This window comes from Dendropsophus ebraccatus, chromosome 12 (assembly GCF_027789765.1).
Source record: "Dendropsophus ebraccatus isolate aDenEbr1 chromosome 12, aDenEbr1.pat, whole genome shotgun sequence".
Taxonomy (NCBI): Eukaryota; Metazoa; Chordata; class Amphibia; order Anura; family Hylidae; genus Dendropsophus; species Dendropsophus ebraccatus.
Genome location: NC_091465.1, coordinates 54,451,894 through 54,523,982, shown reverse-complemented (window position 1 = coordinate 54,523,982; position 72,089 = coordinate 54,451,894).

Below are 72,089 nucleotides of genomic sequence, written 5' to 3'. Positions count from 1 at the left end.
GGCATAAATAGGATACAATATAGTAAGTTTGAAAACAATTTTGCTATAAAAAAACAATAGAATCTAAAGAACAAAAATTAATGTTCTACAGGATCGAAAGAAATGTAGATAAAGAATCTCTATCTTTAATATAATTAAGGAACTCTGAGTACTCCTAGGGTGCCCCTTGCCTCCGCCATCTGATACCAAACAGTATTACAAAAGTGTTTCATAACAGCTTCCCTCTCCTCCTGCGACATAACCTTTATGAGAAAAAATTTCCATTTTTTAATGAAATTTTTTGTGGAAACATCTTTGTTGCGGATTGCATCCAGCATTTCCCAATGAAGAGTTTCTTTAAGCGAGGTTGTTAGCTCAGAAATAGTGGGAAGTGTGTCAGAGATCCAGTGGTTTAGTAAGCCTTTTAAGGCTAATAACAGAGTAAGATGAATACATTTTGAGGCTATAGGTTTTTCAGAGGGATCTCCATCCCCGGCCACCACAACATGAAAAACATAACTGACTAGAGTTAGAGGTATGGATTCATTCCATGTATTCTGAATAAAGGTTTGTACTAATTGCCAGTATGTCTGAATTTGAGAACAAGACCAAACACAGTGTAATAAATCTGCGCTAGGTTCTTTACATTTTGGACAATATGTCAAGAAATAATCTGGCATGGTGGAGTAAGAAAAGTTAAAAGCGTAAATTGCCTTATGGAGTAGCCGGAAGTGGATTTCCCTCAATTTCACACTGGGAGTGGCTGCAGTAACATATCAGATGCTATTTTGCAATTTTTGTTCCAAATTATCTGTTTGTATTTCTGCAGCCCATTTCCGAAGAAAAGGGGGAGGAGATTTGTGTAAGGAATCAACACATATCCTACGGTATATTTGTGAAAGAGATAAGGTGGGAGAAGAATTGGAGCATAGAAAATCAAAATCATTAGTTTTTTCTGCCTTTGCACAAGATTTAACTCTATTAATAGCAAAAGAAAACAGTTGTTCAAATAAAACCTGGTGATGGGGAGGGATATCATACATGTCTCAAAATTTTTCCCAAGATAACAACTTCCTTCCTTATCTGAGTCCAGTAAGTTACTTAAGTCAGTGATTTGTTTTTGTTTCCATACCATATAGTCAGGATTGATGTTACCATGTAGAAAGAGGGGATTGTCCCATAATGGGAAAAACTTAGAAAGACTAAATGGGAGTTTATACAATTTTCTTAAAGCTTTCCATGTGGCCACGGTATCAGCGATAATAACATTGTGTTTTAAATGTGAGGGTAGTTCTGAAATAGAGAAGTGAAGAAGCGAAGCCAAAGGCCAAGGAGAAGAAAGAGCAGACTCCAAGGAATAATTAGAAAAGAAAGAAGTACCGTTAATCCAGTCTCTGATGTGTCTGAAAATGGTAATTGAGCACCACCTTTATGTTTGGGGAGGCTTAGAGTATCATATGCTATTCTTGGTCGTTTTGACCTCCAAATAAATTTGGTAAAGGCTGATCTGAGTCGAGAAATATCCTTATGTTTTAGTAGTAAGGGGATCATTTGTAAGGGATACAATAATTTAGCAAATGACATCATCTTAATAAGATGAATACGGCCTAAGATTGAAAGGGGTAAATTTTTCCACCTATCAAGTTCTTGTTCTATTTTTTGGAAGGTTGGGATATAATTTAATGAGTAGAGAGAAGAAGGGGTATGTCCAATTTTAATTCCTAAATATAAAAGGTGCTGTTTTGCTATACCTATACCTTCAGGGTAAATATGGGGAGCCAAGTGTGGTATTAAGGGTAACAATTGGCTTTTAGCAATATTAATTTTAAAACCAGAAAATGAGCCAAAGTTTTTCAAGATTTTTAAAACACCAGGGATGTGTGATGTGGGATTTTCTAGGAATAATAAGGTGTCATCAGCGAAGCAAGCTATACGTACTTCTTCATTGCCTACTTGAATGCTTTTAAATTCAGGTGTGAGGAGAAGAAATCTAATTAAGGGCTCTAATGCTAAATCAAAAAGAAGGGGGGACATTGGGCAACCTTGTCTGGTTCCTTTAAGGATTGGGAAAGTGTCAGACAAAAATCCAGGTGTATGAATGCGATCTATTGGGTTATTGTATATGGTAGAGATAAGATCTTTAAAAGGTCCTGTAATGCCATAACGAGAGAGCGTCATATCCATCCATTCCCAGTTAAGATTATCAAATGCCTTTTCAGCGTCTAAGGCAAGCAGTCCTGGTGAATGGTTTGGATTTTCCCTTTGTCGTACTACTTCCTGTACGGTTAGAACTGTCCTAATATGAGTTATCGCTGAGCGGCCCTTTATAAAGCCAACTTGGTGGCTACTAATCAACTTAGGGAGCAATAAAGCAAGCCGGTCAGCCATAATTTTTGTAAGAATTTTTAAAGAGAAATAGGCCGATATGAGGATGGAAGTTGTGGGTCTTTCCCTTGTTTATGGAGTAAACTAATATAGGCCATTTCCCCTGAAGGTAATATGCATTTATTATCTATTATATGTTGATATACTTTTTGGAGAGTTGGAACCTAATCAGTATTTAGAACTTTATAAAATTCTCCACTAAATCCATCTGGCCCTGGTGTTTTATTATTATGAAGGGTAGATATTGTTTTAGAGATATCCTCAGGAGAGATGGGGGCATTTAATGATGCCAGAGAAGATTCATCCAATTTGGAAAGATTCAGAGACTGGAGAAACTGTTGACCCGCTAAAGGATCTATAAGATCAGAAGAGTAAAGGGATCGGTAAAATTTTTGAAGAATATTAGAAATAGTTTTTGGATCAGAATGTAATAAACCATTATGATCTTTCATATTTTTGATATGGGAAATAGGGCGTTTACTCTTTGCTAAGTTAGCTAATAATTTTCCTGTTTTATTACCATATTTATAAAGACGAGAAAAATAGTGATCTTTATATAAATTATTAAGTTTTTCTTGAGCTAATTCAAATTCCTTTTTTGCTATACACCAAAGGGATTTATTTTGTTCAGAAGGTAAAGATAAGAAGGTAGTGTATGCATTACGAAGTTTAGTAGTAAGAGTATTGTAAGAGGTGGTCGCTTCTTTTTTACGTGCAGAGAGATAAGAGATTATATTGCCTCTTAGTACAGCTTTGGCAGTTTCACAGAACAGTATAGGAGTTGTGGTATGTTGCGAATTAGTGTCGCAAAACTGTGACCACCATTTTTTAAGAAGATTTTTGAAGACTTCATCTGAAGCTAAAACTGCTGGGAATCTCCAAATAATGTCTGTTCCTTTAGGGTAAGAATCACGTAGGGTTAAAGTAATCGGAGAATGGTCAGATATAACCATATCATTTATGACAGAGTCATCTAGTAGGCTCAAGGCTCCCTGTGAGACTAACATATAGTCAAGTCTGGACCAAGCCATCTGAGAATGTGAGAAAAAAGAAAATTCTCTTTCTTCAGGATGAAGATGACGCCAGGAATCCACTAGATGAGTACTAGATAACAAATTTGTTAAAAATAATTCAGGAGGAGGAGAATTTCTTGTCAGAGGAGTAGGGCTAAAAAAGTGGAAAGGGCGCCATAGGGTGATAACGTAAACAACAGATTGTAGGTCGAACAAGCTGATAATAAAACTGCTCACCTGATGGTGTTGTGCTAAGAACACAACACCTGTATGCAATATCAGTGAAGAGAGAGGTAGTAGCCGTAGCAGCCAGGCTCCAAGGGTGGATGCCGAGATCCCAAGCCAGGAGATCAGGGAATGGAGAATAGTAGATGAAGTGTCGGATCCTCGGGGTAGGCGGGGACCACAGGAGCCAGAATGACGGCGCTTCACGGCTTCAGGTTTAATGAAGTAAAACGATGAATTTTAATGGTCTCATAAACAACGCGTTTCGAGGCATAAATTGCCCCTTTGTCAAGTAGGAGAGACATAGTATATCATAGGCAGAGGGTCCTTTATATATATGCCAAAGTATCTGTTTGGCAGGAAATTGTAAAAAAGGTGCCGCCCCCTGGGGTCAGAGGTGACTGAAACAGATCAAATCAAATGCTAACAATATACACTTGAATACAACATGATTACATTTGTTAAAAGTAGAAAAGACTCTTATGTGCATACAATCACGATTTCTATTATTTAAAATAAAATAAGATAAAAGTGACATCACAGAGGTCCGTATCACATGTTCATTTTTTTGGTGGTGATTTTGAATAAACTTTATTGTGTGCCACTTTTTTCTTTGTTGGTAGAGACATAACTTTATTTATAAGACAAATGATAAAAATCACTTGATCAGTTTTTTTTTGTTTTTTTTTTGGTGGTTCTGAATAAACTTTATTGTGTGCACTTTTTTCTTTGTTTGTAGGGGCATAACTTTATTTATAAAACAAATGATAAAAATCACATGATCGTTTTTTCTTTGGGGGGGGGTTTGAATAAACTTTATTGTGTGCACTTTTTTCTTTGTTTATGTGCACTTTTTTCTTTGTTTATAGTGGCATAACTTTATAAAAAAAAAAAAATTAAAAAATTAAAAATTAAAACATGTCTAATTAATATAAATATACATGAGGTACATGTGTGCCTATGATAATGGGTAACCATAGATTAAGCTAAATAGGCTAAATGAGCTGGATAGGACTGAGTTAAAACTTTATTATGGATAGGTGGAAGGTGGTGTAAGGTGAAAGGATATTATGGCTGAGAGAATATATTAAAGGTTGATTTCGAAAGCTTCATTCAGGCCATTAGGAGACAATGTATCCAGTTTAAAGATCCAAAACATCTCGCATCTCTTTAATTTCTGGAATCGATTCGAAGCATCTGCGGGTATATGATCAATTGGGCAGATTTTGAAACCAGAGAAGTCATTGCTGTGGTGTATGGAAGCGTGTCTTGATACGCTATGTTTCATAAACCCTGTGTTTACATTATGACTATGTTTATTGATTCTTGTTCTCAGGGGCATTATAGTTCTCCCTATATACTGAAGTCCACAGGGGCAGGTGAGTAAGTATACTACAAAATCTGTTGCACAAGTTAAGTGATGTTTTATAGGAAATTTTTCTTTAGTGATTTTACTGGAGAATTGGTTTGTACATATGATGTTCTCACAGCACTTACATCTAGGGTTATCGCATTTGTTGGTTTCATTTGTGATGTTAGTATTTTTAGTAGGTATTTTGGTTGGACGTAGTTTACTGGGGGCCAGACAATTTTTGAGGGTTTTTGCCCTACGGTAAATGAACCTTGGAGTACATGGGATCTCTTTTCTGAGGATAGGATCACACAGTAGAATCTTCCAATGTTTCTTGAAGAGGTCTTCTATTCTTTATGGTTCGTATTGAAGGTAGTGATAAAAGCTAAATTAAACTGTTTGACTTTATCTTGTTCTACAGTTGTTTTCTGTCGTGATAGTTGTAAACACTCTTCTTGCGTAAGATTATTGGTTCTTCTTAGAGCTGAGTCGACTACTTTTGTAGGGTAACTTTTTGCTGCAAATCTATTCCTCAAATACCACATTGCGTTTCATAGTCACTATCTTTAGTGCAATTTTTTCGAATTCTCTTAAATTGACTGAAGGGGATGTTGTCCTTCCATTTCTTCAGGTGAGAACTATGATAATCCAAATAACTATTACTGTCTACTTTTTTGAAATGTGTTTTTGTGATGACTTTCTCTTTCTCTGTACTGAGTTCTAGATCCAAATATTCTACTTGGTCGCGGGAGTACGTGGCCGTGAAGGTGAGTCCCCAGGAGTTCTCGTTTAGGTAAGATACGAAATTTCTTGCTTCATCGATTGTACCATTCCATATAAGGATGAGGTCATCAATATACCGTTTGAACAGATGTATTTTCGGAAGCCAGATGGGATTGGAATAAATAAAGACTTCTTCAAAGAGGCCCATGTATAAGTTAGCATAGCTTGGGGCGAAACGTGTGCCCATGGCCGTGCCTCGGGTTTGCCTGTAGATTAACCCTTCAAAGTGAAAACTGTTGTGCGTCAAAATGTATAAAATGCTGTCTAGAATAAACTGTCTTTGTTTTTTGGGAATAGTGGGATCTCTATCTAAGATCTCTGCAATGCACTCAATACCCTTAGTGTGGGGAATATTTGAGTAAAGGGCAGATACATCTAAAGTCACCCAAATATAATTTGAGTGCCATGGAATATTATATAATGTGTTAATAAGGGATGTAGAATCCTTTAAATAAGATTTGAGAGAGATCACATATTTTTGAAGTAAGAGATCTACATAATGGGACAGGTTGCTGCTGACTGACATCACACCTGAAATGATGGGTCTTCCTGGAGGACTTTTCTCGTTCTTATGTACCTTTGGTAGGTGGTAGAAGGTCGCTAATGATGGATTATCCGGAATAATGTATTTTTTCTCTTTTTCAGTGAGAATATCGGCTTCAAAGGCTGTATTGACCAAAGACTTTAACTCCATGAGGTAAGTATGGGTAGGGTCTGTGTCTAGTATTTCATAGTACCCTGTATCCGAAAAAATATTGGATGCTTCATTCAGGTAGTCACAGCGGTTTTGGATGACAATTCCCCCCCCTTTATCCGCACATCTTATAACAATATCTCTATTGTCCATTAGGGTTTTTTTGGCTCTTTTTTCTTTAGCATTGAGATTATGGATGTTATCAGGAGCCATATTTATCTTACGAAGGTCTGACATGACCATTGATGTAAACGTTTCTATATAGTTACCCTTATGGTGTAGAGGATTAAAAGTGGAATCAGGACGTAGACTGGTGTGTATGGGTGGGGGGGATTGTGATGGAGAGATAGGACTAGGTGCTGGGGTGGATGCTTTGGGAGGAGGGTCTACCATTTGGAAGTGTCTTTTTAGGGTCAATTTTCGGATGAAGGAATTGAGATCTAAAAATAGTTGGAAGTCATCAAATTTGCCTGTAGGGCAAAAGGATAACCCTTTACTGAGTAAAGAGATTTCATCTTTTGCTAGAAGATGATCTGAAAGATTGAAGATTTTCACCTTTACATTCTGTTCTTCTTTTGGATTTGAGAGTCTAGTGGGTAGTCCTTTTTGTTTTCGCACTCCTCCTCTGGTTCCTCTCTTTGTTTTTTCCTTTTTCCTTTTATTGGTAGGAAAAAATTTGTAATTTTGGTGGCAGGTGGACTTTTCTTTATAGGGTGACAGATCCCCGGAGTGATGGTTGAGGGTAGCGGTAAAAAAGATACTGAGGGATTGCTAAATGTAGGATTGTTAGCGGAATTGATGTCGGGATAGGTATCCGATAATATATGTACTCCTGTATCTAATCCAGGGACTGAAGGTAAATGGTCAGCAGGTGAGGTCTGGTGGATAGTGAGGAGGGAATCCTCAAGGGAAAGGGGAATGGTAGGATGGTTATGTGCATATGGAGAAACCAGGTGATCTGGTGGTAGGATGATCTGGTGAGTGGTGACTCTGGGAATGCTATTGAACTGAGTGGGAGGGAGATTCAAAGGTCCAAACTGGGTTGGATCTAGTTCAGGAAAATTGTTGATCAATAAATGAGCAGTGGCACTGTTGGTGGACTGGAGGGGTGTGGTGGGCGGAGTCCTATAGGGAGTTGCAGAGTCTGTACTGAGTGTTTTGAGATGATGGATGGAACGGGCAATTACTGTGTTACTGTGTTGTAGTAATTCCTGTGTGCTGTTGAAGTGATCCTCAACAGCTGACTGCGAAGAGGATGTGGGACATTTTTGAATAGGTTTTCTATTGGTGTTAATGAAGATGTTGCTTCTATTGGTCTTAGTTGAGGCTGATTTATGATTAGAATTGGATTTATGACTTTTGTTAGTAGTAAAAGTATTAGGTTTTTTTTGTTGTTTGGTTGAGAGATCAGCAGGTTTATTGGTGAGGGGTATAGTGTTCGGCGGTTTAAGCCAAAACTTAATGTTACCGTCTTTAAAATCAGTTCTATCTCTGGTGAGTTTTCCAGTTTTTTTCTCTAGAATTTCTTTTTCATATGCAAGGACTTTGCTAGTAACAGCACGGTCATGTTTAGTAAAATGGGGGTGGTCACGGTATGTATTGAGGTCAGCATATAGTGAGGTGATTTTTAAACCTAATTCATGACAAAGAGCCGTCCTCTTAGCGAGGAGTTTATCCATCATGCCCCTAGCGCATAAAAGCATATAGTTATCCCATTCTTGGGAAAACACAATGTCCTCTTTAAAAGTACATTCTTTCAGATCATCTTCTAGCAAAAGATGAAATCTCTTTACTCAGTAAAGGGTTATCCTTTTGCCCTACAGGCAAATTTGATGACTTCCAACTATTTTTAGATCTCAATTCCTTCATCCGAAAATTGACCCTAAAAAGACACTTCCAAATGGTAGACCCTCCTCCCAAAGCATCCACCCCAGCACCTAGTCCTATCTCTCCATCACAATCCCCCCCACCCATACACACCAGTCTACGTCCTGATTCCACTTTTTATCCTCTACACCATAAGGGTAACTATATAGAAACGTTTACATCAATGGTCATGTCAGACCTTCGTAAGATAAATATGGCTCCTGATAACATCCATAATCTCAATGCTAAAGAAAAAAGAGCCAAAAAAACCCTAATGGACAATAGAGATATTGTTATAAGATGTGCGGATAAAGGGGGGGGAATTGTCATCCAAAACCGCTGTGACTACCTGAATGAAGCATCCAATATTTTATCGGATACAGGGTACTATGAAATACTAGACACAGACCCTACCCATACTTACCTCATGGAGTTAAAGTCTTTGGTCAATACAGCCTTTGAAGCCGATATTCTCACTGAAAAAGAGAAAAAATACATTATTCCGGATAATCCATCATTAGCGACCTTCTACCACCTACCAAAGGTACATAAGAACGAGAAAAGTCCTCCAGGAAGACCCATCATTTCAGGTGTGATGTCAGTCAGCAGCAACCTGTCCCATTATGTAGATCTCTTACTTCAAAAATATGTGATCTCTCTCAAATCTTATTTAAAGGATTCTACATCCCTTATTAACACATTATATAATATTCCATGGCACTCAAATTATATTTGGGTGACTTTAGATGTATCTGCCCTTTACTCAAATATTCCCCACACTAAGGGTATTGAGTGCATTGCAGAGATCTTAGATAGAGATCCCACTATTCCCAAAAAACAAAGACAGTTTATTCTAGACAGCATTTTATACATTTTGACGCACAACAGTTTTCACTTTGAAGGGTTAATCTACAGGCAAACCCGAGGCATGGCCATGGGCACACGTTTCGCCCCAAGCTATGCTAACTTATACATGGGCCTCTTTGAAGAAGTCTTTATTTATTCCAATCCCATCTGGCTTCCGAAAATACATCTGTTCAAACGGTATATTGATGACCTCATCCTTATATGGAATGGTACAATCGATGAAGCAAGAAATTTCGTATCTTACCTAAACGAGAACTCCTGGGGACTCACCTTCACGGCCACGTACTCCCGCGACCAAGTAGAATATTTGGATCTAGAACTCAGTACAGAGAAAGAGAAAGTCATCACAAAAACACATTTCAAAAAGTAGACAGTAATAGTTATTTGGATTATCATAGTTCTCACCTGAAGAAATGGAAGGACAACATCCCCTTCAGTCAATTTAAGAGAATTCGAAAAAATTGCACTAAAGATAGTGACTATGAAACGCAATGTGGTATTTTGAGGAATAGATTTGCAGCAAAAAGTTACCCTACAAAAGTAGTCGACTCAGCTCTAAGAAGAACCAATAATCTTACGCAAGAAGAGTGTTTACAACTATCACGACAGAAAACAACTGTAGAACAAGATAAAGTCAAACAGTTTAATTTAGCTTTTATCACTACCTTCAATACGAACCATAAAAGAATAGAAGACCTCTTCAAGAAACATTGGAAGATTCTACTGTGTGATCCTATCCTCAGAAAAGAGATCCCATGTACTCCAAGGTTCATTTACCGTAGGGCAAAAACCCTCAAAAATTGTCTGGCCCCCAGTAAACTACGTCCAACCAAAATACCTACTAAAAATACTAACATCACAAATGAAACCAACAAATGCGATAACCCTAGATGTAAGTGCTGTGAGAACATCATATGTACAAACCAATTCTCCAGTAAAATCACTAAAGAAAAATTTCCTATAAAACATCACTTAACTTGTGCAACAGATTTTGTAGTATACTTACTCACCTGCCCCTGTGGACTTCAGTATATAGGGAGAACTATAATGCCCCTGAGAACAAGAATCAATAAACATAGTCATAATGTAAACACAGGGTTTATGAAACATAGCGTATCAAGACACGCTTCCATACACCACAGCAATGACTTCTCTGGTTTCAAAATCTGCCCAATTGATCATATACCCGCAGATGCTTCGAATCGATTCCAGAAATTAAAGAGATGCGAGATGTTTTGGATCTTTAAACTGGATACATTGTCTCCTAATGGCCTGAATGAAGCTTTCGAAATCAACCTTTAATATATTCTCTCAGCCATAATATCCTTTCACCTTACACCACCTTCCACCTATCCATAATAAAGTTTTAACTCAGTCCTATCCAGCTCATTTAGCCTATTTAGCTTAATCTATGGTTACCCATTATCATAGGCACACATGTACCTCATGTATATTTATATTAATAAGACATGTTTTAATTTTTAATTTTTAATTTTTTATTTTTTTTATAAAGTTATGCCACTATAAACAAAGAAAAAAGTGCACATAAACAAAGAAAAAAGTGCACACAATAAAGTTTATTCAAACCCCCCCCAAAGAAAAAACGATCATGTGATTTTTATCATTTGTTTTATAAATAAAGTTATGCCCCTACAAACAAAGAAAAAAGTGCACACAATAAAGTTTATTCAGAACCACCAAAAAAAAAAAAAAAAAAAAAGATCAAGTGATTTTTATCATTTGTCTTATAAATAAAGTTATGTCTCTACCAACAAAGAAAAAAGTGACACACAATAAAGTTTATTCAAAATCACCACCAAAAAATGAACATGTGATACGGACCTCTGTGATGTCACTTTTATCTTATTTTATTTTAAATAATAGAAATCGTGATTGTATGCACATAAGAGTCTTTTCTACTTTTAACAAATGTAATCATGTTGTATTCAAGTGTATATTGTTAGCATTTGATTTGATCTGTTTCAGTCACCTCTGACCCCAGGGGGCGGCACCTTTTTTACAATTTCCTGCCAAACAGATACTTTGGCATATATATAAAGGACCCTCTGCCTATGATACACTATGTCTCTCCTTCTTGACAAAGGGGCAATTTATGCCTCGAAACGCGTTGTTTATGAGACCATTAAAATTCATCGTTTTACTTCATTAAACCTGAAGCCGTGAAGCGCAGTCATTCTGGCTCCTGTGGTCCCCGCCTACCCCGAGGATCCGACACTTCATCTACCTTGTCAGAGGAGTGGAACGTTTCCTATCTTCATGCGGGTGTAAAACTGTATTGAGGTCACCTCCTACTATTATTTTGGATTCACCATCTTGAAGATGGGACGATTCTAAGTGTTGGAAAAATGGAGCTTGTCTGTTATTAGGGCCATAAACATTATATAAGCTTATATGTCCAGATGGAGTATCCAAAACCATGTGGTGAAATCTCCCTTCTGAGGTTTGAGAAACAATAGAGTGGACAAAATTTCTATGAATAAGATTTACCACACCACGCTTCCTATTTTCAGCAGGAGATCCAAAGACTTCACCTACCCAAAACCTTTTCATTCTAACATAATCTGATTCAGACAAATGAGATTCCTGTAATAACGCTACATCCGCTCCCAGTCTTCTAAGGTGTTTAAGGATGAGCACTCTTTTGGAAGGAGAGCGCAAACCTTTTACATTCCAAGAAACGATTTTCATAAAAGCCAGGAGCGGATGAAATGATAAGAGGCAGGCACCCCAAGAGCACACAGCAGTAGTAGGGATAAGAAAAATATAGATGAGAGATTCATGTTACAATTAGACCCGAGAGCATAAAAACTGAAAAAAACCTTACATAATATATATAGAGAGCAGTATAGCAATAATATTGCAATATATCTAAATCTTACAGCTAAATAAGCGAAAGAAAGTTGGTATAAGACTTCACTTTTTTCACACAGAAACATACAGAGTATTCGCTGACTCCGATCGGGCATATAGCCTGGTGAGAAAATAGAAAGATACAAGAAAAAGAAGAAATAGAAAACAAATAGAAACATGGCGAGAAAACGTAACTCGCTAATATCAATAATACTACATATCAATATCTCTTCCTATACATTTTCCTATTCAAGCAGGATTTGTACAAGTAAACAAATGCCATGACTAATTTGGTAAAGGAAAACTCTTTCTTTAAGGTGAAACCTTAGGAAGTCATAGTAGAATAGGAGGAGCATAAGTAAAGGGAGAAAATGATGGAATATAAAGGAATAGGAGATATAAATAAATATCTGAAGTAAGATGATGACTCTTGTTAGATATGTTAATCAGTATAGTTCATCACTCCATATCTGCTGAAGGAAATGTAGGACTATCAAGACGTCGTCTTTTGTTCTTATCCCCAGGAGGAGTAGCAGAAGTCGGGTCTCTCAAATTCTCTAGGAGAGACGAAGCTTCTTCAGGGGTCTGGTATACACTGGTAGATCCATCTGATTTGAAGACTTTTAGAATAGCAGGGAAGAGGAGTGCAAATCTTATTTGCTGCTGTACTAGAGCCATATATATTGGTGCAAATGCTTTTCGTTTTTGGACTACTGTAGCAGAATATTCATTGAATATCAGAATTTTGTGACCTCTTATAAGAACTTCAGTTTTCATTTTCCTAAACGCCTGTAAAATAGCAGCTTTATCTGCATAATTAAGATATTTGACTATTACTTGTCTCGGTTTGTTAGTAGTCACCTTTTTGGAAGGGGTTAAAGTGTTTGCTGGAGGGCCTATACCAGGGGTGGGGAACCTTTTCCATGTCGAGGGCCGGTCGGGCATTAATAAAATCATTCGAGGGCCGCATACTGTGCGCGGCAGTTAGTAGCGTGGGTTTGCAGCACATGGGGCAAGGCAAAGTATTGTTCCCCCAGTGCCCCTGCTATTGTAGTTAACCCCCAGTGATGCCCCTTGTAGTCTAGTTAACCCCCAAGTCATGTCCCTGGTAGCCTAGTTAACCCCCCCAGTGATGCCTCTGGTAGCCTAGTTAACCCCCATCAGGCATGTCCCTTGTAGCCTAGTTATCACTCCCATCAGTCTTGTCCCTGGTAGCCTAGTTATCACCCCCATCAGGCATGTCTCTGGTAGCCTAGTTATCACCCCCATCAGGCATGTCTCTGGTAGCCTAGTTATCACCCCCATCAGGCATGTCTCTGGTAGCCTAGTTATCACCCCCATCAGGCATGTCTCTGGTAGCCTAGTTATCACCCCCATCAGGCATGTCTCTGGTAGCCTAGTTATCACCCCCATCAGGCATGTCTCTGGTAGCCTAGTTATCACCCCCATCAGGCATGTCCCTGGTGGCCTAGTTATCCCCCCCCCCATCAGGCATGTTCCTGGTAGCCTAGTTATCACCCCCATCAGGCATGTCTCTGGTAGCCTAGTTATCACCCCCATCAGGCATGTCCCTGGTGGCCTAGTTATCCCCCCCCCCCCCATCAGGCATGTTCCTGGTAGCCTAGTTATCACCCCCATCAGGCATGTCTCTGGTAGCCTAGTTATCACCCCCATCAGGCATGTCTCTGGTAGCCTAGTTATCACCCCCATCAGGCATGTCCCTGGTGGCCTAGTTATCACCCCCATCAGGCATGTCCCTGGTAGCCTAGTTATCCCCCCCATCAGGCATGTCCCTGGTAGCCTAGTTATCACCCCCATCAGGCATGTCTCTGGTAGCCTAGTTATCACCCCCATCAGGCAGGTCTCTGGTAGCCTAGTTATCACCCCCATCAGGCATGTCCCTGGTAGCCTAGTTATCCCCCCCCATCAGGCATGTCACTCGTGGCCTAGTTATCCCCCCCATCAGGCATGTCCCTGGTAGCCTAGTTATCACCCCCATCAGGCATGTCTCTGGTAGCCTAGTTATCACCCCCATCAGGCATGTCCCTGGTGGCCTAGTTATCACCCCCATCAGGCATGTCCCTGGTAGCCTAGTTATCCCCCCCATCAGGCATGTCCCTGGTAGCCTAGTTATCACCCCCATCAGGCATGTCTCTGGTAGCCTAGTTATCACCCCCATCAGGCATGTCTCTGGTAGCCTAGTTATCACCCCCATCAGGCATGTCCCTGGTAGCCTAGTTATCCCCCCCCATCAGGCATGTCACTGGTGGCCTAGTTATCCCCCCCATCAGGCATGTCCCTGGTAGCCTAGTTATCCCCCCCATCAGGCATGTCCCTGGTAGCCTAGTTATCACGCCCATCAGGCATGTCTCTGGTAGCCTAGTTATCACCCCCATCAGGCATGTCCCTGGTAGCCTAGTTATCCCCCCCATCAGGCATGTCCCTGGTGGCCTAGTTATCCCCCCCCCATCAGGCATGTCCCTCGTAGCCTAGTTATCCCCCCCCCATCAGGCATGTCCCTGGTGGCCTGGTTATCACCCCCATCAGGCATGTCCCTGGTAGCCTAGTTATCCCCCCATCAGGCATATCTCTGGCAGCCTAGTTATCCCCCCATCAGTCTTGTCCCTGGCAGCCTAGTTATCACCCCCATCAGTCTTGTCCCTGGCAGCCTAGTTAACCCACAAATAAAAAAAAAAATAAACATCCCTCTCACCTTACCTCCGCTCCCACGCTGTCCAGGTCCTCTTCTGTCCCAGGTCCTCTGTGCCGGTCTTCTCCTGCAGGCGGCGCGCGATGAAATGACGTCATCGCGCGGCCCGCAGGAAACTGAAGACACGCGCCGCTCTGCTGGGGAAGAGGCCGGCACAGACAGCATCCTCCTGTGTCAGGCAGCTGTCACAGACACCGGAGGATGCTGTGTATGCCGGCTCCTTCCTCCTCCAGAGCGGCACGCATCACAGGAGAGCTGCGGGCCGGAGGTTCCCCACCCCTGGCCTATACGATGTGCCCTTTCTACTTGACAAGAGCCTTGTAAACCTAGGGTCTGTGGCAGGGGCGTAGCTAGGGGTTCAGCCTAGGGGGGGCGAGTGAGTCTGAGTGGGCCCCCAACCGATTATGTTACCCATAGGGAACCTCAACAGACGACACTGCTTTCCAAATAATAAAGGGAATATTCTACTACATTATTAGAATAGGAATTGAGAGCAGTGTGAAAGGCTTCTACATTTCACATATATGAATACCAATAGAAAAACAACTGAACCTCTAACATATTACAACATATAGATTTTATTGTTAAAATTGCGATACAATGACAAAATAATAGATAAATACACAATGAACCACCATGAATGAACCACCATAAATAATAGAAGTCAAAGTGTCCACCGGCGGCCCCCGGTGGGGGCCGCCGGTGGACACTTTGACTTCTATTATTTATGGTAGGATACTCTAGTAGTTTTTTTTACCAGTTGAGATCTATGAATTATTTATAGCACCCTTTTGGCTTGTTTAATACAAATCATCTACTCATAGCTCTCCTTGTACTGTATCTAGCACTTTTGCCTACCATCTATTTATTTATCTATTTATTTACTTGTGCCCATCTGCAGCAGCCCCCTCATTGTATGTTTGTCGTTTTTAACATTTTTGTCAGCCATGGTTCATTGTGTATTTATCTATTATTTTGTCATTGTATCGCAATTTTAACAATAAAATCTATATGTTGTAATATGTTAGAGGTTCAGTTGTTTTTCTATTGGTATTTAGCTTGCTACTAGAACCCGAAGTTCTTAACCTTATATTTATCCCCCATACATTAGAGCAGTACGGGTAGTGTCTTGTATGGTGGAGTTCTACAGACTTTATATATGTGTTATTTCACATATATGGCCATGTAAAATTTAAAGGTGTTATGTAAGATTAGAGAACCATAGCTGCTTTGTTCCAGAAACAGCACCACCCCTGTCCTCAGTTTGTGTGTGGTATTGCAGCTCACTTCCACTGACGAGAATGGGGCCAAACTGTAATTTCACACATTTCAATTCTTTGGTCGGACAGCGGAATTTGCCGGAGCATATAATAGAGCCTATGGAGCAGGTGGGGAGTGAAGCGGGAGCGCACAGGGATGAGTGGCGGATTCTGCCCATAATTTTCTGACAGAATTACTCTGTGCGCATTTACCCTAACAGGGGTGTCAAACTCACTGCCCTCCAGCTGTTGCAGAACCACAATTCCCATCATGCCTGGACAGCCAAAGATAATTGTTTATTTACACTGAGAGATTTATCTGACAGATTTTTGAAGCCAAAGACAGGAACAGACTATAAACAGGGAATAGGTCATAAAGGAAAGACTGAGATTTCTCTTCTTCCCAAATCCATTCCTGGCTTTGGCTTCAAAAATATGTCAGATAAATCTCTTCCAAGTTAATTGTAGTTCTGAAACAGCTGTAGGGCCACAGTTTGGAGCCTGTGCTCTTTATGTTCAATGAATAATCTCTACTATATAAACAAGATATTACTAATAATACCAGCATATACAGGACAAATAATACTGTCACACCATGACCACTACCCTCACCATACACTGACTGGATAATAGCGCTATATTGTCACTGAATAACATCCACAATATAATGCCCAATATTCTCCCTAAGAAGTGACCGTATTGAGGTAGATCAAGGTGTATACAGGTTCTGCATCATGCCTTGAGAAAGCGACATACAGGCGTGAAACGTTGGTGGGGAGAGAGTGTCCTCTCATTGTCCTGTTTTGTATCGAATAAATGTGACGTTTTATGGTGAAGGGCCGCTGAAATGGTCTCTTCCTTAGCATCTATCATACAAGATGGTGGGAAGCTGTGTAAGGGTATGTTCATATGACGTTTTTGTCCACACGTCGGGCTGCATGTTGGGAATCAGTGAGAAAAGGATGCTGCCGTGCAGCCCGACGGCCACATTGATTTAAATGAGCAGGACGGAGTCATTATGTGACAACGTTCTGCTCATTTACCGGACGTACACGGCTTTTGTGCAGGACTCAACAGCGTAGTCGGGCTGCACGGCAGCATCCTTTCCTCACTGATTCCTGACGTGCAGCCCAACGTGTGGACAAAAACGTCATATAAACATACCCTAACCTCTATCATACATGCTGCTGGGAAGCTGGGTAACCTCCATCATACATGATGCTGGGAAGCTGGGTAACCTCCATCATACATGATGCTGGGAAGCTGGGTAACCTCTATCATACATGATGCTGGGAAGCTGGGTAACCTCCATCATACATGATGCTGGGAAGCTGGGTAACCTCCATCATACATGATGCTGGGAAGCTGGGTAACCTCCATCATACATGATGCTGGGAAGCTGTGTCACCTCCATCATACATGATGCTGGGAAGCTGGGTAACCTCCATCATACATGATGCTGGGAAGCTGTGTCACCTCCATCATACATGATGCTGGGAAGCTGTGTCACCTCCATCATACATGATGCTGGGAAGCCGTGTCACCTCCATCATACATGATGCTGGGAAGCTGGGTAACCTCCATCATACATGATGCTGGGAAGCTGGGTCACCTCCATCATACATGATGCTGGGAAGCTGGGTAACCTCCATCATACATGATGCTGGGAAGCTGGGTAACCTCCATCATACATGATGTTGGGAAGCTGGGTAACCTCCATCATACATGATGCTGGGAAGCTGGGTCACCTCCATCATACATGATGCTGGGAAGCTGGGTAACCTCCATCATACATGATGCTGGGAAGCTGGGTAACCTCCATCATACATGATGCTGGGAAGCTGTGTCACCTCCATCATACATGATGCTGGGAAGCTGGGTAACCTCCATCATACATGATGCTGGGAAGCTGGGTAACCTCCATCATACATGATGCTGGGAAGCTGGGTAACCTTCATCATACATGATGCTGGGAAGCTGGGTAACCTCCATCATACATGATGCTGGGAAGCTGGGTAACCTCCATCATACATGATGCTGGGAAGCTGGGTAACCTCCATCATACATGATGCTGGGAAGCTGTGTCACCTCAAAATGGCAGCACTATCAGATCTCACCTGCTGCTGTACAGCTCCTCTCTCCTCCTCAGGCTCTGTTTATTAAGGCACTATCTGGTTACTCTGATTATTCTCCCCTGTTTATTCTGGCACTCTATTCTGGTTACTATCCGACCCGCGGGTAGCTCCGGGGGCGGGGCTTATTTTCACGGGGACGGAGCCTGCTGGACCAACCCACGACATACGTTTTCGGCAAAACTTACTGATGCCAACTCCCCAGGCGCTGTGGATAAGACCCGCTCTGTACAGTGCAAGATTCCCCTTCCCCTCACTCACTCACTAACTCAGACACACACCTACTCACCTCACCCGTTCCCCAGCTCTTCTCAAGCTGAGCCGCCTTTTCCAGCTTCAGGTGCAGGCAGCCAGCCTGACTTGCAGAGGCTGCCTGCACAGGAAGCGATCTCTGCTCCAGCGGGACATTCCCTTTAGCTGCCTTAAAGGCATACGCACAGCTAAAGATCACTCAGGCCCTGTGATCTGGAGGCTTCTGTCAGTGGGCCCCCAGCCTTGGTGGGCCCGGGGGCGGTGGCCCACCCTGGCCCCCGCTAATTTCGCTACTGCTTTTTAATCACTGTGCCTGATTCAACCCTATGTTCTTTTCGAATCAGGCACAACATTCGGTAGCCGTATGGGCCCCCCAGGAGCTCTGGTTGCTGGCCAGGGGCCACCTACAGCCAATAGACATTTGTTAAGTCTGTCTGCATAAGCAATAGCTTTTGCGGACAGCATTAACTGGTGAAATCATCAGTGGGCCCCCTGCCTGTGTGGGCCCGGGAGCGACCGCCCCCTCTGCCCCCACCAAATTACGCTACTGGTCTGTGGTAATTCTGAGGTACAGATGATGGATAATTGTGACAGTGGTATGCTTTCAGGCAGACCTATTATGCGAAGGTTACTCTGTCTTGATCTATTTTCTAGATCATCTGTCTTGTCCCTTAATGTTGCTGTAAGTTTCATAGTTGTTTGTAGCTTAGATTTAGTCATGGCTAGTTCATCTTCCACTAACCCTAGGCTCTCTTCTAATTCATGTATTTGGGAGGTACGATGAGAAATGTCTCCCTGTATAGCAGATAGTGAGGTCATTATAGTGGCTTCCAAGGAAGCAGTAATGTCTGGTATTATTATTTTGGCCACTTCTATGGCTAGTGATTTACAGGAAATAGACAGTCCAGGAATAAAAGATTCAGTGTTGGGGTCATTTGTGACCATTTCAGAAGAAGCAGGAGGTGAATGATTTATATTTGTGTCTCCTGTGGTGATGTGCTGTGTTGCTGTGTGAGGAGACACAGCCATCTTGGATTTTGTTTTCTCCCTCTGTGGGAGAGGTATAGAGGAAGAGAGGGCTCTGTGTTGCTTCCCAGCGCGCTGCTGTTGTTTCTCCATGTCCCTAACGGGTAGAGGAGTATGTCAGGTGTTCTGGTATTTACCTTGGTAACGGGTAACAGCTGGGAGCCGAGTCTATAGCGAGTTACTGTGGGAGCTCCTTCACAGTGCTGCCATCCTGTGCGCGCTGGAACTGGAAGTCCAGTCCAGGTTCATGTTATTATTATGCGCATCTGCACTTTACGTAATCATGGCCATTTAGATGTGAGTTCCATTTACATTTCTTCACAGCACTATATCCTGTATTAATAGCACCATTTGTCCCACATTTACTGGTACCTAAGCCCCCTGGGATGTTTTTTAATGGGTTTTTTAGTGTAATTTGGATAATGTATTAATAAAGCTTGCATTTTGAAATATATCATGTGTATTAACTTCTTTGGGGAGTGAAACTTGTCGGTTTTTATATTGAAAAATATATTAATGACTGTGTCAATGATGAGGCTAATTCTCATACAGGATAAAAGAATGCAGAACATGAGTGATCTTGTATAGCAGTCTGCCTGGCTCCATCAAGTCTCCACTCTTTGCCCATCCTTTATGTCCTATGCTTTAACACCAGTGTGCTAATCTGAATGTGTGATTTGCTGATTTACGTACTTAAGAGGAAACACTGTTCTGGGGGTCAGAGTTTATTCCAACGACTGTTTAAAACAGTGAAACCCTGGAAGTTTTCCACATTACCACGTCATCTACAGTGTTAAGAGAAATGTGTTATGTCTCAGAAGAAAGATATACATTTCATGCTTAGTTTTTCAACATTTTTGTCTTTAGGCCAAAGCATATTTCACAGCCAAATCCCCTTATAATTTATGGCTACTGGCTAGTGATGAGCGAGTACTAAAATGCTCGGGTGCTCGTTACTCGAGCCGAGTATGTCCCGATACTCGAGTGCTCGTTTTGAGTAACGAACCCCATTGAAGTCAATGGGAGACTCAAGCATTTTTTGAGGGGACTCAAGTTCGGTAGAGAGAAGGTCCTGTGAAAACCTGTAAACCTCAGAAATTGATGAAAACACAACGGAAATGGACAGGAAACAGCAGGGGCAGCATGTAGTCATGCCTCTGAGGCTGCCTAATGGCACCATTATGCCTAATTCTGTGCAACAGCCTGTTTAAAACAAAGGTAGGCATAGGGACCACCCAAAAACTCAGCCTGACACAGCATGGCATTGAGAACACAGGGAACCATTAAAATAGAGGTAACTTATCATGAACCACCCAAAAATTCAGTCTGACACAGCGTAGCGGTGAGGACAGAGTGAACAAGGTAGAAGCGGTAGCCAGTAAGCCTTCCAAAAATTATACCAGACCTAGCATGGCAGTGACCTCACAGAGAACCATTAAAAGTGAGTAAGGAAGAAAGTGAGCCTCCCCAAAATTAGGCCAAACACTGCATAGCATTGAGCACACAGAGAACTGCCGGGATCAGCAGTAGCCAACATGGAGGCCAGGCAGGAGCAACAGTAACCAACATGGAGGCCAGGCAGGAGCAACAGTAACCAACATGGAGGCCAGGCAGGAGCAACAGTAGTTAACATGGAGGCCAGGCAGGATCAGCAGTAGCCAACATGGAGGCAAGGGCAGGCACATCAGTAGTCAGCAGTAGTCAATATGGATGCCAGTTAAGGCCCAGCAGTAGCCAACATGGAGGCAAGGGCAGGCACACCAGTAGTCAGTAGTAGTCAACATGGATGCCAGTTAAGGCCCAGCAGCAAGTGAGCCTCCCAAAAATTAGGCCAGAAGCAGCATGGCATTGAGCACCAAGAGAGCCATTACAATAAGTGAGGCAGCAAGTGAGCCTCCCAAAAATTAGGCCAGACACAGCAGGGCCTTGAACACACAGATAACCATTACAAATCAGTGAGGAAGCAAGTGAGCCTGCCAAAAATTAGGTCAGAAGCAGCATGGCATTGAGCACCCAGAGAACTATTACAAGTAAGTGAGGCAGCAAGTGAGCCTCACAAAAATTAGGCCAGACACAGCATGCACAAATAACCATTATAAGTCAGTGAGGAAGCAAGTGAGCCTTCCAATAATTGGAGTGAGTCCAGGGGCTGGGATATGTAGTGGACATGAACCCGGGTGCTGACAGCTAACTGGCTAGGCAAGTTGTCAGTCAGCACTCACCATCAAGGGTACACTTGATGCCTCTGGACCGGGGGTGGTGAGGCCCCGGCCACGGCTAGAACAAAAATATAAAATAAAACAGCAGGCTGGTTGGCAGGGGCGCGATCGGCAGGCCCTCGACAACCAGTCACGCTCCTCTGCAGACGTAGTGTGACGTCAGAGCATGGCAGTGAGGACACAGAGAACCATTAGGAGTGAGGGAGCAATTGAGCTTCCCAATAATTAGGCCAGACCCTGCATGGCGGAAGAAGACTTGGCAGTTGGCTGAGAATTGTAGGAAGAGGAGGAGGAGGAGGAGGAGAGGAGATACCAAGAATCTTCATGTTCAGCTGCTTTCCCCGGGTGGACAGTTGAATTTAGGTGAAATCCAGGCTTTGTTCATTTTTATAAACGTCAGCCTGTCAGCGCTGTCAGTGGAAAGGCGGGTGCGCTTATCAGTGATGATGGCACCAGCTGCACTGAAGACCCGCTCTGACAACACGGTAGCGGCAGGGCAGGCCAGCACCTCCAAGGCGTAAAGCGCCAGTTGAGGCCACGTATCCAGCTTTGAAACCCAGTAGTTGTAGGTAGCAGAGTGATCGTTAAGGACGGTGGTATGGTCAGCAAGGTACTCTCTCACCATCTTCCTGAAGGCTTCCCCCCTAAACTGTCTAGACTGGGGACGGTTGACATTGTCTTGCTGGTGTGCCATGAAACTGTCAAAGGCCTTGGAGAGTGTTCCCCTGCCCCTTTACAAGCTGCCTGCTCCACCGCTCCTCTCCCCCGCTCTTTGGCCCCCAGAACTGCGTCCTCTGGCGCTAGTGGTGTCAGATGGGAAGTACATTTTCAGCTTCTGCACCAGGGCCAGTTGATATTGATTCACTCTCATACTGCGTTCCTTGGCAGGAATGAGAGTGGGAAAGTTCTGTTTGTACCGAGGGTCCAGAGGGTGAACACCCAGTAATCTGTGTTGTCAAAAAAAAATTTAACCCGAGGGTCACGGGAAAGACAGCCTAACATAAAGTCAACCATGTGCGCCAGGGTCCCAACACGCAAGAACTCCCTCTCCTGACTAGCCTCAATTTCCTCCTCCGCATCCTCCTCCTTCATCCTCCTCATCCTCTACTTGGTGTTGAGAAACTGACGTCAGGGTGGTCTGGCTATCTAGTGGCGACTGTTCTTCACCCGTCTCCTGAGACGAAGGCAAAGTGTCAGACTTCAGGTTGAGCAGGGAGGTTTGAAGCAGACACAGTAGCGGGATGGTGAGGCTGATGATGGCGTCATCTCCGCTGACCATCTGTGTTAACTCCTTAAAGGGGTCCAGTACCTGACAGATAGCAGACATCCACGTCCACTGACCTGACTACCGCTTAGCACCGAGGTTGACATCTGGCATTCCACAATGGCTCTGCATTGCTGGTAAACCCTGGCTACCATCTGGAAGGTGGAATTCCATCTCATGGGCACGTCGCACAGCAGTCTGTGAGCCGGCAGTTGCAAGTGCCTTTGCACTGCCCTAAGGGTGGCAGCATCCTTGGTGAGCAAGTCAGCCAAATTGGGGTAGGTCTTAAGAAACCGCTGCACCACTAGGTTGAACAAGTGGGCTAGGCATGGTACATGTGTGAGGCTACTGAGTTGCAGAGCCGCCACCAGGTTTCGCCCGTTGTCACACACAACCATGCATGATTTGAGGCTCCGTGGAGCCAGTAAAAAATCTGACTGCGCCGTGATGCCCTGCAACAGCTCCTCGGCCGTGTGCCTCTTGTCGCCTAAGCTCAGCAGTTTTAACACCGCCTGTTGGCGCTCACCCACCGCACTTCTGATGCTACGAGATGGAGGCGACATGCTCGTGGAGGGTAATAGAGAGGAATAAGAGGAGGAGAAAGAGGTGTACAACTCATGAGAGACCGCAACCGAGGTAGGCCCCGCAATCCTCGGGGTAGGCAGCACATGAGCGGAACCAGGGTCAGACTCTGTCCCAGCCTCCACCAAGTTGACCCAATGTGCCGTCAGGGAGATATAGTGTCCCTGCCCACCAGCACTTGTCCACGTGTCCGTGGTTAGGTGGACCTTGTCGCTGACCTCGTTGGTCAGGGCACGGATGATGTTATCTGACACGTGCTGGTGTAGAGCTGGGACGGCACACAGTGAAAAGTAGTGGCGGCTGGGGACAGAGTACCGAGGGACAGCCACCGCCATGAGGTTCCTTAAAGCCTCTGTCTCTACCAGCCGATGGGGCCGCATCTCCAAGCTCAGCAGTTTGCCTATGTGCACATTTAGGGCTTGTGCATGCGGGTGAGTGGCAGTGTAGTTGCGCTTCCGTGCAAAGGTCTGCTGCAGGGACAGTTGAACGCTGCGCTTGGACACCTTGCTGGAGGGTGTGGAGCATAGTGGAGGTGAAGGGGTGCGTGTCGGGTGGGAGGCGCTCGTGCCTGGGGCCTGGGCGGGGGGATTGACAGAGCCAGCACCTGACACAGGGGAAGGATCAGGGGTGCGCCATGCAGTGACTGAATGGCCTTGGCTCCACTGAGTGGGGTGTTTAGCACTTATATGCCTGCGCATGCTGGTAGTGGTTAGGCTGGTAGTGGTGGCTCCCCTCTTGATCCTGGCATGGCACACGTTGCACACTACAGTCCGTCGGTCATCCGCAGTTTCTTTAAAAAACCTCCAGACTTGGGAACATCTAGCCCTGGCCACGGAAGTTTGACTCCGTGAAACAGTTGCTGATCTAGTTGCTATGCCCCTGCCTCTCCCTCTACCCACCCCTCTTCCTTTTCCAACCGGTCCTGTGGATGAACTTTCCTTCCCCCTTAGAAGCACGGTCTTCACTTATCCATCCAGCTCGGGTCAGTCACCTCGTCCTCATCCACCAGCTCCTCACTCTCCTGCTCACTTTGAGTTACATCCATGACAACAACCTCACTGTCTGACAACCGGGTCTCATCGTCATCATCAGACACCTCTTCCAACCCCGCTTGCAAGTCCCCACTCTCATCACCCACTGACTGCGTGAGCTGCATAGTTTGGGCATCAGGACAGATCGTCTGCTCCGGTTGCTCTGAATCAGGGAAGGGCCAAGAAAACAGTTCCTGGGAGCATGGTGGTGGATCTGAATCCCTTCTTTCCCTGGAGGGGCCAGGCTGTGGGGAAGGAGGCTGAGCTAATGGAGAAAGGGTTACACTCCCTTGGGTAGCATGGGCGGACTGCGTTAAAAAATGAGTGGTGGATAAGTTACTGGACACATTATCCGCTATCCATGTGATCACCTGTTCACACTGCTGCGGTTTCAATAACGGTCTACCCTGAGACCCCGTAAGTTGGTCAAAGAAGCTAGGGAGTGGACGTCTGCAGTGTGCCACTGCTACCTCCTCAACAGGTGCTGCTGTGTCACCCTGCCCTGAAACACTGCCTCCAGCAACCACATCACTTGGAACCCCACGCCCTCGCCCTCGACCCTTACCCCTGGGGTTCACCATTTTATGGACACTGCACAGTATGGAACTGAGATAGGCCTTGCGTATGAAATACAGATATCTTGAAAAATAGTTGTAGTAACCAATGGTTTGGTGGGTCTCTACGGTGCTATCTGGTATGGGCAACAACTGTACACACTTTGTCACCCCAATACAATGAGCAGTGAAGTAAGTTCTATGCAGGATGCACTACAACTCCCAGCTATACAGTGCAGTACACAGTAGTTTAGGGGGGGGCTTGATGGTGCTATCTTGTATGGGCAACAACTGTACACACTTTCTGTCACCCCAATACAATGAGCAGTGAAGTAAGTTCTATGCACTACAACTCCAAGCTATACAGTGCAGTACACACTAGTTTAGGGGGGGTTTGATGGTGCTATCTGATATGGGCAACAACTGTACATACTTTGTCACCCCAATACAATGAGCAGTGAAGTAAGTTCTATGCAGGATGCACTACAACTCACAGCTATATATGATACAGTGCAGTATACATTAGTTTAGGGGGGGCTTGATGGTGCTATCTGGTATGGGCAACACACTTTCTGTCACCCCAATACAATGAGCAGTGAAATAAGTTCTATGCACTACAACTCCCAGCTATACAGCGCAATACACACTTGTTTTTAGGTGGTGCAATCTGGTATGGGCAACAACTGTACACACTTTGTCACCCCAATACAATGAACAGTGAAGTAAGTTATATGCTTTATGCACTACAACTCCCAGCTATACAGTGCAGTACATTCTAGGTTTGGGTTTTTTTTGGGGGGGGGGAGGGGGAGGGGGGCTTGATGGTGCTATCTGGTATGGGCAACAACTGTACACATTTTGTCACCCCAATACAATGAGCAGTGAAGTAAGTTCTATGCAGGATGCCCTACATATCCCAGCTATACAGTGCAGTACACACTAGTTTAGGTGGTGCTATCTGGTATGGGCAACAACTGTACACATGCTTTGTCACCCCAATACAATATGAGCAGTGAATTAAGTTCTATGTGAGATGCACTACAACTCCCAGCTATACAGTGCAGTACACCAGGACCACCAGCCCCCAAATAAAAAAGGAGTACACTGAGCACTTCTTAGGGGTGTGTATGCAACACCTAATGCCCCCTTTCTGCCAGCAGCCGGTCACCACAGTGTGCTGGTTAAATCGCGGTAGCAGCACTGCAACTCCCAGCCAGCAGTCTGTAGTAATAGTATTAATAAAAGCTTTTAAGCCCTGAAAAGGGCTGTTTGTTTATATTGCTAGTATATACCCTGCCTACTGGAACGCTAAATCCTACACTGACACTCTCCCTGACCAGCAGCTCTGTCCCTGATCTCTCAAAGCATGCGTCTAAAGCGAGCACTGCCGGCGCTGAGTTTTATATGGCAGGGTCATTTGATCTGGCCAACCAATCGCTGCTATCGACATGTATGGGTCCCACGTCATTGCAGGATGTACCAAAGAGTCTCCTGCATGTTTATAGGCTGCGAAAAAGCACGCAAATTTACAAGAAACGGATGATGAGATTTTCTCGAGTATCGTGAGATGCTCGTCCGAGTAACGAGTACCATCAAGTACCCTCGATCGAGTACCAAGCTCGGACGAGCACGTTCGCTCATCTCAACTACTGGCACATACACTTGAAAAGAGATTAATAATTCTTACTAATTGTATGTGGAGATGAAGATTGTTTTCTGGTCCTTTACTTTATGGCAAAAAGACATGTGTCAGCCCTCCTACACCACCATTCACACTAGGTAGAAGCACATTGCTATTGCTGAAACAACTCAATACAGATATGAAAATCGCTAAAAGCAGCCCCCCCCAACAGCCTAAAAAAATCTCTATAAAAATAAAGAGGCTTTTGGCATACATAGTTACATAAATAGTACGATTGAAAAGACACATGTCCATCAAGTTCAACCAAGAAGGGGATGGATGGAGGGAATGGGGATGGATGATGGATAGGTTCTATACATGCATTTGTGGTAAGCCCCTGGATGATGTTGTAGCGGTGGGATGGCCGGTCACTTGCTAGGTGGAAGTGTGACACCACTTCTTGAGGTGGATGGCCGAGATACAGCCTGACCTTAAGGGTTTTGTCATGTGACGCCAATGTCTGGTGGGCACACAGGTGTGATGGCACGCCTGCTTTTTGTACCCTTCTCCCCTGTCCTGTTGGGTTGCTGCAAAGTCCCTTGGGATAGTGTAGTCATGGGTGGTCAGGGTGGTGTAGTAACCCTCCCAAATAGTGGTAGGACCCACCACCCACAGAGTAGCCAACATGGAGGGCAAGCAGAGTAGCCAACATGGAGGGCAGGCAGGAGCAACAGTAGTCAACATGGAGGGCAAGCAGGATCAGCAGTAGCCAACATGGAGGCCAAGCAGGAGCAGCAGTGGCCAACATGGAGGCCAGGCAGGAGCAGCAGTAGTCAACATGGATGACAGTTAAGTCCCAGCAGTAGTTAACATGGAGGCCAAATAAGACCCAGCAGTAGCTAACAAGGAGGCAAGGGCAGGCACACCAGTAGTCAACCTAAATGCCAGTTAAGGCCCAGCAGTAGCCAACATGAAAGCAAGGGCAGGCACACCAGTAGTCAACCTAGATGCCAGTTAAGGCCCAGCAGTAGCCAACATGGAGGCAAGGGCAGGCACAGCAGTAGTCAACATGGAGGCAAGGGCAGACACAGGAGTAGTCAACATGGATGCCAGTTAAGGCCCAGCAGTAGTCAGCATGGATGCCAGTTAAGGCCCAGCAGTAGTCAACATGGATGCCAGTTAAGGCCCAGCAGTAGTCAACATGGATGCCAGTTAAGGTCCAGCAATAGTTAACATGGATGCTGGTTAAGGCCCAGCAGTAGCCAACATGGAGGCAAGGGCAGGCACACCAGTAGTCAACATGGATGCCAGTTAAGGCCCAGCAGTAGCCAACATGGAGCCAAGGGCAGGAGCAATAGTAGTCAACATAGAGGCCAGGCAGGAGCAACAGTAGCCAACATGGAGGCCAGGCAGGAGAAGCAGTAGCCAACATGGGGGCCAGTACAGGAGCAGCAGTATTCAACATGGAGGCAAGGGCAGGCACAGCAGTAGTCAACATGGATGCCAGTTAAGGCTCAGCAGTAGCCAATATGGAGGCCAGTGAAGGCACAGCAGTAGTCAACATGGATGCCAGTTAAGGCACAGCAGTAGCCAAGAAAGAGGCCAGTACAGGAGCAGCAGTAGTCAACATGGAGGCAAGGGCAGGCCCAGCAGTAGTCAACATGGATGCCAGTTAAGGCCAAGCAGTAGTCAACATGAATGCCAGTTAAGGCCCAGCAGTAGCCAATTATGAGGCCAGTAAAGGCACAGCAGTAGTCAACATGGATGCCAGTTAAGGACCAGCAGTAGCCAATACGGAGGCCATTGAAGGCACATCAGTAGTCAACATGGATGCCAGTTAAGGCCCAGCAGTAGTCAACATGGATGCCAGTTAAGGCACAGAAGTAGTCAACATGGATGCAAGTTAAGGCACAGCAGTAGCCAACATGGATGCCAGTTAAGGCACAGCAGTAGCCAACATGGATGCCAGTACAGGAGCATTAGTAGTCAACATGGAGGCAAGGGCGGGCACAGCAGTAAAGATGGATGCCAGTTAAGGCCCAGCAGTAGCCAAAATAGAGGCCAGTGAAGGCCCAGCTGTAGCCAATATGGAGGCCAGTGAAGGCCCAGCAGTAGCCAAGATGGAGGCCGGGTCAGGAGTAGCAGTTGTAATGGGGTGACATGAGCAGCAGAAGCAGAATAATGAGGTCTATGGACAGGTGAGAGGTAGCAGGGCAGCAGGAATGGTGGAATGACCAGTAAGGTCTAATTCACATATAGGCCATAATAGATGCAGAAAAGGTCCTACATCTTGGTGACAACAGGACCAAATCCTACTCTGTGGTATCAGGAGCAGGTGTCACAAAGTCCTTGTCTATCCATGTGGCCTTCATTTTGATGAAAGTCAGACGTTTCACACTATAACAGGACAATCTGGTTCTCCTGGGACTGACAATATGACCTGCTGCGATGAAAACTCAACAGGATGACAGGAGAGTATGTCCAAAGCAAATTCAGCGAGTTGTGGCCAGACATCCAATTTTCCCACCTAGTAGTCCAGGGGTTCCGGCACGTTAGGTGGCAACATAGAGTCCAAAAACACCTGGACTTGCTGTTTGAGGTGTGCCGCCATGTCCTGCTGCTGTGCATGTGCTCCTGTTACCCCGGCCTGTGGCTGCATGGAAGCGTGCATCATGGACATCAGGCTCATACTGGTGCCGCTGCTCATGCTACCCAAGCTGCTAGAGGAGGATGTGGAGGAGGCAGCGCTGCTGGTGTGGCCCTTGTAGGAATTGCGTGAATGAGAGCGCCGTGTTCCAAAGGCTGCCGCTAACTGTGCACCCAGCTCCTCTCTATAATAATTCATTTTTTCCTCCTGTTGGGAAGGGTGAATGAATTCACACAGCTTGTTGCGTAGTAGTAGTGTGGCCAGCCAGAACTCATCTCATTGACGAATCCTTTGCAAGCGTGGGTCAGCACGAAAGCATATCAACATGCGCTTAGCTATTTCCAACAGGGAGTGGGAAGGAGTCCCCGTCTCCACAGCATACTGCCAATGGGTACTGCCTCCGTCCTCCACATCCCCCTCATAGCACTGCATATCCTCCTCTGGCCCCCCTCTGGTCTGCTCATCTCCTTCTCCTCCACCCGTATCCCCTAAGAGTTCCTGTGCGTTCAGGTCCTCCTCCTCCTCCTCAGTCGCATCAGCATCAGCTCCAGTACATGAAGCATGGGTATAATTTCGCTCAGTCCTGTGTCTGGCCCACTGACCAGAAAGGTGGCCTCCTGAAAGGGCCGAGCTCCAAGTTACACAGGGGAGTGGCCGTGTCCGCCTGCATCAAGAGGAAATCAGTCAAGGCCTTCCTCTGCACATAGAGCCGGTACAGCATGTGGAGGGTTGATTTCCACCGCGTAGCTACATCGCAAATGAGACAATGGTTGGGAAGACCATTACTCCGAGGTCGAGGAGGATGGGGTGAGAGCGACTTGAATGGCTGAAATGGTTACACAGCTTTCGAGCCATTGACAGCACAGTCTGTAAATGGGATGAAGACTTTAGAAAGTGTGTAACTATTAGGTTTAAAACATGTGCCATACACGGTGCGTGCCTCATACCTCCTCGACGCAGCATGGAGAGAATGTTGCTCCCATTGTCACTCACCACCGTCCCAACTTTAAGATGGCGTGGAGTCAGCCACAAGAGGATTTTCGTCTCAAGCAGGCAGTGATGCTCTTCCCCTATGTGTCTCCTTTCACCCAGGCAGGCTAGATGCAGCACAGCGTGACACCTCCGTGCTACACCCAAGTGGTACAAGGGAGGACCACTGGCGGTTGAGGAGGTTTTGGAGGAGGTGGAGGAGGACCGCGACACAGGAACCCGGCTGCGACAATGGGGTAGTGTCATCGCCCTGCCTCGCCAAGTTGCTGGGGGTCCGCCAGCCATATTACATTTAGCCACTGAGCAGTAATGGACATATACTGCCCTTGCCCGTAATTACAGCTCCAGAAGTCTGTGGTTAAATGTACATGTCTGCTCACTGAATGGCTCTGCGAGTCAGCAACCTTTTCGTGAACATAGCTATACATGGCTGGGATAGCTGTGTTGTAAAAGTAGTGTCAACTCGGCACCTTCCACATGACATCAGTTCACGGAAAGGTGCAGAGTCGACAACTTTAAACGGCAGAGCCTGGAGCACCAGCAACTTGGCCAGATGGGCGTTCAGCTTGACTGCTGCAGGATTGCTGGGTGCATATGTCTGCCTCCGGTATAGGGACTTCATGATGACAGGCTGCCTACTGCTGCACAGAGGCCACCAGCTGAAGAAGGGAGTGAAGCCACACTCCCTTCCACATAGGAGGCCTGACTCTGTCAAATGCCCCCCTGACTACTGCTGATTCCTGCTGCTGTTGACCGCTGGTCTGCCTGGGCCTATCACCCCGTTTCTCCCAGGCGGAAAGGTGGTGGTGCTTCATATGGGCAGCCATGGCGCTGGTGCCAGGATGGCAACTCTTGCCTCTTTTAATGCGCCTGTCGCACAGGTGACAGATGACCACATAGTTATCCTCCGGGCACTTTCTTAAAAACTGCCACACAGGCAAGGTGTAGAGTCTAGTACCGACAGGGTGCGAGGATGGGCAGGCGCTGCCGATACTAGTACCTGCAGTGGAGGAGGTTTCCCCAGTGGTCATATGCTTGTCCGACTTGTTAGTTGACTACTGCTGCCTGTCTGCTTTTTAGTTGTGGCGGGTCTGCTGGCGGACGCATTCCCGGTTGATGAATCCGTCGAATAAGCCAACTCATACCGAGGATCCCATGTAACATCCGATGTAGCATCATCCTGTTCCAGAATGATGCTATCATCCTCATCAAGCTCCTGCCCAGCCCTCTCTCGTCTACTGCCTACTGCTCTCCTGCTAGACCTAACAAGGGCCTGCTCTGATATTGCCTCCGACACAGCTATGCCCTGCACTTGATTGTCCCCTGTATCTTCCCCCACGCGCTTATCATCATCAAAGAGAAGTTTGCTGCTCATAGACGCCAACAGTTCCCTTGCAGGCAGCGAGTCACAAGTTAGCGGGATGTCACATAGAGGATGTGGGGGAATTGCTGTGTGCCCGTGCCAAGTCAGGGTCGTGTCCGAGGTACCCACAGATACCTGGCTGTCTGTCTCACTACTCATCCTTGTGGACGTCGAAGAGTGAGCCAGCCACTCCAGGACTGTGGAATTAGACGTGTGGACACGACCCTGGTGTGACAAAGGAAGATCAGGCCTGACAGTGGACCCTCTTCCTGCGCTACTTCCTCTTCTGCCCCTTGAGCCAGACTCTCTGACCTGCCCTGTGCCTGAAACGCTTTGTGAGGTTTCCTGCTACCGCTGTGCTATGACTTTATATTCAAATTCTGATTGCTACACTTGGTAGATGAGAACAGTATTTTCTGTAATATATAGGGCTTGTGTGTATATATATACACTCACCGGCCACTTTATTAGGTACACCTGTCCAACTGCACGTTACCACTTAATTTCTAATCAGCCAATCGCATGGCGGCAACTCAGTGCATTTAGGCATGTAGACATGGTCAAGACAATCTCCTGCAGTTCAAACTGAGCATCAGTATGGGGAAGAAAGGTGATTTGAGTGCCTTTGAACGTGGCATGGTTGTTGGTGCCAGAAGGGCTGGTCTGAGTATTTCAGAAACTGCTGATCTACTGGGATTTTCACGCACAACCATCTCTAGGGTTTACAGAGAATGGTCCAAAAAAGAAAAAACATCCAGTGAGCGGCAGTTCTGTGGGCGGAAATGCCTTGTTGATGCCAGAGGTCAGAGGAGAATGGGCAGACTGGTTCGAGCTGATAGAAAGGCAACAGTGACTCAAATAGCCAACCGTTACAACCAAGGTAGGCAGAAGAGCATCTCTGAACGCACAGTACGTCCAACTTTGAGGCAGATGGGCTACAGCAGCAGAAGACCACACCGGGTTCCACTCCTTTCAGCTAAGAACAGGAAACTGAGGCTACAAATTGCACAAGCTCATCGAAATTGGACAGTAGAAGATTGGAAAAACGTTGCCTGGTCTGATGAGTCTCGATTTCTGCTGCGACATTCGGATGGTAGGGTCAGAATTTGGCGTCAACAACATGAAAGCATGGATCCATCCTGCCTTGTATCAACGGTTCAGGCTGGTGGTGGTGGTGTCATGGTGTGGGGAATATTTTCTTGGCACTCTTTGGGCCCCTTGGTACCAATTGAGCATCGTTGCAACGCCACAGCCTACCTGAGTATTGTTGCTGACCATGTCCATTCCTTTATGACCACAATGTACCCAACATCTGATGGCTACTTTCAGCAGGATAATGCGCCATGTCATAAAGCTAGAATCATCTCAGACTGGTTTCTTGAACATGAAAATGAGTTCACTGTACTCAAATGGCCTCCACAGTCACCAGATCTCAATTCAATAGAGCATCTTTGGGATGTGGTGGAAGGGGAGATTCGCATCATGGATGTGCAGCCGACAAATCTGCGGCAACTGTGTGATGCCATCATGTCAATATGGACCAAAATCTCTGAGGAATTCTTCCAGCACCTTGTTGAATCAATGCCACGAAGAATTGAGGCAGTTCTGAAGGCAAACTAGCATGGTGTACCTAATAAAGTGGCCGGTGAGTGTGTATATATATATATATATATATATATATATATATATATATATATATATATCTTGTAATATATAGGACAAATATAGAATTTGTCTCTATATATATAGCACTTTTTTAAGACTTTTATGATTTACACCTGCACCAGGTATTTTTGATTCTCAGGATAAGACAGATGTGACATACACACTATCAGAAGGGTCCAAGTATAGAAATTGTCTCTCTCTCTCTCTCTCTCTCTCTCTCTCTTTCTATATATATATATACCCAGTCATGTCCCTAGGCTTGTCCCTATATCACTTTTTTTAAGATATTATGCTATACACCTGCGCCAGGTATTTTTGTCTCTCAGGATAAGACGGATGTGATATACACACTATCAGAAGGGTCCAAGTATAGAAATTTTCTATATAAAGCACTTTTTTAAAGATATAATGCTATACACCTGCACTAGGTATTTTTGTTTCTCAAGATAAGACGGATGTGATATACGCAGAAGTATAGGACTTGTATATCTGTACAGCACATTTTTGTTTCGTGCACCCTTTGCTGTCCTATGCCTAATCTATATTTCGCCCTCTCTATATTTCTCTCTCAATCACTAGATGTTTCTCCTCTCCACTTTCCTAATCTTTCCTTTCCTACAATATCTTCTCAGTAGTCTGTAGTACACAACAGCAGCAGCAACAGCAGCTTTTTGTCAATGACAAGCTCTGTGCACCGCTAACAGTATGCTTTCTCTCTCTCTCTCTCTCTCTCTCTTTACACACTGTTCCTCTTAAAGCAATTCTGACGTCACACAGGGGGTGGGCTAGTGCAAGATCCCTGCTGATTGGATGTGTTCCGGGCATCATGGGAAAGCGCTTTTCCCGCCCGGAACACTTCCTGCTTTCTAGAATGGCGGCTCGAGGACAGCACCGACCGCCATTACTGTAAAAAGTAATGGTGGTCACGGTGCCACCGGCGCAATCGCCGTGAACGGCCGTCCGGTACCGGCCGGCCGTTCACGGCGATCAAAGTCCCCAAAAGTTATAAATACCTGCTCCGGACCCCTCAGCTAGGTAGCTGAGGGGTTCAGAACAGGTATTTGTACATTACTCACCTGTCCCGGGGTCCTGATCGGCATCTTCCGGGCTTCTGGTCGGGTCTTCGGCTCCTTCCGTGACGTCCCGTTCGGCTTTTTTCAGCTTTTTTCGGCTCCAGCGTCGTCTTTTTTCGGATCTTGTGCTCTGCTGCCCTCTAGCGGCTGATATGTGTAATACACTTATCAGCAACTATAGGGATGTTCAGTATGTAATAAAAGTTTTTTTATTTTTTTTAAATGTCTATTTTCCGCACCCTATCGCCGCTGAGTGTTGATCAGCATCGCACAAAAGTGCATTGCTAATCAGCAACTCCTCCTTTTTGGCGTAGGGTGTTTTTTTTCTATATTCTACTGCCACGGTCTGCTGTTAAGTGCCGCACATAAGTGCGGCATTTATCAGCAACTCCTTTGTTGGCGTAGGGTTTTTTTTTATACTTACTGTATAAAAACACGTAAAAAACACTACATTACATGACACTACATTGAATAAAGTTTGACACTACACCACTACATACCCCATATACCAATCCCCATATAAAGATGGCCCCCAGGGTGTTTTCGGTGTCAGAGGGATACGTTATTATTGCCTCCGACACCGAAACAGCCAGTAAGGATGAATGGGGGGGATCCTTCTTTCCTCCATTCATCGTCATCCTCATCATCCAGTGACGTGTCTGGGGGTAGCGTAGCGTACGCTGCCCCCCAGACACGTCTTTTCCGCTAGTACCGTCCCAAGCGCCATGCGGGTGCAGGGTAAGCCTCCAAAGGGAAGGAGCGCCATTTGGTTTTTTGAGGCTGGATTTGGCTGGAATGGATTTTGAGGGGCCATGTTGCATTTAAAAGGCCCCTGTGTTGCCAAGACAGTTGAAACCCCCCATAAGTGACCCCATTATGGAAACTACACCCCTCAAGGAATGTAACAAGGGGTGGATTGAGCATATGGACCTCACAAGTGACAGGCACAAATGTGGAACAATGTGGCGTGAAAATGAAATATTAAATTTTTTACACTATAATGTTGGTCTAGCCTTGAATTTATCACAAGGGGTTAAAAGAGAAAAAAAAAACACAAAATGTGTAGAGCAATTTCCCCCAAGTCCGTAAATTCCCCACATGTGGACATAAAGCGCCATGTCGGTGCAGGGTAAGCCTCCAAAGGGAAGGAGCGCCATTTGGATTTTGGAGGTTGGATTTGGCTAGAATCGATGATGAACGCCATGTCGCATTTACAGAGCCCTTGTGCTGCCAAGACAGTGGAAACCCCCCACAAGTGACCACATTCTGGAAATTACACCCCTCAAGGAATCTAACAAGGGTGCAATGAGGATATGGACCCCTTGATGACGGGCACATTTTTGCCATGAAAATGAAAAAATGAAATTTTTCACTTTCACGTCATTGTTCCACATTTGTGCCCGTCACCAGTGGGATCCATATGCTCACTGCACCCCTTGTTAGATTCCTTGAGGGGTATAGTTTCCAGAATGGGGTCTCTTGTGGGGGGTTTCCAGTGTTTTGGCAGCACGAGGGCTCTGTAAATGCGACGTGGCCCTTGAAATCCATTCCAGTGAAATCCATCTTCCAAAAGCCAATTGGCGCTCCTTCCCTTTGGAGGCTCGTCCTGCGCCCGCTTGGCACTTTATGTCCACATGTGGGGTATTTCCGTACTTGGGAGAAACTGTGCTACTTTTTTGTGTTTTTTTTTTCCTTTTATCCCTTTGTGAAAATGAAAAATTGAAGGCTAGAACAACGTTTTAGTGTAAAAAATACTTTTGTCCTTTTTCACGCCACATTGTTCGGAAAATCTGTGAAGCACCTGTGGGGTCCAAATGCTCACCGCACCCCTTGTTACATTCCTTGAGGGATGTAGTTTTCTAAATGGTGTCCCTTTAGGGGTGTTTGTTAGGTTTTGGCACCCCAGAGCCTCTGCCAACCTGAAGTGGTACAGTCAGAAATGACCAAATATAACGGAGGCGTTGAAATTCACTAGGCGCTCCTTTATATCTGAGGCTTGTGGTTGCGTCAAATAGCGCAATAGGGCCACATATGGGGTATTTCTATAAACTGCAGAAACGGGGCAATAATTATTGGGGTGCATTTCTCTGGTTATAGGTTTATAATTATGAAAAATATTGGATTACAATAAAATCTCTGCACAGAAAATTAAAATTTTCAAATTTCTTACACACTTAGCTTTTATTTCTGTGACTCCCCTTAAGGGTTAATAAAACTTTTTGGATGTGCTGTTGCAGAGTTTGGGGGGTGCAGTTTCTGAAATGGGGTGCTTTGTGGGGCTTTCTAACACACAGTCCCTCAAATACACTTGGGGGCTAGGTTCAGACTATGTAAGTGTGCGGCTGTAAAATTTTTTGGTCCGTACATATCCGGGTGGTCTTGCGGCCGTGTTTGAAAAGCACTTACGGTCTTATAGTAAGAGTACGTCCGTAGTGTTATGAGGCTTCCTGGCTTGTTTCGACCCGGCCGAAAGCATGTAATTTATTCATGAATCTGCCCCCGGCCCAAATAAGCACACCCACATCCCTATAAAATCTACGCCCACTCGTGAAGTGCGCCCATATGCTTTTTGTGTTTGGAAAAAACTTTAACATATTAATGATGTCTGGAACTAATGCTCCACATGGTCCAGCCCGAAGAATGAGGCTTCTCCGTAAGCACCAGCCCCTGGTGCTTGGTGTCTTGTGGAACCTTCGCCATTATTATCTGCGATTGTGTGTAAGTATTTATTTATTCTTTTTTTTTTTTTTTTTTTTTTATGTCAAGCTTTATGGAAGTGTTTTAGAAATAGCGTTACAAAATGTTTAGGATTAGAATCACTAAACATTCCTTTAATGTATTGTTTCTGCAAGCTCCCTTAAAGGGGTTGTCCAGTGAAATTTTTTTTTCTTTCAAATCAACTGGTTTCAGAAAGTTAAATAGATTTGTAATTTACTTCTATTTAAAAATCTCAAGTCTTTCCATACTTATAAGCTACTATATATCCTGCAGGAAGTGTTGTTTGTTTACATTCAGAAACAGTGCTCTCTACTGACATCTCTGGCGGAGTCAGGAACTGTCCAGCGCAGCAGCCAGTCCCCATAGAAAACCTCTCCTGCTCAGGACAGTTCCTGACTCCGCCAGAGATGTCAGTAGAGAGCACTGTTTCTGAATGTAAACAAACAACACTTCCTGCAGGATATATAGTAGCTTTTAAGTATGGGAAGACTTGAGATTTTTAAATAGAAGTAAATTACAAATCTATTTAACTTTCTGATACCAGCTGATTTGAAAGAAAACATTTTTTCGCTGGACAACCCCTTTAACCCTTTAAGGACATGGCCCATTTTCGTTTTTTACGTTTTCGGTTTTTCCTCCTTGTGTTTAAAAGGTCATAGCACTTGCATTTTTCCACCTAGAAACCCACATGACCCCTTATTTTTTGCGTTATAGCTTATAGCGCTTTTATCCTTTGGTCTATGGGGCTGTGCGAGGTGTCATTTTTTGCGCCATGATGTGATCTTTCTATCGGTACTTTGATTGCGCATATACGACTTTTTGATTGCTTTATATTACATTTTTTCTGGATTTGATGCGACCAAAAATGCGCAATTTTGCACTTTGGTATTTTTTTGCGCTGACGCCGTTTACCGTACGAGATCAGGAATGTGATTAATTAATAGTTCGGGCGATTACGCACGCGGCGATAGCAAACATGTTTATTTATTTATTTAGTTTACTTTTATTTAAAACCTGGGAAAAGGGGGGTGATTCAGACTTTTATTAGGGGAGGGGGCTTTTTATTATTAACAACACTTTTTTTTTTTTTTTACACATATACTAGAAGCCTCCCTGGGGGACTTCTAGTATATACACTTGGATCTCTCATTGAGATCTCTGCAGCATAGATATGCTGCAGAGATCCATGAGATCAGCACTCGTTTGCTTTCGGCTGCTGCAGCCGAAAACGAACGAGTGCCGAGCCGAGGACGGCGCCATCTTGGACGCGTCCCCGGCCGGCATCAGTAACGGAGATCGCTCCTCCGGGACAAGGTCCCGGAGGAGTGATCTCCCCCACTAGACCCCAGGGAAACGTTGCCTCCGGTAATCGGAGGCAGCTGTCAACTTTGACAGCTGCCTCCGATTAGCTAATTAGCGGGCACGGCGATCAGACCGTGCCCGCTAATAGCAGCGGTCCCGGGCTACTCGCGGCACCCGGGATCACGGCACTTCTCGCGCTGCTGTACTGCGCTTGCGCGGCGTAGTATAGCAGCGGCTTCACCCACTGTACTGCGCACGCGCAGCTTAGTAAAGACGTCGGCGTGGCCGACGTGCAATGCCGGCCCCCCGAGTGACGTCACCAGGAGCCGCTTTACAACACGCCCGGAGGGGCGTGATTACAGCACCGGAGGCGGCCCAGGAGCCTGTGACTACATGACGAAGCCCCCGCCCACCGGGACTACTTGACCAGCCGCCCGCCCACCTTGACTACTTACATGGTAATTTGCATACAGCGCGGGACACTATTAAACTAACTTTGCGGGCTGAATGTTCATGGGACGGAGGGGACAGGGGGATGGTTAGGAAGCGTGCTGGCTGATGTACCAGCACGTTTCCTTATCTTTATGGCCAATTTGTGTGTGATTGGTTCCCTTTAAGTACTGTAGACAAAAGGTCCTTAAATGCAACAGTTGAATACCTTTCAGACTAAGTTACATGTGTAAAAAAATTTTTATTTATTTTTTTTCTTCTCAGAGGCAAAAAAACGAACAGCGGCGCCGTCATCATGTTGGACGGCGCTATTGGGTGCACCCCATAAACCTGCGGAGGGAGACCCGTGGCCACATTGGTTGCCTGTATGATGATTTGCTCCGGTATGTTTTTTTTTTTTAAATGCTGTATAATATTTGAATATAATATCATAAGGTTAACTTTACTGTAACAGAATTTTTGTAACAAAGTCCATAATGTGCATTCTGTCCATTTTTTTGTTTTTTTGCCTTACAACGTTTGATGTCAATTTCAGCATTTGTTTCCCTATGACATCTTCGTATGATCTGTGTTTGTGTGTAATATTTCTGAGAAATATCTTTCTTCATTTGTTGCAGTCATCCTGACAAATTTCAGGCCTTCGTCCGCCTGCCTATGGAGGCCTTTGATAATTTGCTTTCTATTTTGAGCCCACATCTCCAGAGACAGGACACCCACCTGCGGAAATCCATCCCTCCTGTGGCCCGTCTGCTCATAACGTTAAGGTGAAGAGGCTTTTGTTGATGTTTGACTATTTGTTCATGTATTAATGTAAATGTAATTTTTTTTAAAAAGAAAAAATTATAGAAATTTTTTATTAATGTAATTTTTATATTTTTTTTTTTCCAGATTCTTGGCGACAGGGGAGAGTTATGCATCGTTGCACCTCCAATTCCGGGTTGGTAAGTCCACCATCTCTGGAATTGTGAGGTGCACGTGCGGCGTGATCTGGGAGCATTTGCAGCCCATTGTGATGCCCAGTCCGACCCGGGAGATTTGGTTGCAGTCAGCAGCAGGCTTTCAGTCTGTGGCCAATTTCCCCAACTGTATAGGGGCGGTTGATGGTAAGCACATACGTGTGAAGCAACCACCGCGATCAGGATCACAGTATTTCAATTATAAGAAATTTTTTTCTGTGGTCCTGATCGCGGTTGTTGATTCCACGTATCGTTTCCTGGCCATCGACGTCGGCTCCTATGGCAGTACTGGGGACTCCCGGGCGCTACTGAGATCAGAGTTTGGGAGGCGAATACTGTTAGATCGCGTGACTCTACCTCCTCCCACTCCTCTTCCGGATACCACGCATCCCGCTCCATTCGTCATGGTAGGGGATCAAGCCTTCCCTTTACTGAACAACCTGCTGCGCCCTTACCCACGGAGAGGGCTGGATGAACGGGGGAGAGTATTTAACCGGAGGCTGAGCCGGGCACGTAACTTCGTGGAGTGCGCGTTCGGAATCATGACTAGTCAGTGGAGAGTCTTTACCACTGCCCTGCAGTTGGGCACAGTTGACATGGTCAATAAAGCTGCCTGTGTTCTCCACAACTACCTTCGGGACTATGCCCCCACCCCGGATGTGGACGTGGAGACACTGCCAGCTTTTAGTGCGCCTGTCAACTATGGCCAAGGGAGACAACTCAACCGCGGGATAGTGGTCAGGAACCTCTTTGCTGACTACTTCATGACTCCTGAAGGCGCCGTGCCCGTGCCCCTTTCACAGCCTCCGTTATGAGCCACGGCCACAGGACTGATGTTTTTCCGCATGTGTGTCACCTGTCTCTGGGATGTGTCAGCTCTTTTCGTTTTATTTTGAATATTTATTTGCTTATATTTAATTTGCGTTATATTTATTTAAAAAAAAAAAAAAATATATATATATATATATTATTTATTTTCTCCTAAACAATGTGTCTGGCTTTTCAATGTATGTCAACCATGTAGTGTGTGCCCACATAGTTGTAGTGTTCTAAAATACACATAACCTCACTAGATATACTACTGGGCAGGAATTAGCGAGCATGGTCACATCCTGCTAATGTTAATAATTGGATAGTCCTTTTAACCTAGTGTGCAGAAACATTGATGTGATCCAAACATGTGTATTTCCTATGGAGTGACCAGCAGGGTGCGCACTATATGTCTAACTTTCTAGTCTGGGATATGTAACAGGATCTGATATCTTCTAGGGACACAGCCCATCTCACTTGTTACCAATCACCATTAACACACCACATATATCCCTCCACCCATCACCCAGGTGCGGCAGGTGGATGTAGTGATGGATGTGGTCTACTTATGTTGCGTTTCCAGACACATATTTATCAGTAAGATTTTTGATGCCAAAGCCAGGAATGGATTTTAAAACATGCGAAATCTCGGTCTTTACTTTATGACCGGTTCCCTGTCTACAGTCTGCCCCTGGATTTGGCTTCCAAAATCTCTCACATAAATCTGCCTGTGTAAACACACCATTATGTAGTTTGTTGTGTGTACGTTTATATATCCTCCACGTTTGTAGCTAATTAGCACATGCTGGATGACCTGCAGGAGGATATTTTGAATAATATCTGACAGATTGCTCTATGTCGAAATTAGTGTGTCCTGATCATAAAGATTAATGTAGTCAACTATTATTGATCATCCCAACCCTCTCCTGCTCTGGCCACTTCCTACCTTGCCCACAGATGTCAGCAGAGAGCAGTGTCAGACCTTAAAAACACTGAATAGCAACATTCACTACATCTTCGTAGTGGGTTCACACTACGTGTATTTCAGTCAGTATATTTCTGTCAGTATTGCTACCAAAACCAGGAGTGGATTCAAAACACAGAAAGGCTCTGTTCACACAATGTTGAAATGGAGTGGATGGGCGCCATATAACACTAAATAAGGGCAATTATTTATAAATACCAGGCGTTGTTTGAAAATAACAGCAAATCTTTCACATTAAATGGCGGCCATCCACTCAATTTCTACATTGTGTGAACAGATCCTTTCTGTGTTTTGAATCCACTCCTGGTTTTGTTAGCAATACTGACAGAAATATACTGACTGAAATACACGTAGTGTGAACCCACTACGAAGATGTAGTGAATGTTGCTATTCAGTGTTTTTAAGGTCTGAAACTGCTCTCTGGTGACATCTGTGGGCAAGGCAGGAAGTGGCCAGAGCAGGAGAGGGTTTGGATGATCAATAAAATAGTTTAGTACATTAATCTTTATTATCATGACACACTAATTTCGACATAGAGCAATGTGTCAGATATTATTCGAACTATCCTCCTGCAGGACATCCAGCATGTGCTAATTAGCTACAAACGTGGAGCATAGACAAAACTTTACAAAAACAGAATAGCAACATTCAATACATCTTCGAATGCAAACAAAGTAGAAAATGTTTTTTTTTATAGTATTTGGGTGGTCCTTAGTGGCAGTCAGTAATTATTAATGTGTTTTTAAGGCTTAAACACTGAAACCTAAAGAAGTAAAACCCAAAATTTAGGCGAACAATAATATATCTCAAAATGGATTTATTACATATAAAACCAAAACACAGATCACATGATAGTGTGTCTGGGTGGATGTGGCAGAGGGTGTGTGCCCACTACTTTTTACCATGTTGACAGGAGTTAGAATAGTGTGCAGAGGCAGTAGTCTGCCATTTTTGTGAAGGCCACAGCCAGCCTGACTGTAGTCTGGCAACACAAACCTAAAAGGGAAATCCCCATCCCCCCAAGCTCTTACTGTCATCCGTAGCTAATGTGATGCCAGACCTTGTTAAGAGTCTGTTGTTGATGTGGTCCTGGTGCGCACAAATGTTATGAAAAGATGAATGCTAGTAATCCGAGGTTGGCACAAGGGCCCTACAGTCTAGCAGACAAGGGGTGGTGTTGGTGGAGGTGAGGAGAGGGAGTGCGGAACGCACACAAATGTAGTTGGACGGTCAAGCCAGATGTGACTCTCCCTCGCCAGGCTCCACAGGGCCCTCTTGCCATCTTGGTGGTGGAGTCATGGGCAGTGCCTCTGGCAGATGAGGTTCTTCATTCTCTTCATCCGATGAGGCCTCTGCTGGTTGCTGAACTAGTTCTGCTCTGAGGAGAAAACAACACTGGTCACAATCTAAGATGACTAATTCGGTTTTAGACATTGTTGTAAGTCAAAATAAACAATATGCATCCAATGCAGTATGTTACTCTGCCTGGTTTAGGAATCTTTTGTTCAATATGTTCGATGTGTCACACTTGAACTTTGATCACTACATTCACACACTGGTACCCCAAAATGCTGGTCTTCACAAACCGACCCGAGTGGAACATTGTTCGGGCCTATGGACACATTGGGTCCATTGTTTAAACATTATTACTACAGTCCATGCTATTGGCATAAATTTTATTTACTGTTATGTATTCTATCCTGGAGTGATTAAAAGCTGGTCCAAATGCGGTTACACCACGCTGCATTTGTTAATTATCTTGTGTCCAGCAGGGGGCGCATGATGTTACCTAAGTATATATTACTCTAAAGTGTTCCCTAAATATAGTGCTCCCCCTGCAGGACCCTCAATGTATATAATCTCACTAAATATAACACATGTCTATGTCTGCACATATAAGACACTGACCTACTTCTGTCATCATCTGATCCTACCATGGACACATGCAATTAACACACACACTTACTTGCGGCGTCTGCTGGAATTCAAAATGAAACGCAGCATTGGGGCAAAACACAAAGAGGCCAGTTCTTGTTGTGAGGCCCCATGCCTCATCAGCTGGCGTCGCTCCCTGATGAATCTGTCCCTCACACTGGACCACCTGGTCTCTACATGTTTGGCTGAAAGCAAAAAGCGTACAGACATTAGTAATATATGAGCGTCAGGTGACCATAACAGTAGAGTTTATTGTTTGCCATAGTGGCTAAACAACTTACCAATTATCCATTTCTGTAATCTAGTATGCTTGTCCCAATCTGGGTATACAATCCGGGCAACCTCCGTCCATGCGGCACTCCGCCTTAGCCGGCTTGTGTACCCAGGCGCAGGGCCGTCCCATAGCAGTGGCCGAGCATGGACCTGAAAATAATCAAAAATTACAGTAAGGTCTTGGAAACACTGATAGATTAAGGTCATAGCTAGTCCACCAATTTTCCATGCTACACGCCATGTTTCAGTCTAAATAGTACGTCACTTATGTGGGTGGGTTCTCCAGCTTCCCGTGCAGCTAACTCCCTCCCTCCCTCCCTCCCTCCTCCCTCCATGATGTCTGCTGGCGGCACATATCATATACACAGTACACTACTACTCACATCATGTCTTCATAGTATAAGGCTAAAATACCTCGGCTTACTACTAGGGAATGGCACCCCACAATCCGGCGCGGGGGGCTGGTATCGGATAGCGACCCGGGGGGACATGCCTCCTCTCTGTAGTATCGGCACCTCAGCACTGGGCGTAGCGGGGGGGGGGGGACAATTGTGTGTCCTGTGCTAGGCTAATGGCTATGTGAGACCATGTAACGCTGCTCAGCTTTGCCATTTCTCCGCCCTTGTCACGTCGTAAGCAGGTGCACTACAAGTGCCATAATGGCTGTCCACGCCGATTTGAACGTTGCTGGTGCGTATTGGGTGTGCTTCCGACGTTACAACGGATGACAAAGTAGAAAGCAGAGCAGCGGTAAAAGCATAAGTAGCCATTAGCCTAGCACTGAACACAATTAGCACAGCACACCAAACACTCCGGTTAAACCCCCCCCCCCCCGCTACGCACACTGATGACGTGCATGGACTACAGAGATGAGGCGTGTCCACGCTGTGTCGCTAGCCTATACCATCACCCCGCGCCGGATGGTGTGCTTGATTTGCGTGCTATTAAAGCAAACTCGTTATGATGACACTATCAGCACATGATGGCCAGATTTGTAGTGTGTATGTGCCGCCAGCAACCATCATGGAGGGAGGGGGGAGGGACTTAGGTGCACGGGCATCTCGCTAACACAAAACATAAGTCACGCCCTGGTTGGGCAGCAACATGTGCTCTTACAAGGACAATTCCTAGACTAGCCATTACTTAGAAATAGCGCGGAAAATATGATGTGCGTGACCTCGCCAAAAATAGCTTACACATTGCCTGATTTGGAGGAGACACACACATAGGAAAATACAAATCCAGTAATTGCTCTATTTTAAGCGCCCCCTGATGGCAAACCCATAGGAATTACACACAATAGTAGTTACATTAACTACTATGAGCGATGTATCGTGCCACTAAATCACTATGGACAATCGGGGCGATTAAATAAATATTAGATAGCATATTGTCGTCATTAAATGATATTTTATTTTTTTTTGCCTTAAACAGCCTGTAATTACAGATCTTACTTTTTTACATTAAATAACCCGGCATAAAATCGAAGCATTCGAAATAACATGCATGTAAATGTTAGTGACACAACAACTCAAATTCATACATGAAGTCACAGGCACACACCTCGCTTCTCAGCCTCCAAAGGAGAATATAAATATGTGTATATCGAAGAGCTTACCTATCTAGAACGGACTCACAACACCTCATTAAAAAACTTACTTCCCAGATTAGCTTGACGACGTCTATTATCGAGCGATCAATAAGCATCTCTGGGTCCATCGATCAGCCTTTACTGTTAAACAAACTTATTCAGCCAGGTCGTGTTTCAATGTGCAGATGTTCAAATCCAGACAAATCAGAAATAACCTTGGCTTCTACCCATAGGAACAAAAAATGATACATTTTTTATCTCCATCCAGTCACACCACGGCCTAGCTGAAGCCTGGGCACAAAGACTTCTTACATTCATCCCTGTAGTTTATGTAATGTTTGAAAGTAAACAAAGCACAAAAAAGATAACACCGTGAGGAATGTTTCCGATACAGCATTTCTATAATGAGTAACCTTAGAAAAGGAAAAATATTTATTCTATCAGGCTATGTCAATGCAAAGTGTCAATCCTGCTCTCATCGCATAGGTGCAACTATCAAGAGTGCAGGGTGGCACTCAGCAACATGCACTACCAATGCTATAAAGCATTAGGCCACTCCTACAAGAAATGGCCCACCAACACACACCATTCCTTTCCCTTCTGGGCCAAAAGGCACCTGCAAAGGTCTAGGGCACATGTCCACTCTCAGACAAGGCCGAGAGCAGACCAGTACCAACAATACCACATACCCAGCCCTCAGGCCAGGCACTCACTGGTCGTCAGTTAAGCTAAAACAAAGGTGTTATCTCCAGAAGGAGAAAACTGGTGCGCAGGCATGAAATTACCACAGAACCACAGGTTTGTTATTCCTAGATTCATTCCTTACACCTCTTTGTTTGCACCATGTCGTAGCTGCTTGCTGTTTGGGCCCCACTATTTCACGGATCCTTTCTATATTGAAGCTACCGAACCTGTGGATCAGCCACTATGGCCATATGTGAGCGAGCACAATGATTTACATATGCAAATACCAAGCCCTTTGCGCCAAAGACCAATGTTGATTGGAAATCTACGCTAGCTTTCAGCTTTGTTACTGACAGGGTTAACACATTTGTGATTAGCATATGAAATTGAGGCTTTCTATTCATTGAGAAAAAGTGTGGTAATCTGGATACACGGATAATAGTGATGTTGCATTAAAGCTAATGATTACGCTAAACAAACTGCACAACCAGCTAAGGTTTATAGAGGAGATGGGAAAACCGGAGACATTATAGAAATACACAAGGAATTGTATTCCTAAACATTGTCAGACTTGTCAAGCAATATGATGTCACTACAGTAAAGTAAAAGTTAAATTTGGACAGAGGAGGAAGGGCAAGCTTACTGCATACAGATCATTGCATTCTGCTGCAGTCTCACTAAGGGCAATCTCGTGGCCCAGTCTAGGAGCAGACTATCATATATTCGTCGAATACACACCATGAAAAAAGTCTTAGTCACAGTCGGATTAGCGTAGTGCCAGAAGCTGCTTAGAAAAGGCTGAGACTATTGGGAAATGTGACATATACATTGTGAACACACATCCATCAAGTGCACTATGCGCCAAGCCAAACAATCATCTGCATAAGAATCAAAAGAAAAATGTTAAGTCTCTTAACACATGTGAACATATCCTTGATGTATCATTGTAAAGGCTTTCGGCCTCTCCATATTGCAAATGGCCACTTTATAGCATAGCCAACATTGAGTCAGCTCGATTTCCTTATAACGTTGAGGAAAAGGTCTACATTCCACAACACAATCGAGAGACAATAATGCTGATGTGTGTTAAAGAATGTAAAGAATTCCAAATTCCCACACAATGTATCAGTGTTTTTTCCTGTCCAAATATACTATTGAGTTTATTTATGATCATGAAGCTAGTTATCATGTGCCTGAAAATATAATTGAGATTAGAATTATTAGTCAAAAAATGTATCATGTTCTCTATCAGATGCAAGTGATTATAGTATAGAAAGACAAAAATAAAAAAGTCCATTTTACACACAAACATTAGGTGCAAGATTATGAGTCAAACATATAAATCCAAAGGCAGGAATGGATTTAAAAAGAGGACAGATCTGAGGCTTTCATTTATGACCTGATCTCTGTTTTTAGAGTCCATTTCTGTCCTTGCCCTCAAAATTTTCTCACATACTGTTTCTGGTCCCAAGGTCCCCTACACACAAGAAACAGGCGCCGTGGAGATCTGAAAAGGCAAGATTTATGATTGTACATCTTTCTAACTTTGTTTAAATGAGGATCTTAGCAAACAGTTTTTTCAAACAGAGTGTACCATGTCACCACGGTAAGGTGTCCTCAGGGACATGGACCCTACTCTAACCTAACACAAAATGACCTCTCTGGGCCAGAAGAAGCAGACCACTTGCCATAAAAAAAAAATAGAAAAATACAAATAAATAGGATAAAATAAAAAATATGATGTATTGCCTCATACATCACATACTAGAAATCATAAAGGTGGTCGGTTACGAGAAGCCCGAGAACGCCGTCCACGCTGTGGCTGGCGCCTAAGAACGGCCCTAGTACCCTCAGATGGAGGTGGCATGGCACCAGGTGGCTCTGGGGAAACTGCTGGGGGGACAGAGGGGGACAGAGGTGGGGGCTCAGTGGTCTCAGGGAAAATGTTCACCTCCGCCGGGATACGTGGCCTCCGTAAGTGTAACCCATACACCGTCTGTAGGAGGTAGCCCACGTAGGAAGGGTTGGGGAGAGTTTCCGGGTCAATCTGCTCGTGGCACGACAGCACGAAGTCAGTTACGAGCCTCGCACTACGTGCCACATTAGTAGGGAGATTCCGTAAACGGGCTCCCAGATAGTGGCAGAAGAAGTCATTCTGGTCATCTCCTCCATCAAACCGCCTGACAAAGTCGATAACCGAATGTTCCACCTCAGTCAATGCTCACTCAGGTTCTTCTTGGTCCCGGCGCCTCCTGGTGGTGGTGGTGGACCGCGTCAGTGGCTGACTTGGCCTAGCTGCCAGGGGCACACCACTGGGAGCTGCACCAGATGTTGATGGTGCTGCAGCCTTCTCCTCTTCGGGCATGGAAGTAGAGCCAGAAGGTCCTGGCATCTGCTCCGTGCCCTCAGAAAGAGTCGGGCTGGCTGGCTCCTGTGATGGCGGTGGCGTGGCACTCTCCCCCTCCTGCTGGGATGCTTCAACGTCAGCACCACCAGCATCCTCTCCTCCAGCTGGCTCAGAGAAATTGCCACTGGTTCTGTGGAGAGACAGAAAGGTTAGATAATCTAGACACATTCATAAAGTCACTTAATATATAGAATTGTTTTGTTTTGCTAACATACAGTATGTTGACATTTGTTATTTGTTAACAGGAATACATTATGTAGTACTATCAGCATCCTAGGTCAGGACATACAACTATTTATTCCTAGTCGTTCAGATTAGTGTGTTATAAAAATTAAAAGAATGCATATTGTTTCTATAATTGCCCCTTTCTCACTGTGGCAACAATGCTCTCATCTTCATGGCATGTTGTGGCCATGGAAGCATTGTTGTGACAACACAATAAGTGTTTTTTCATGTCGCACATCATGGAGAGGGGCGTGAGTTAGCCATGTGACCAGAGACACAAGCGTCCAGTAACAGGGCTGTGTACCTGTCATTGATCCCCGCAGGGCACACTGACAGTGAGAGAGCAGCAGGCCGCCCAGCATTGAGTATTCAGGAAGTGAATAGTGTGGGGCAACCAACAGCTCTCTGAATGCTTTGTACAGTAGGACACAAAAGATTGAACCTTATCCGCTGCATGGAAAAGGGCATTTAATTCACCATGCTTACTGGCTCGGCCACCTACAGCACACGCTGAACAACTGGGGGAGTGACCTTGATCTGGAAAATTTACTATAATTGGATATTTTGGTCTAGCTCCATGACAGAAAGTCATATATTTTACTTTAATGACAGGATGTTGAAGCATGAGTCAGAGTGGTGTGTAAGCATTTGGTAGACTGTGAGCAAAGGGGACTATTGTGATTGATCAGGATACATTAACCCTCTCTGGACAGTCACATACACCATCATGAAGGCTAATAAACATGACACAACTAGGGCGTTAGAAAGAATGGCAATTGTGTATGTTGCCAAATTATATCTATACATTTCAGATAATTGTCTTGTCATTCATAGAAAATCTCTACATAAAGCAGAATGTGCTGGGGAGTCGATTATATCATCTGCCACTGAGTATCGAGCAGGTTCAGCTGAATATCCAAAGGCAGACTTTGTAGAAAATCGGACCATATAAGATTTTATATCATCTATTAGATATTGGACACTATGATACTATATACATTAGCTAATAAGCCAAAGATCCTTACAGCCGTTGACTCCGGCTCGGGAGAAAATCCAACAGGGGCGCAGAGGGGTCGGCTCCCCACCCCTCTCCTCCGTGCGTATCGCCCGTTGGTACTGGTCCCTCACACTTGACCAGCGGGTCTCCACTGCTCGGACTGACAAAAGAGACAAATAAAAAGGATAAGATCAAAAACTTAGAAAGAAATTTCTTTAATAATAGTTCGATGGCTTATTATGAATATCGGCCATTCTTCAAAAGATTTTCTGTCATACATGATTTGACAATACGACATACCCATCCGCATCTACTCCGAGTCCGTCACCTCGCCCCAATGTGGGACTACCAGAGCCGCTATAGTGTCCCACGTCTCGCGACGCAGGACGCGGTCGTGGTAGCCACGCACAGTCAAGTCCCACAAATGGGGACGTGACCGCACCTGAAAAATAATATATGAACACATAAATCAATACACATCTCCATCTGACTTCACCTCTCTGTGTGTCTACATCTATTTGAAGAATAACCACACGAATAACATGTTTTCCATAATTACATTACATAGAGTGGTGTTGGGATTCCAAAAGACCACCTGTGTAATCTAATGAACACAGCCTAATAACCACTGAGCCAAGACGCACAACACAAAGGAATGCCAGAACTCTTTGAAGACACTTAGTAAAAGATACAAACATTTGTGTGCAATTATTTAATTTAGTAAAGGCTTTGTATCTTAACTTGCACTAATTAGTAGTCCACAAGACCAGCTCAATGAGAGCTTTGCATTCACACCTAAGTAAATCAACATTGCTTAGAAAAAACATCAACACATGTGCAAACGAGTGAAGCTAACAATTACACTACTGCGGTGGTTGTTCTGGGGTGTGTGGTGTTTTGCTATCAGTAGTGTGTGGCAAAAACATGTCCCAACGACTATGGTGACAGATATTGCAATTTTGCCATAAGTATGGTCAACATTTATCAATAAAACAGTAATAGTTAAATTTTATTCTAAATATATAGCAAATTAAAGACATCGAAGGTTAGGTATTGCATTATGTGAAAGATTCAATGAGGGACAGACAATAACATTCAACAACGTCGAAAAGAAAGCTACATGAAAAACCATTACAAAACCAGAGCTTTACAAAACACAACATTTATAACGCAAAATAATATTCACATTCACAATATAAGCGAAAAAACGCATAAAAACCGCAAGTTAGCTCATTGTGAAAATCCCAAAAAAAATTTAAATTTATATTTGACTTTTTATAAAAACGACACAAGAATAACAAGGTACAGTCACAATGGCTCACAAATTAGCCATATATAAATTGTTCATTAATATTTTTTTTTCCCTCAAAAGAAATACTAGAGCATATAATACAATATTATACAATATGCTACAATATGCTGATTGTTTGCGAAGTTAATAATCAATTTTTTTTTTTTTTGTTAAGGCCACATTCACACGCCCGTCTCGCATAACAAAACCGCTGATATTCCACACGACTAATAGTCATTATATTCATATGTGTCTTACATGTGGCTTAGGTGCGGCTTTCTTGGCCGAGACGACCGTGTGAATTGGCAACTAAAAATATACATTTACAACATCATATATATATAAACATATATATATATATATATAGCCGCATATCCTATACTTCCAACCATACACACGAACCACCAAAAATACCGCCGCACAATTACCGCCGCACAATTACAGCCGCACACTTACATAGTCTGAACCCGGCCTGAGACTATGTTCACACTATGTAACTGTGCGGCTGTATAATTTTTTTGTCCGTACATGTCCGGGTGCTCTTGCGTCCGTGTTTGAAATGCATTTACGGTCTTATCGTAAGAGCACGTCCGTAGTGTTATGTGGCTTCCTGGCTTGGTTCGACCTGGCCGGAAGCATGTAATTTATTCATGAATCTACCCCCGGCCCAAATAAGCACACCCACATCCATATAAAACCTACGCCCACTCGCTAAGTGTGCCCATATGCTTTTGTGTGTGTTTATTATCCCAAGCATGTCTGGAAGTAATGCCCCCCAGCGTCCTGCAAGGAGAATGCGGCTTCTTCGCAAGCACCAGCCGCTCGTCCTAGGTGTCCTGTGGAACCTACGCCATTATTACCTCAGATTGTGTGTAAGTGTGCTGTTTATATATATATATACAAACAAAACACAACGATCACTGAACTCAGGGAGAACAGTGAAATATTCCAATGGAGTACTCATTTACGAGTCTCCATTGATTGTCCCATACAAAATTTGAATATGCAAAAAAGGGGTCCGTGGAGCCTCAGTTACGAGTCTCAAAACACGGGAATAGCCAGATATCCCTCTATCCAGAGAAGGAAGCCCATTGCCAAGGGGTGCCTCCTAGTGGGGAGAGCACCAAACCACCCTGATACGTAGTCCCTCAGGTCCTCACTCTGTAGCGAGCTTTGGGACCTAAATAGGGAAACACCAGGGTGGCCCCTGTGAGTCAAAGTCTAACTCTGTGGCGAGTATAACGACATAAGACAAGGGTTACCAAGGCTAGGCATCCATCCACAGACTGCAGTTTCGGGGTATTTGCCCCTCGTCAGTGTGGAGCAGGATTCTGGCTACTGGGGCAATGATAAATAGACCAACAAAACACAACGATCACTGAACTCATTGCCCCAGTAGCCAGAATCCTGCTCCACACTGACGAGGGGCAAATACCCCGAAACTGCAGTCTGTGGATGGATGCCTAGCCTTGGTAACCCTTGTCTTATGTCGTTATACTCGCCACAGAGTTAGACTTTGACTCACAGGGGCCACCCTGGTGTTTCCCTATTTAGGTCCCAAAGCTCGCTACAGAGTGAGGACCTGAGGGACTACGTATCAGGGTGGTTTGGTGCTCTCCCCACTAGGAGGCACCCCTTGGCAATGGGCTTCCTTCTCTGGAGAGAGGGATATCTGGCTATTCCCGTGTTTTGAGACTCGTAACTGAGGCTCCACGGACCCCTTTTTTGCATATTCAAATTTTGTATGGGACAATCAATGGAGACTCGTAAATGAGTACTCCATTGGAATTTTTCACTGTTCTCCCTGAGTTCAGTGATCGTTGTGTTTTGTTGGTCTATTTATCATTGCCCCAGTAGCCAGAATCCTGCTCCACACTGACGAGGGGCAAATACCCCGAAACTGCAGTCTGTGGATGGATGCCTAACCTTGGTAACCCTTGTCTTATGTCGTTATACTCGCCACAGAGTTAGACTTTGACTCACAGGGGCCACCCTGGTATTTCCCTATTTAGGTCCCAAAGCTTGCTACAGAGTGAGGACCTGAGGAACTACGTATCAGGGTGGTTTGGTGCTCTCCCCACTAGGAGGCACCCCTTGGCAATGGGCTTCCTTCTCTGGAGAGAGGGATATCTGGCTATTCCCGTGTTTTGAGACTCGTAACTGAGGCTCCACGGACCCCTTTTTTGCATATATATATATATATATATATATTTATTATTTTTTTTTTTTTCCAGTTAAGCTTTATACACATGTTTTTTAACCCCTTAACGACATCGGGCGTAAACTTACGCCCTCGCGCCCTGGTACTTAGCGCATCAGGGCGTAAATTTACGCCCGATGTTTCCCCGATCGCTGCGTGTTCACACACAGCGGTCGGGGAAGATGGCCTGCTATAAATCATAGCAGGCCATCATAGCTTCTCGGCACGGGGGGTGGTTAACACCCCCCGTGCTTACGATCGCCGTTATAGGCTGATCAATTCAGATCAGCCAATAGCGGCGATCGGAACCTTTCCGGGTCATCGGTGACCCGATGACCCGGAAAAAAATGGCGGTCGGTGCTGTCCGAGGACGGCACCGACCGCCATTACTGTAAAAAGTAATGGTGGTCACCGTGCCACCGGCCCGATCGCCGTGAACGGCCGGCCGGCCGTTCACGGCGATCGGGCCGGTGGCACGGCGATCAGAGTCCAGCAAAATAATAAATACCTGCCCTGGACCCCTCAGCTAGGTAGCGGAGGGGTCCAGAGCAGGTATTTGTACATTACTCACCTGTCCCGGGCTCCTGATCGGCGTCTTCCGGGTTCGCGGCGTCCTCCGTCATTCCGTTCGGTCTTCGGGTCTTTCCGCCGTTCCCCGTCGTCTTCTTTCGGCTATTTTCGGCTCCAGCCTCGTCATTTTCCGGATTTTGCGCTCTGCTGCCCCCTAGCGGCTGATATGTGTAATACACTTATCAGCAGCTACAGGGATATTCAGAATATAGAAAAAGTTTTTTTTTTTTCAAAATTTTTTTTTCTTCTATTTTCCGCACCGTATCGCCGCTGAGTGTTGATCAGCATCGCACGAAAGTGCGCTGCTAATCAGCAACTCCTCCTTTTTGGCGTAGGGTGTTTTTTTTTCTATATTCTACTGCCACGGTCTGCTGATAAGTGCCGCACATAAGTGCGGCATTTATCAGCAACTCCTTTGTTGGCGTAGGTTTTTTTTTTATACTTACTGTAAAAAAAAACACGTAAAAAACACTACATTACACCACACTACATTGAATAAAGTTTGACACTACACCACTACATACCCCATATACTAGTCCCCGTATAAAGATGGCCCCCAGGGTGTTTTCGGTGTCAGAGGGATACGTTATTATTGCCCCCGACCCCGAAACTGCCAGTGAGGATGAATGGGGGGATCCTTCTTTCCTCCATTCATCCTCATCATCCTCATCATCCAGTGACGTGTCTGGGGGGTAGCGTAGCATACGCTGCCCCCCAGACACGTCTTTTCCGCCAGTACCGTCCCAATAAGAGATCACGGTATGGTGTGAAATTCTACAAACTCTGTGAGAGTACCTCAGGGTACACTTACAGATTTAGGGTACGTGCACACTGCGGAATGGCGAAGGATAACCCTTTGTGTATTCCGCAGCTTGCACCCGCCGGCGGACTGATGCGGGCGCATGTCTCCACCCGTGTCATAGACTCCATTCTATGCACGGGCGGAATCCGTCGTCCGTCCAAAGAATGAACACGTTGGACGGAGAGCGGAATCCGCCCGTGCATAGAATGGAGTCTATGACACGGACGGAGACGTGCGCCTGCATCAGTCCGCCGGCGGGTGCCAACTGCGGAATGCACGAAGGGTTATCTGTCGCGATTCCGCAGTGTGCATGTACCCTTAGAGTGTATGTAGGAAGGGACACCCGAATGCAGCCCCCAGATGCCCCCTCCCCCCCCCATCCTCGGAACAAGTGGGAAGATCGTCCGGGAACTGATCCTCCCACTGCTGGATAAAGGTCACCACCTGTACGGGGATAACTTTTATACCAGCACCCCCTCTTCTGGTCCCTCGCTGCCCGAGCTACTGTAGCTTGCGGCACGATCCGAAAAAATCAGAAGTAGTAATAGCGCCCTAATATTTAGCAGCCATGGAGCGGACCCAGCGCTTCTGGATATGAAGGACCCCGTACCGCACCAGGACAACATTTTCCAGGTGACGTCCCCCACACTGGAGAACGGGAGACCCCAGAAGAAGTGCAGAGTGTGGCGTAACAGGGGGATCAGGAAGGACGCCATTTTCCAGTGTGACACCTGTCCTGATCCCCCCCGGCCTCTGCATACTGGATCGCTCCAAGGTGCACCACACGTCATCGGAGTTCTACATTATCTAAATTCTGTCCCTTATTCCTATTTCAGGGGTCACGTTGATCCGGGGATTATTCTGATCGCCATTATGGAGTCGGGAAGGAATTTTTCCCCTGTGATGAGGCTACTGTCGTGTGCCTCACGAGGGGTTTTTGCCTTCCTCTGGATCAACACAGGTTGAATTTGATGGACACCTGTCATTTTCAACCTTATAAACTAATAATTGGCCTAATACCCCCAAATAAATTAGAATTGTCCCTTTTCCCCAGCTAAATAGGTATGGCCGCCATTCCCAATAGAGGATGCCATGATGCAATTACAAAGCCTCTGTGCGGCCAGGACAGTAGAAACCCCCCACAAGTGACCCCATTCTGGAAACTACACCCCATAAGGAATCTAACAAGGGGGGCAGCGGGGATATGGCCCCCTGGTGACGGCCACATTTGGGACGTGAAAATGAAAAAAATTGTATTTTTTATTTTCTCGGCACATGTTCTACGTCAGTGCCTGTCACCAGTGGGGTCCATATCCTCACTGCACCCCTTGTTAGATTCCTTATGGGGTGTAGTTTCCAGAATGGGGTCACTTGTCGGGGGTTTCTACTGACCTGGCAGCACAGGAGCTTTGTAATTGCGACATGGCCTCCATCCTCCATTCCAGCCTCTAAATGGCGCTCTGTCCATTTGGTGGCTTGCCCTGTGCCCATATGGCACATTATATCCACATGTGGGGTATTTTCGTACTCAGGGGACACTACCCTACACGTTTTGTGTTAATTTTCTTTTTTAACCCCTTGTGGAAATGGAAAAAATCAAGGCTAGACCAACATTTAGTGTAATTTTTGTAAAATTTTTACTCTAAATCATTAATTTTGTCATGATTTTTTCATTTTCACAAGGGGCTAAAAGATAAAAAAAAACACTAAATGTGTAGAGCAATTTTCCCTGAGTACGGAAATACCCCACATGTGGACATAAAGCGCCATGCGGGTGCAGGATAAGCCTCCGAAGGGAAGGAGCGCCATTTCGTTTTTGAAGGCTGGATTTGGATGGAATGGATTTTAAGGGGCCATGTTGCATTCAAAAGGCCTCTGTGTTGCCAAGACAGTTGAAACCCCCCAAAAGTGACCCCATTATGGAAACTACACCCCTCAAGGAATGTAACAAGGGGTGTAGTGAGCATATGGACCCCACTGGTGACGGGCACAAATGTGTAGCAATGTGGCGTGAAAATAAAATATTACATTTTTTACACTATAATGTTGGTTTAGCCCTGAATTTATCATTTTCACAAGGGGTTAAAAGAGAAAAAAAACACACAATATGTGTAGAGCAATTTCCCCCGAGTCCGTAAATACCCCACATGTGGACATAAAGCGCCATGTGGGCGCAGGGCAAGCCTCCGAAGGGAAGGAGCGCCATTTGGATTTTGGAGGTTGGATTTGGCTAGAATGGATGATGAACGCCATGTCGCATTTACAGAGCCCTCGTGCTGCCAAAACACTGGAAACCCCCCACAAGTGACCACATTATGGAAACTGCACCCCTCAAGGAATCTAAAAAGGGGTGCAGTGAGGATATGGACCCCTTGATGACAGGCACATTTGTGCCATGAAAGTGAAAAAATGAAATTTTTTACTTTTTCGTCACATTGTTCCACATTTGTGCCCGTCACCAGTGGGGTCCATATGCTCACTGTGCCCCTTGTTAGATTCCTTGAGGGGTGTAGTTTCCAGAATGGGGTCACTTGTGGGGGGTTTCCAGTGTCTTGGCAGCACGAGGGCTCTGTAAATGCGACATGGCCCTTGAAATCCTTTCCAGTGAAATTCAGCTTCCAAAAGCCAATTGGCGCTCCTTCCCTTTGGAGGCTCGTCCTGTGCCCGCTTGGCACTTTATCGCCACATGTGGGGTATTTCCGTACTCGGGAGAAACTGCGCTACACATTTTGTGTCTTTTTTTCCTCTTATCCCTTTAAGAAAATGAAAAATTGAAGGCTAGAACAACGTTTTAGTGTAAAAAATAAATTTTTCTTTTTCACGCCATATTGTTCGGAAAATCTGTGAAGCACCTGTGGGGTCCAAATGCTCACCGCACCCCTTGTTACATTCCTTGAGGGGTGTAGTTTTCTAAATGGTGTCCCTTTAGGGGTGTTTTTTAGGTTTTGGCACCCCAGAGCCTCTGCCAACCTGAAGTGGTACAGTCAGAAATGACCAAATATAACGGAGGCGTTGAAATTCACTAGGCGCTCCTTTGTATCTGAGGCTTGTGGTTGCGTCAAATAGCGCAATAGGGCCACATATGGGGTATTTCTATAAACTGCAGAAACGGGGCAATAATTATTGGGGTGCATTTCTCTGGTAATAGGTTTATAATTATGAAAAATATTGGATTACAATAAAATCTCTGCACAGAAAATTAAAATTTTCAAATTTCTTACACACTTAGCTTTTATTTCTGTGACTCCCCTAAAGGGTTAAAACACTTTCTGGATATGCTTTTGCAGAGTGTGGGGGGTGCAGTTTCTGAAATGGGGTGCTTTGTGGGGCTTTCTAACATACAGGCCCCTCAAATACACTTTAAACCTGAACAGGTCCCTAAAAATATCTGATTTTGAAATTTTACTGAAAATTTGGAAATTTGCTGCTTATGTTTTAAGCTTCCTATTGTCTAAAAAAAATTAAAGATCGTTTAATAAATGCCGCCAACATAAAGTAGACATGTTGCTAATGCTATTTAATATATAATTTATGTGGTATAACCACTTTCTGTATACGCAAAGAAGTTTCAAAGTTGGAAAAATGCAGTTTTTCACATTTTTTCACATTATTTGGGTTTTTTTCATAAAGATTTGTTATGATTATCGACTCCAATTTACCAGAAATGTAAAGTACAATATGTCACGAGAAAACAATCTCAGAATCAGCCGGATAGGTAAAAGCATTTATTAGCATAAAGCCGGATAGGTAAAGCCGGATAGGTAAAAGCATTTATTAGCATAAAATCAGCCGGATAGGTAAAAGCATTTAGGTATAAGCAAGTTATTAATGAATAAAGTGACACTGGTCATATTCATAAAATTTGTCTCTGTCATTAAGGCCATTTCAGGCTCTGTCCTTAAGGGGTTAAATAGCGTTACAAAATGTTTATGATTAGAATCTGTAAACATTGATTTAATGTATTGTTTCTACAAGCTCCCTTAAGTACTGTTGACAAAAGGTCCTTAACCCCTTAAGGACAGAGCCTGAAATGGCCTTAATGACAGAGACAAATTTTATGAATATGACCAGTGTCACTTTATTCATTAATAACTTCGGGATGCTTTTACCTATCCGGCTGATTCTGAGATTGTTTTCTCGTGACATATTGTACTTTACATTTCTGGTAAATTGGAGTCGATACTCATAACAAATCTTTATGAAAAAAACCCAAATAATGTGAAAAAAAGCATTTTTCCAACTTTGAAACTTTTTTGCGTATACAGAAAGTGGTTATACCACATAAATTATATATTAAATAGCATTAGCAACATGTCTACTTTATGTTGGCGGCATTTATTAAACTATCTTAAATTTTTTTTAGACGATAGGAAGCTTAAAACATTAGCAGCAAATTTCCAAATTTTCAGTAAAATTTCAAAATCAGATATTTTTAGGGACCTGTTCAGGTTAAGGCTCGGTTCACACGTTGTAAGAGTGCGGCTGTATGTGCGGCTGTAATTGTGCGGCGGTATTTTTGATGGTTCGTGTGTATGCTGGGAAGTATAGGATATGCGGCTGCACAGTGCACACTATCTATGAATCTACGGCCCTATCGTAAACGGACCCGTAAAAAATGAACAAGACCATTGTTTGCGGCTGGACATGCGGCCGTGGATTGACAGGCGGTCCGTACGGAGTACTTCAAAAATAGCCGGCAATGATGCCGAATGCCGATGCCTCTAATAGTTAATATATTAAATTAATCAAAGACATTTTATTTGTAATCAAGACACTTTCGTTGATCAATAATTTATTTCTAACGAATCCATCATTTTGCAATTAAATATACTGTTAAAAAAATAGATATATAAATAAATGTATATTTATCTATATATTTATTTTTTGACAGTATATTGAATTGCACAATGATGGATTCGTTAGAATTAAATTATTGACCAACGAAACTGAATTTATTTTCAAGAAAATGTGTTTTATTAATTAAATATTAATTAGTACAGGAAGCTCTATAAGCCGGTAATTCATATGCCGTCAATAGAGCATTCTGTACTAATCATCACTTTACTTTAATGAAAACATCAAATGTTTCTTCTAATTATGTTATGACAATAGCATTATTAGAAGAAACATTTAGAATTATATGTGCGCTCAGCTGATTGGCTGTTCGGCTGAGCGCACATATAATGAGCCGGTCCGCAGTACAGTGACTTCATTGTGCTGCGGACCAGCGAAGAGGAAACATCGGGGTGAGTATAGAGCTCTCCCCACCCCCTCCCCAGCACTGCACCCCTCCCAGCAAGGAAGGGGGGGGTGAGTTAACCCCTTCCTTGCTGGGATGGGTGCAGTCTGACATCAGTCTGGCCCCCCGGGGGTTAAGGGGGATGCAATACATCCTCCCTTAACCCCTTGGGGGTCAGACTGTAAGCAGCGATCTGTAAAGATGCTGCATACTGTAAGGTGCACAACACCGCTCACAATGATGGGTGTTGTGCTCCTGTTTGTGTGTTTTTTGTGTGTTTCTCCCTTTTTGTTTTTCAGATATCGGTATCCTGGGGATTACGTCGGATTCCATGGACTACGTCGATGACCAGCGGTTGTTCTTTGAATTTTTTAAATAAAATGGTCAATGAGGGGTGTGGGGGTGTTTTTATTTGAATAAAATATTTTTTTTACTTGTGTCTTGTCTTTATTTCTTTACTTTTTAGACTTAGTAGTGGAAGCCGTCTAATAGACGGAATCCATTACTAAGTTGGGGCCTAGTGTTAGCCGGTATAAAATGGCTAACACTAACCCCCTATTATTACCCCAGTACCCAATGCCACCAGGGGTACTGGGAAGAGCCGGGTGCCAGTGGTCCCGGAGCGTCAAAATTGGCGCTCCTGGACCGGGCGGCAGCAGGCTGGTAAGATTTAGGCTGGGGAGGGCCTAAAACAATGGCTCTTCCCACCCTGGTGTTACCAGGCTGCTGTCGTTTGGTTTTTAACCCGGCTGGTTATAAAAATAGGGGGGAACCTATGTGTTTTTTTTAAAATAAATAAATAATAAAAAAAAAAATGCATAGGGTCCCCCCTATTTTTATAACCAGCCGGGTTAAAAACCAAACGACAGCAGCCTGGTAACACCAGGGTGGGAAGAGCCATTGTTTTAGGCCCTCCCCAGCCTAAATATTACCAGCCTGCTGCCGCCCGGTCCAGGAGCGCCAATTTTGACGCTCCGGGACCACTGGCACCCGGCTCTTCCCAGTACCCCTGGTGGCATTGGGTACTGGGGTAATAATAGGGGGTTAGTGTTAGCCATTTTATACCGGCTAACACTAGGCCCCAACTTAGTAATGGATTCCGTCTATTAGACGGCTTCCACTACTAAGTCTAAAAAGTAAAGAAATAAAGACAAGACACAAGTTTAAAAATTTTTTTATTCAAATAAAAACAACCCCACACCCCTCATTGACCATTTTATTAAAAAAATTCAAAGAACAACAGCTGGTCATCGACGTAGTCCATGGAATCCGACATAATCCCCAGGATACCGATATCTGAAAAACAAAAAGGGAGAAACACACAAAAAAAAACACAAACGGGAGCACAACACCCATCATTGTGAGCGGTGTTGTGCTCCTTACAGTATGCAGCATCTTTACAGATCGCTGCTTACAGTCTGACCCCCAAGGGGTTAAGGGAGGATGTATTGCATCCCCCTTAACCCCTTGGGGGCCAGACTGATGTCAGACTGCCCCCATCCCAGCAAGGAAGGGGTTAAGTGACCCCCCCTTCCTTGCTGGGAGGGGTGCAGTGCTGGGGAGGGGGTGGGGAGAGCTCTATACTCAACCCGATGTGTCCTCTTCGCTGGTCCGCAGCACAATGAAGTCACTGTACTGCGGACCGGCTTATTATATGTGCGCTCAGCCGAACAGCCAATCAGCTGAGCGCACATATAATTCTAAATGTTTCTTCTAATAATGTTATTGTCATCACATAATTAGAAGAAACATTTGATGTTTTCATTAAAGTAAAGTGATGATTAGTACAGAATGCTCTATTGCCGGCATATGAATTAACGGCTTATAGAGCTTCCTGTACTAATTAATATTTAATTAAGAAAACACATTTTCGTTTAAATAAATACAGTTTCTTTGTTCAATAATTTAATTCTAACGAATCCATCATTGTGCAATTCAATATACTGTCAAAAAATAAATATATATATAAATATACATTTATTTATATATATATTTATTTTAACAGTATATTTAATTGCAAAATGATGGATTCGTTTACATTTAATTATTGAACAATAAAAGGGACTTTATTAGACAGAAAATGTGTTTTATTAATTCAATATATTAACCATGAGAGACATCGGCTATAGTGCAGAGGATCGCAAACCCCGGTAATAGCGATTCATGTAAACTGTTTCCCTGCTTTCCCAGATGCATCCAGAGGTGTTTCCATCACTTTCTTAACATTTTATTTGTTATTTTTAGTTGAACCAGATTTCCAAGTAAATGACCGTATGTTTTGAGCCGCATGTCTATTTTTTCCCACGGCCGGAGTTTCACCCGCACATTTACAGCCGCATAAAAAATACAGCCGCACAGTTACAGCGTGTGAACCCAGCCTTATAATTATAATTAATTAGTGTATTTGAGGGGCCTGTATGTTAGAAAGCCCCACAAAGCACCCCATTTCAGAAACTGCACCCCCCAAACTCTGCAAAAGCATATCCAGAAAGTGTTTTAACCCTTTAGCGGAGTCACAGAAATAAAAGCTAAGTGTGTAAGGAATTTGAAAATTTTAATTTTCTGTGCAGAGATTTTATTGTAATCCAATATTTTTCATAATTATAAACCTATTACCAGAGAAATGCACCCCAATAATTATTGTCCCGTTTCTGCAGTTTATAGAAATACCCCATATGTGACGATATTGCGCTATTCGACGCAACCACAAGCCTCAGATATAAAGGAGCGCCTAGTGAATTTCAACGCCTCCGTTATATTTGGTCATTTTTGACTGTACCACTTCAGGTTGGCAGAGGCTCTGGGGTGCCAAAACCTAAAAAACACCCCTAAAGGGACACCATTTAGAAAACTACACCCCTCAAGGAATGTAACAAGGGGTGCGGTAAGCATCTGGACCCCACAGGTGCTTCACAGATTTTCCGAACAATATGGCGTGAAAAAAGAAAATGTTGTTCTAGCCTTCAATTTTTCATTTTCTTAAAGGGATAAGAGGCAAAAAAAGACACAAAATGTGTAGCGCAGTTTCTCCCGAGTACGGAAATACCCCACATGTGGCGATAAAGTGCCAAGGGGGCGCAGGACGAGCCTCCAAAGGGAAGGAGCGCCAATTGGCTTTTGGAAGCTGAATTTCACTGAAAAGGATTTCAAGGGCCATGTCGCATTTACAGAGCCCTCGTGCTGCCAAGACACTGGAAACCCCCCACAAGTGACCCCATTCTGGAAACTACACCCCTCAAGGAATCTAACAAGGGGTTCAGTGAGCATATGGACCCCACTGGTGACGGGCACAAATGTGGAACAATGTGACGTGAAAGGGAAAATTTCATTTTTTCACTTTCATGGCACAAATGTGCCCGTCATCAAGGGGTCCATACCCTAACTGCACCCCTTGTTAGATTCCCTGTTAAAAAAACACCCTACGCCAAAAAGGAGGAGTTGCTGATTAGGAGCGCACTTTCGTGAGATGCTGATCAACACTCAGCGGCGATAGGGTGCGGAAAATAGAAAAAAAAAAATTTGAAAAAAAAACAAAAAAAACTTTTTTTACATTTTACATTCTGAACATCCCTGTAGCTGCTGATAAGTGTATTACACATATCAGCCGCTAGAGGGCAGCAGAGTGCAAAATACGAAAAAAGCCGACGCTGGAGCCGAGAGAAGCCGAACGTGACGTCACGGAAGAAGCCGAAGACCCGAACGAAGACGAGGACGCCGTGAACCCGGAAGACGCCGATCAGGAGCCCGGGACAGGTGAGTAATGTACAAATACCTGCTCTGGACCCCTCGGCTACCTAGCTACCAGCACCAAACGCCATTTTTTTCCGGGTCATCGGGTCGCCGATGACCCGGAAAGGTTCCGATCGCCGCTATTGGCTGATCTGAATTGATCAGCCTATAGCGGCGATCGTAAGCACGGGGGGTGTTAACCACCCCCCGTGCCGTGAAGCTAAGATGGCCTGCTATGATTTATAGCAGGCCATCTTCCCCGATCGCTGTGTGCGAACACGCAGCGATCGGGTAAACATCGGGCGTAAATTTACGCCCTGATGCGCCAAGTACCAGGGCGCGAGGGCGTAAGTTTACGCCCGATGTCGTTAAGGGGTTAACGGCTTATGGAGATTCCTGTACTAATTAATATTTAATTAATAAAACACATTTTCGATTAAATAAATTCAGTTTCGTTGTTCAATAATTTAATTCTAACGAATCCATCATTTTGAAATTAAATATACTGTTAAAAAATAAATAGATATATAAATATACATTTATTTATATATCTATTTATTTTAACAGTATATTTAATTGCAAAATGATGGATTTGTTTAAATTTAATTATTGAACAACGAAAGGCACTTTATTACAACGAAAATGTGTTTTATTATTTTAATAGATTAACCATGAGAGACATCGGCATTAGTGCAGAGGATCGCAAACCCCGGTAATAGCAATTCATGTAAACTGTGTTCCCTGCTTTCCCAGATGCATCCAGAGGTGTTTGCATCACTTTCTTAAGATTTTATTTGTTATTTTTAGTTGGACCAGATTTCCAAGTAAATGACCGTATGTTTTGAGCCGCATATCTATTTTTTCCCACGGCCGTAGTTTCATCCGCACATTTACAGCCGCACAGTTACATAGTGTGAACCTAGCCCCCATCTGTAAGAGTACCCTGAGGTACTCTCACAGAGTTTGTAGAATTTAACACCATTCTGTCATCTCTTAATGGGACGGTACTGGCGGAAAAGACGTGTCTGGGGGGCAGCGTACGCTACGCTACCCCCAGACACGTCACTGGATGATGAGGATGAGGATGAATGGGGGGGAAAAAGGATCCCCCCATTCATCCTCACTGGCTGTTTCAGTGTTGGAGGCAATAATAACGTATGCGTCCAACACCGAAAACACCCTGGGGGCCATTTTTATACGGGGACTAGTATATGGGGTATGTAAATGTGTATTGGTGTAGTGTAAAACTTTATTCCGTGTAGTGTAATGGTGTTTTTTCCTTTATTTTTTTTACATTAAGTATAAAAAAAAAACTACGCCAAGAAAGGAGTTGCCGATAAATGCCGCACTTATGTGCGGCACTTATAAGCAGACCGTGGCTGTAGGATATAGGGAAAAAAAACACCCTACGCCAAAAAGGAGGAGTTGCTGATCAGCGTCGCACTTATGCGCAATGCTGATCAGCACTCAGTGGCGATAGGGTGCGGAAAATAAAAAAAATAAAAAAATTGAAAGAAAAGAAAAACTTTCTTCAACCCTATAGCTACTGATATGTGTATTATATACACTTATCAGCCGCAAGGGGGCAGTAGAACGCAAATTCCGGAAAAAGCCGAAGTTTGACGATGCTGGAGCCGATGATTGCCGATGGGGACCGCCGGAAAAAAGACGAAGACGCCGACGAGGACGCTGGATCAGGTGAGTATAGGTCAATACCTGATGTGGACACCTCAGCTTCCTAGCTGAGGTGTCCACAGACGGTATTTAACCCTTTCATGGGGAAATCATATCGCCGTGATCGGCATGGGAGGGCCAATCATCAGCACGGGAGGGGTTAATCACCCCCCGTGCCGACAAGCAGGGATGGCCTGCTATACATTATAGCAGGCCATCTTCCCCGATCGCTGCGTGTGTACACGCATCGATCGGGGAAACCGCGGGCGTAAATATACGTCCGTTTGCGTTAAGGCACGGGTTTTGGGGGCGTACACTTACGCCTGCGGTCGTTAAGGGGTTAAAGGGCTGATCAACACCTTTACAATACACAGACTGCGCAAATCAATACTAGCAAGATAAGAGCTATTAACCAACACTCACAGTATACAGCCATATTTCGAATTGATATTGAAAATAATCGAATTAAAGGGCTGATCAACACCTTTACAGTACACAGACTGCGCAAATCAGTACTAACAAGATAAGAGCTATTAACCCACACTCACAGTATACAGCCATATACCGGATATTGAATTGATTTTGAAAAAAATCGAACTAAAGGGCTGGATAAATTACTGGAAGCACTCTCGGCCATCCATCATAACTAGTGATGAGAGAGTACTAAAATGCTCAGGTGCTCGTTACTCGAGACAAATATTTCCTAATACCCGGGTGCTCATTTCGAGTAACAAACCCCATTGAAGTCAATGGGAAACTCAAGCATTTTTGCAGGGGACCCAAGCTTGGCAGAGGGAAGGTCGTGTGAAAACCTGTCAACCTCAGAAAATGATGGAAACACCACGGAAATGGACAGGAAACAGCAGGGGCGGCATGCATGGATGCCTCTGGGGCTGGCTACTCACAACATTACGCCAAATTTAAATAGAATTTGAAATGGGCAACAGCCTGGACTTTGAATAAGACTTTAAATTTGACTGTAGCAGTTGGGGTAAATTTCCCTGCATCGTGTGATTCACCACTTCTCCCCACCGCTGATTTGAGTTTGAATTTGACTGTAGACTTTGGGGTAACTTTCCCTGCATCATGTTACTCACTACTTCTCCCCACCGCTGATTGAATTGACTTTGAATTTGACTTTGAACTTGACTGTAGCAGTTGGGGTAATGTTCCCTGCATCATGTGACTCACCACTTCTCCGCTCCGCTGATTTGAGTTAGAATTTGAGTTTGAATTTCACTTTGAATTTGACTTTAGCAGTTGGGGTAACTTTCCCTGGTTGACTTGCGGAAATGCGCACAGATGCGCCGCACCTTGGTGAGCAAGTCATCCAAACTGGGGTAGGGTTTAGGGAACTGCAGCAACACTAGGTTGAACACGTGGGCTAGGCAGGCATAGTACATGTGTGAGGCTCCCAAGTTGTGGAGCCGCCACCAGGTTCTGCCCGTTGTCACACGCAACCAAGCTCATTGCTAATTACCCAGGATAATTAGCAGTGAGCTTGGATATTACTGCAATAAGAAATAAGAAAATATAATGGTTACACAAGTTTTTTGGAGGCTGTCGTATAGTCTGTGTGTAAGTAATGGTATATGGTCTATGCCACCTGCTACACAGGACAATGAGCAGTGAGGTTCTATGCAGCTGTACTACAAATCACAGCAATATAATGTACAACAGCAGAAGTACCAGCCACAAAATAATATAATAGTACTGAGGACTTCTTAGGGTTCTGTATAAAACACCTGCTGTCCCCTTTCTTCCAGCAGCCGATCATCACAGTGTGCTGCTAAAATCGTGGTAGCGTGCACTGCAAGTCGAGCCAGCAGTCTGGAGTAATACAAAAATTATGCGAAGAATCCTCATGTTGAGCTGCTTTCCCCGGGTGGGCAGTTGAATTCAGGTGAAATCAAGGCTTTGTTCATTTTAATAAACATCAGCCGGTTAGCGCTGTCAGTTGACAGGCGGGTGTGCTTAACAGTGATGATGCCACCAGCTGCACTAAAGACCCGCTCTGACAACACACTAGTGGCAGGGCAGCCCAGCACCTCCAAGTCAAACTCAAACTCAAAATCAAATCAGCGGTGGGGAGAAGTGGTCAGTCACATCCAAGCTCACTGCTAATTGCCTTGTGAAAGAGGGTGGCATATACAGTCATGGCCAAAAGTTTTGAGAATGATACAAATATTAATTCTTACAAAGTCTACTGCTTCAGTTTTTATACTCCAGAAAGTTATAAAGAGTGATCAGCTTAATAGCAGTTACTTGCAAAGTCAATATTTGCCTAGAAAATGAACTTTATCCCCCAAAACACATTTCAACATCATTGCAGCTGTAACGCCTGGAGTCGTGGATCCACTGAACCGTCACTAGCGATGGCACAAACCTCACCAGGGAGCGGAGTCTAAGGGGCCGCTGGTTTTCACCAGAGTCCGCCGCAAGGCAGGATGGGCTTGCTGCGGCAGGCGACCCCCAGGTCGCTACCCCTGGCTTGGTTGCTAGTGACGGCAGGCGAGGCGTGGCAGGAGCAGTAGGCAGGAGATAGTGCTGGCAGAGGTCTGTAGGCGGAATCACAGGTGGCAGACAGTAGTCAGGAACAATAGGAAGGCAGCGGACAGGAACAAGGAACAAGGACTAGGTCAGGAACAACAGGGAGCTGGGCCAAACGCTATGGGAAGCATGTAGAGGCTCCAACACGAGGGACAGGGCATGCTGGGATTTATAGGGAGTGATTGGTGCAACCTTCAATTAGGGGCGGACTGGCCCTTTAAATCTGAGACAGCCGGAGCGCGCGCGCCCCAGGAGGCGGGGACGCGCGCGCCGGCCAGCACAGACGGAGACAGGAGCGGGGCGAGGTAAGGCCCCCCCCCCCCCCGGGCTGAACTGGTAGCAGCGCCGGGTCCCTGCACGTGGACCCCGGCGGCTGCATGGGGCAGAGAGAGGTTGCGGCGGAGGCCCGGAGCACGGGATTCGCCGCGGCTGTGATAGTACCCCCCCCCCCTTCCCCTCTTTCTTGCTGGCAGGAACCTCTTGATGAGATCTTGGTCCAGGATGTTACTCTCGGGTTCCCAGGTCCTCTCCTCAGGACCAAATCCTCTCCATTCTACCAGAAAGAAACGTCTTCCTCTGACAGTCTTCATAGCCAGGAGATCCTTCACAACATAGACGTCGTCTGAGATGGCTTGTGGAGGAGAGATGGCAGACTTACTTGAGAAACGGTTGAAGACCACTGATTTTAGGAGGGATACGTGAAAAGAGTTCGGGATCCGCATGGTAGGGGGTAGGCGAAGTTTGTAGGTGACAGGGTTGATACGTTACTGCACCGCAAAATGTCCAAGGAATCGGGGCCCCAACTTGTAGCTGGGAATCTTGAATCGGATGTATTTGGCCGAAAGCCAAACCTTGTCACCAGGAGAGAAGTTAGGAGCAGGTCTTCTTCTCTTATCCGCCTCGACCTTCATGCGGTCGGAAGCATGAAGGTCCAGATGGAACCTCGGAGGACGAGGAGAGAGGTAGAGGAGGACAAGGGTGACGACCATAGACCACATAGAAGGGTGACTTGCCTGTGGAACTCGAGTCCAGATGGTTGTATGAAAATTCTGCCCATGGAAGCAGACTGGACCAGTTGTCCTGGCGAGCAGAGAAAAAGTGTTGTAGATAATTGCCAAGGACTTGACCCTCTCCACTTGCCCATTGGTCTGGGGATGATAGGCTGACGAGAAGTCCAGCTTCACTTGGAGTTGTGAACAGAGAGCACGCCAGAATCTGGAGACGAATTGTGAGCCTCTGTCTGACACAATATGAAGAGGAAGGCCATGTAGGCGGAAGATATGCTGAAAGAACAACTGGGCCAGACAAGGAGCGGATGGTAGTCCAGGAAGAGCCACGAAGTGAGACATTTTGGAGAAGCGGTCTGTAACAACCCAAATGACAGTGTTACCCGCAGATGGAGCTAAGTCTGTGACAAAGTCCATGCCTATATGGCACCAGGGACGGTCTGGAACTGGCAAGGGCTGTAGTAGGCCGGCAGGTCTTAGACGGGAGGACTTGTTCCTGGCACAGATGGTACAGGAAGCCACAAAGTCCTTGACATCTTGGAGTAGGCTGGGCCACCAGTAGTGGCGGGAGATCAATTGCCCGGTCTTTTGAGCTCCCGGATGCCTGGCCACCAAAGAGGAATGACGCCACTTCAAAATTCGTTTTCGAAGTGCAGGGCGCACATAGGCTTTTCCGGGAGGCATTCTCTGAAGAGTAGAGGTGGCGACTGGCACTAGACGATCGGGAGGTATAATGTGGCGAGGGGATTCCTCTTGCCCCATAACATCAGATGCTCGGGAAAGTGCATCGGCTTTCACGTTCTTCTCAGCCAGACGGAAGTGAATGACAAAGTTGAATCGTAAGAAGAAGAGTGACCACCTGGCCTGCCGGGGATTGAGGCGTTGGGCCGATTGGAGGTAGAGAAGGTTCTTGTGGTCCGTGTAGATGTTGACCAGATGCCTAGCCCCCTCTAGGAGATGACGCCACTCCTCCAGTGCCAACTTAATCACCAAGAGTTCTCGGTCACCAATAGTATAGTTACTCTCGGCTGGGGAGAAAGTCTTAGAGAAAAACCCACAGGTTCTGGTCTTGCCTGATGCGTCCTTTTGCGAGAGGACGGCTCCAGCGCTCACTGAAGATGCGTCGACCTCAAGTTAAAACGGCTTGGTGGCATCCAGGCGGACTAGAGCAGGAGCCGAGGCAAAAGCAGACTTTAGGCTAGTGAAGGCTTGCTCGGCCTCAGGTGGCCAATGCCTGGGATCCGCCTTCTTCTTAGTGAGAGCCACGATGGGTACGACCAGGGTAGAGAAATGTGGGATGAACTGCCGATAGTAGTTGGCAAATCCTAGGAGGCGTTGGATAGCTCTGAGTCCCACGGGACGTGGCCACTGGAGAACAGCTGAGAGTTTGGCTGGATCCATCTGTAGACCTCGATCGGAGACAATTTACCCAAGAAACGGAAGGCTGCGCTGATGGAAAACTCACTTCTCCAGCTTGGCGTACAAATGATTTGCCTGTAGTCTTCGTAGGACCTGACGTACTTGGGTCACGTGAGTCTGCTGGTCAGGGGAGAAAAACAGAATGTCGTCGAGATAGACAATGACACAGTCATAGAGGAGGTCACGGAATATGTCGTTGACGAATTCCTGGAAGACCACTGGGGCATTGCATTACCAGGTATTCGTAGTGCCCATCTCTGGTGTTAAAAGTGGTCTTCCATTCGTCTCCTTCACGAATACGGATTAAATTGTACGCTCCCCTGAGATCCAGTTTGGAGAAAATCCTGGCTCCACGGAGACAGTCGAAAAGTTCGGGGATAAGCGGAAGAGGATATCGGTTCTTGACTGTCACCTTATTTAGGCCCCGGTAGTCTATGCATGGGCGGAGAGAACCGTCCTTCTTCTGCACAAAAAAGAATATTGCGCCAGCAGGGGACGTGGATTTGCGGATGAAACCCTTCTGTAAGTTTTCCCAGATGTAGGAGGACATGGCCTCCGTCTCAGGTACGGAGAGAGGGTACACCCGACCTCGTGGAAGAGAAGTCCCAGGAAGGAGGTCTATAGGACAATCGTACATCGGGTGAGGGGGTAGAGAGTCCGCCTACTTAGCAGAGAAGACATCAGCCAAGTCTTGGTATTCTGCCGGTAGGCTGGGTAGAGGGTTGACGAAGTCAGGTGACATCATAGAGCGCTTGGGCTGAGGAGGCTTCAGACACCGGTTTGGACAGTCCAGACCCCAACTGAGAATCTCCCCGGTTCTCCAGTCTAGCTTAGGGGCATGTAATTGCAGCCAAGGAAGGCCCAGGAGGATGTCGGAAGAGGACTGGCGCTAGACGTAGACGGAAATCTTCTCCTGATGTAAAGCGCCCACCTGGAGGACTAGAGGTGCAGTCTGGTAGTGTACAGCTTCGGTGAGAGTCTCGCCCGTGACCGAGGAGATAGAATGGGATCGGGGATTGGGGGAGCGGAGTCTAAGGGGCCGCTGGTTTTCACCAGAGCCCGCCGCAAGGCGGGAAGGGCTTGCTGCGGCAGGCGACCTCCAGGTCGCTTTCCCTGGCTTGGTTGCTAATGGCGGCAGGCGAGGCGTGGCAGGAGCAGTAGGCAGGAGATAGTGCTGGCAGAGGTCTGTAGGCGGAATCGCAGGTGGCAGACAGTACTTAGGAACAATAGGAAGGCAGCGGACAGAGACTAGGGACCGGCTAGCGAACAGAAACAAGGAACAAGGACTAGGTCAGGAACAACAGGGAGCTGGGCCAAACGCTATGGGAAGCATGTAGAGGCTCCAACATGAGGGACAGGGCATGCTGGGATTTATAGGGAGTGATTGGTGTAACCTCCAATTAGGGGCGGACTGGCCCTTTAAATCTGAGACAGCCGGTGCACGCACGCCTTAGGAGGAACCTTACTCACCGGACGATGTAGAGGACCCAACTGTTTCACAGTTGTATTAAGGTTGTTGGAGGACCTGGGCAACAATTTTGTTGCCCCCCCACCCATTTTCTTTCCTCACAAATAAACCATACAGCAACCTATACAGGTGGCTGATTACTGTAGGGGACTTAGCACCTACCCCTCCCCCTCCTGGCTGTATGGCTCAGCATACTCCTCTGTTCTGCATATGATGGTCCCTAGAGGCTGCAGTCCAGAGGAAAATGCCAGGCCCTAGAGACAGGAAGGGGGAGGGGTGAGCATCACGGTGTGTTCCCACTTAATTCAATGTGAGAACACAGCACTTTAGCACTTTCTGTGCTCTCTTGCCCACTGTGCTAGCCACCACAGCTCATGGCATATAT